Here is a 72,089-nt window from a genome sequence, read left to right as displayed (position 1 = left end):
AGAGTACAGAGGAGATTCACAAGAATAATTCCAAGGATAAAGAGCTGTAGCTATGAGGATAGATTGGAGAGGTTGGGACTGTTTTCCTTGGAGAAGAGAAGACTGATGGAGGTATTCAAGATCCTGAGGGGTAGGTACAGGGTAAATAGTGAGAAACTGTTCCCACTCAAGGGAGCATCAAGAACTAGAGGGCACAGATTCAAAATATTTGGCAAAAGGAGTAAAAATGACGTGAGGGAAAATTTTTCACCCAGAGGGTGGCTGGTGTCTGGAACGAACTTCCTGAGAGGATTGTGGAGGCAGGTTCGATCGAGGGTACTCAGAAAGGAATTGCTTGGCTACCTGAAAGGAAAGAATGTGCGGGGTCACGGGGATAAAGCAGAGGGGTGAGACTCGGTAGAATGCTCTTTCAAAGAACCAGTGCAGACTTGATGGGTCGAATAGCCTCCCTCTGAACTGTAAAGATTCTTGTGTAACATACAAGATTCTGAAGGGGCTTGATAGGGTCCATGCTGAGAGATTGTTTCCGCTGGTCAGGGAATCTAAAACATGGGGTCACAGTCTCAGGATAAGGTGCCAATCATTTAGGACCTAAATGAAGAAATATTTCTTCACTCAAAGGGTTGTGAATCTTTGGAGTTCTGTACCCCAGAGGGCTGTGGATGCTCCATTGCTGAATACATATAAGGCTGGGATGGACAGGTTTTTGGTCTCTCAGGCAATCAAGGGATATGGGGAGGGGGCAGGAAAGCGGAGTTGAAGCCCAAGGTCAACCATGATCGTATTCAATGACGGAGCAGGCTCAATGGGTTATATGGTCTACTCCTGCTCCTATTTATTGTGTTCTTATGAACTCTCACTCATTTTCTTCCCTTCTGTCACCCAAGACACTGAGGCCAGACATTTTGTCCTGGCAGTTCAGCCCAGCACAAATTGGGGATCAGACTTGGGGCCACCTGCCTCAGCTCTTGAGAGCTTTGTGAGTCTGTAGCATAACACTCACCCCTTTGTATTCCTGTCCTCTTTTGAGTTGGACGCCACCATTCTATAAAAACATGCTATCAGAAGGAGATCATTTAGTCCCGCTAGTCTATTCGGCCATTTAACAAGATTATGGCTGACCTAAGACATAATTCCTTTGTCCCATGTCCCTTAATACCTTTGGATAACGAAAATCTATCAAGCCCAGATTTAAAATTAACAATTGATCTAGCATCAATTGCCATTTGTGGAAGAGAGTTCCAAATTTCTACCACCCTTTGCGTGCCTGAAGTGATTCCTAATTTCACTCCTGAAAGGTCTGGCTTAAATTTTTAGACTATGACCCCCAGTCCTAGACTCCCCACCCAGCGGAAATAGTATCTCGCTACCTGCCCTATTTACCTTTTAATTGTTTTTTGTACCTACCTAACACCTTTTAGTGATGTCTCCGCTTTGTTACGATCCTGGACCAGACCCCCAGGTTTTTGATATGCTCCGGTTATGGAACAATAACTTCTTGTTTAAAGTAGACAAGTTTGAGATCCAAGGTATTTGCTAAGAGCGTAAAGCCACAAGATTCCATGGTTTCTGAGCAAACAAAATAAACATTATGAGACAAAGACAGAAAGATAAAACAAAATTTACTATATCTATCCTACCCTCTAACATTCAGGGTTAATATGAGGCACATGGAAATTAACAGGAAACTATGGTCGAACACACTACACTGCACAATAAATGGCAAATGACAGATCCCACCGATTTCTCAACAACCTACCCAGATGTCAGTAAACACTGTGAGTCAACCAATCTCTCTGAAACTCTGGCTCTCTCACGAGGGATTGCAGGCTTCACCCAATCTTGTTGATTTGCAGTCAACCAGTCTCTCTGAAACTCTGTCCCTCTCACAAGGGATTCCATTCTTCACTTTCAAAGGTCTCACCTTCGAATTCTCTACAAAAGTCACTCCAACTCGGACGGCCTCAACAACAGGCCACCTCGCAGGTTTTCAATCTCATACCGAGACTCGGTCCCCTCTGGGTTCCTGAGTTTGCACTCCAGCAGCAACTCACAGCTCTTCGGCTGCACCGAGCAGAATACTGCTGCTCCAAAGAGGTACCTTCGCCCCAACAGCCCGGAGCGTGGAAACACCAACCTTCTGTGCCTTCTTGGACCTCCAGGGCTTCAGCTGAGCCCTTCTTACTTAAAGCCTTCCAGCTGCAGCACTTTTACTAACTGGAGCCTGTTTTTTTCGTTTCTCTCTCTCTCTCTCTCTCTCACTCTTTCTTTCTTTGCGACCTCTCCCTGTCCCCTCTCCCTGCCCTTTGCCTGAGACTCCTCTCCGGTACGGTGCCCCAGTCCCCGGTCGCATGATCTGTTTTTGCACTGATTCTTTTACCCGCAGGCACACTGGACCCTGGCCCTTTGCCTGAAGAACTCCAAAGTGCCAGATTGCACACGCACGCCTGCTCCTGGTCCAGCCATGCACAAAAACTCCCGGGGCCTGTCAGGTCTTGGAGTTCCTGACCTCCCCTCTGACGTTAAGGTAAATCGGATCCCATAAAAACTTGGACTCCCAAATTTTTCTGCTGCTTCCTAATTCCTTGTTTCCCGCTATTTAGAAACTATTCTGATCTTACTTCCTTGGGTCCAAGGTGAAGGATCTCACACTTCTCCACGATGGATTCCAGCTGCCACAATTTTATCCATTCACAGAATCAACGCCTCTTTGCAAAATTCTGCTTCCACCGACACTATTGTCTTTGTCACCCAGCTTGGTATCTTTAGCAAACTTAAATAAACTGCTCTCTATTCCTTAGTGTTTCACTGTTGTCATTTAAGAAACATAGCAGCTAATTGTGCACAGCAAGCTCCCACAAACAGCAATGTGACAATGACCAGATAACCTGCTTTTGTGCTGCTGATTGAGGGATAAATATTGGCCAGGACAGTGGGGAGAACATGGATGAGAATTTTAAAATTGAAAGTTGCTGGACCAGGGGCCAGTGTAAATCAGAGAGCATGCGGGTGATAGGTAAAGGGGACTTGATGTGAGTTAGGATATGTGGGCAGCAGAGTTTTGGGTGAGCTCAAGTTTACTGGGGTTAGAATGTGGGAGGCCAGCCAGGATTGCGTTGGGATAGTCAAGTCCAGAGGTAACAAAGGTAATGATGAAGTCTTCAGTAGCAGATGAGCAAATGTGTTTCCTTACGCTTGACTGCAGGTGAGGACTTGGAAGATGAACTTGTTCACGTTCATCCAGCTGTCCTGCATCATCATTCTTTGGATCATCAAATCCACTATCATCTCCCTGGCATTCCCGTTTTTCCTGATCTTGACAGTGCCCACACGGCGCTACCTACTGCCGAAGATTTTCAAGCAGGTGGAACTGATGGCGGTGAGTAACTTTCATGAGCGGGTATTTTGTGTCAACTGGGCATGTTCCCATGAGAAGAGCGGGGGCTTGAACGGTGATATAACTGCTGATTTTTGGATTCTAAAGGGACTGGATAATGTAGACCATGGACAGGCTTTTTCCCCTTGTCCAGAACAATAGAATCAGAGAAGACGGTCTAAATTTAAAGGAGAGAAAATTCAACATTAGTCTACAGAGACATTATCTCAGTGGGCGAGCGGTCAAACTATGGAGCAGGTTCCCTAGGGACACAGTGGGAGTGCTCAAGTGCTTGTGATGGGACTTGAATCCACAGCCTCCAGATTCAGAGGCAAGAGAGTTACCCACTGAGACACGACTGACACCATCTAATTAACACGAAGCAGGAAAGCAGGTTGTAGATATGTGAGTGTTTGCAGCTCATTTAATGAATCTCTCTTTGTTTCTTGTCTTCCCCATCTCGAACTCCCAGCTGGATTCTGAAGAAACGCACCCAAACCTCGATGAAGATGGACAAGATGAATACAGTGAGTTGCACATGCCCCTGTGACATGGAGCAAGGGATGGGCTTCCTCTTCTGCCCCCTCCCCCCTCCTCCCCATCCTCCCCTCAGCCCCTTCGCTTCCTCCCCCATCCTCCCCTCAGTCCCTTCCCTTCCCCCCCATCCTCCCCTCAGCCCCTTCCCTTCCCCCCATCCTCCCCTCAGCCCCTTCCCTTCCCCCCCATCCTCCCCTCAGCCCCTTCGCTCCCTCCCCCATCCTCCCCGCAGCCCCTTCCCTTCCTCCCCCATCCTCCCCTCAGCCCCTTCCCCTCCTCCCCCTTCCTGTTCTCCCCTCCGCCTGCACCTTCCCTCTCCCCCTCCCTTCCCCCTTCACAAGTTCCCCCCACTCCTGCTCCTCCCACTCCTCCCTCTCCTCCCCTCGGCTTTCCTTCCACCCCACCTTGTGTTGCAAACCCTCCCCTTCCTGCTCCTCCCTTCTTCCCCATCCCCCCCTCCCCGCTTTCCCCACTCCTCCCCCACCTCCTCCCCTCACCCCCACCCCCTCCTGTAAACCCTCCCCTCCCCACGGCAATCATTCCACCTCCTTCACCTTTCCTCCCCTATCTCCTTCCCCCACCCCCATCCCTTCCACAAATACCCCTCTTCCTTCTCCCCACCCCCTCCTCCCAGACATGGACCCCTATTCCACCCCTTCCTCTTGCTCCCTCACCCCTTTGTGATCCTTCTCCTCCCCATTTGCTCCACCTTCCATAAACCCTTGCCCCATTCCCTTCCCTTCCCTTCCCTTACCCCCTCCTCCTGCCCATGCTCCGTTGTCTCTCGGGTAGAGGGTGACTGCAGTACACCTGGGTCTCCATTAACCTCTGCAACGGGTACATGGGAGCAGGAGAGACAGAGGGAGAGAAAGAGAGAGAGAGAGAGAGAGAGAGCGTCCACCAGTGCTGACCGATGACCACTTCGAGAGGGTCAACAGGAGATCTCAGTCCCTGCGTGAGGAACATTTAAGAAGATCCCAAAACAAAAGCCGCGATGGATGGAGCAGTCGTATTTTCCTGATACAACTGTTGGTTTATTGTATATTAAGTACAACCTCTTGATTAGCAAAACAAAACAAAAGCCTCCCGAAACGCAAACTTTACTTGATTTAAAATATAACTGAGCGTCTTATAAAACTAGCAGACCAGTCGTGTCATTCAGATCACTGGTCATCAGCTGTGGCGTTTGGGAACGTCGGCGGGGGTGGGGGTGGTGGAGAAATGCTGATGTACATCCCCACCCAATGGGAAAGATTCTGCATCTCCGACTTGTATTTCCAACAACAGAACTTGCATTTATGTAGCACCTTTTGATGTCATCAGACACCCAAAGGGTTTAAAATTGATAAGGACGAAATATCATAGAGGCTGGCTGAGGCTTGGATCTGGACTGCGCTGCCTGACACTGTGGTGGAGGCAGGTTCGATCGAGGCTTTCAGGAGGGAGTTGGATTATTACCTGAAAAGGAAGAATGTGCAGGGTTACGGGGAGAAGGCGGGAAGTGGCACTAGCTAAATTGCCGCTACAGAGATCAAGAACAGACAAAACAGGCCGAATAGCCTCCTCCCGTGCTGTTACGATTCTGTGAGTTCTGAATAAAACACCCTAAGGTGCTTCGTGGAAGTGTTATCAAGTCAAAAATTGATGCAGAGCCACGTAAGGAGGTCAACTGACTGGGTTTTAAAGAGGCAGGCTTGAAGGAGCATCTTAAAGGAGTACAGAGAGGGAGGGAATTGCAAGGCTTGGGGCCCAGGCAGCTTGAGGCACGACCACCAACAGTGAAGCAGTTAAAATCGGGGGGGATGCTCAAGAGGCTGGAATTCGAGGAGCCCAGAGATCGTGGAGGGTTTAGGGTTGGAAGAGATCACCGAGATAGGGAGGGGAGAGGCCAGGGAGGGAGAGAGATGAAGACAAAGATGAGAGTTTTAAAATCGAGATGTTGCCAGACCAGAGGCGGTGTAAGTCACTGAGCACATGGGTTGATGGATGAACGGGACTTGGTGCAAGTTAGGACGCGGGCAGCAGTGTTGTGGATGAGCACAGGTTTATGGAGGGTGGGAGGTCAGCCAGGAGAGTGTTGGAATAATCACTTGACAACCTATCGCATTCCATAATTTCGGCGGAAGTCCCATCTTTAGGTATAAAGGGTCAGGGTTGAATGAAGCTAATCGCTCCTGTCACATGAGATATAAGAAATAGAAACAGGAAGAGCCCATTCAACCCTTGAGCCTGCTCCAGCATTTCATACAATCATGGCTGACCTTCAACCTCAACTGCCCCTGCACTCTGAGTATCTTCCCTTCATTTCCATTTCGAGCGGGAGTTATATAGTCAAAGGAGAGAAACACAAAGTTTTTCTTCCTTGGGTTGCCTGTCACCTTTGGGGAGAAGCTCTCTTCCTGGGTTGACTCTTTTAATACCTCCTGGATTTCTGTGTGGGATAGGGACTGATGCTGTTTCCAGCAACAATTCCCTCCCTACTTTGACACGATAGAACCAAGTAAATGGCCCATCTCCTCCCACAGTGAGAGTTTACATCCCATCACCTCACTCAATAATCTGTAAATCATTCCATGGCTTTCTGCTCCAACTGTCTACCCACAAGAGCATAAGAAATGGGAGTAGGAGTAGGCCATTCGGTCCCTTGAGCCTGTTCCATCATTCAACAAGATCATGGCTGATCTTCTGCCTGAGCTCCATATCCCTTAATTCCCTTAGTTTCCAAAAATCTATTGACCTCAGCCTTGAATATACTCAACAACTAACCATCTTCTACTCTCTGGGGTAGAGAATTCCAAAGATTCACAGCCCTCCGAGTGAAGAGATTTCCCCTCTCAGCCTGAAATGGCCAAGTCATTATCCTGAGATGATGACCCCTAGATCTAGACTATCCCAGCATCAACTTTGACAAGCCCTCTAAGAATTGTATTTATTTCAATGAGATCACCATTCATCCTTTTAAACTCCAGGGAATGTATGTCCATTGTACTCAATCTCTCTTCATTGGGAAGCCCTCTCAACCCAGAAATGAGTCTAGTGAATCTTTGGCACCCCCTCTGAGGCAAGTATATCCTTCCTTAGGTAAGGAGACCAAAACTGCACACAGTGCTCCAGGTGTGGTCCCACCAAAGTTCTGTATAATTGTAGCAAGATTTCCTAATCTCAAAGCCCAACCCCCTTGCACTAAAGGCCAACGTACCATTCAACATAAAAACATAGGAAAAAGGAGCAGGAGTAGGCCAATCAGCCCTTCGAGCCCGCTCCATCATTTAATGAGATCATGGCTGATCTACTTCAACACCATTTTCCTGCACTATCCCCGTATCCCTTGATGTTTTTAATATATAGAAGTCTATCGATCTCAGTCTTCAACATACTCAATGACTGAGCTTTAGCTTTAAAGAAGAGCCATATGGACTTGAAACATTAACTCTGTTTCTCTCTCCACAGGTGCTGCCAGACTTGCTGAGTTTTTTCAGCTTTTTCTGTTTTTATCTCATTCACTGAGCCTCTGCAGCCCTCTGGGGTAGAGAATTCCAAAGGTTCACCGTCCTCTGATTGAAGAAATTCCTCCTCATCTCAATCCTAAATGGCCTGCCCCTTATTCTGAGACTGTGCCCCCTGATTCTAGATCCCCCAGCCAGGGGAAACATTGGCAATTCCTTGAAGGAGCAACTTGCTAACACTAGCTTCAACCATGGCCCCAATGTCCAAAAGCACCATCTATATCAAAGCACTTTCCTATTCTGTTTACTATCTTAAGTACCTCTCTGATATATATATATATATATATAAATATATATATATTATTTATAGTCGTTTGGTAGTACAGAACTTGAGTATTCCTGAAAAAAGAGACATGTCTAAGCTTTTCATCTTGCACTCATCAGGACACTTCACAAGAATACCAATATAAGGAGAAACCAACAATTTATACTGTATGGGGCCCTGCTGTTTGCAGACAGAAAGAACATGTACACACACTGCGCCTGTTTAGCTAAACAAAATAAGTAGCAGCCGTTCGCTGACTCGCGCCTTAGGGCCTCTTGACCAATCATGGTCAAGCTGCCTGGTTTAAATTTCAAACAATGCTTGGTAGTTAACTGCCAGTCACCATCAATTGGTGCATTCTCCATAGCAACGCCTCTACCAATCAGAGTCCACTTGCCAACCAATCAGCAATCTCTTCCCATACAGTATAAATGATTGTTTTCGCCTTATATTGGTATTCTTGCAAAGTGTCCTGATGAGTGCAGGATGAAAAGCTTTGACATGTCTCTTGTTTCAGAAATATATAACATATATACCTCTCAGTTGCCTTCAGTCCAAGTTTCTCCAATCTCTTCTTGTGACTTTTTTTTTAAAAATTCAGGTAGTGGGAGTCATTGATGAGGCTGCCCATTCCTGAGGTAGCATGTAGCTGTTTAACACAACTGAGTTGTTCCCTGGGCTACTTCAGTGGTTTGGGACTGGAGTCACATATAGGCTAGACTGAGTGAGGACAGCAGATCCCCAAAAGGAACATTAGTGAACCAGATGGATTTTGATGACAACCTGACATCTTCGGGGTTCAGTTTTACTGATATCAGCTTTTTATTTCCAGTTTTTTGAGGTGATTGGAAAAGAGCCAGAGGGGGACATGGGAATTTTGTTTTACTCAGCGCTTTGTTGTGATCCGGAACGCGCTGCTTGAAAGGGCGGTGGAGGCAGATTCAATAGGAGCGTCCAAAAAATTTGGATATATATTTGAAAAGGAGAAATTTGCCGGGCTGTGAGGAAAGAGCAGGAGAGTGGGACTGATCGGATTGCTCTTTCAAAGACCTAGCACAGGCACAATGGGCTGAATGGACCCCTGTGCTGTAAGATTCTGAAGTGTTTTTTTGAAGAATAATCGCTGTTGTTGAAAAGAGTGATGCGTTTCTGAGGCATTTCGCCTTGCAGCGATTGGGACAAATGTAAGAATGCCAAATTTCAAATGATCGCAGCGACTTATACTACAGGAGAAAAGGGTGCTGATTGGTTGGTAAGTTGAACCTGATTGACTAAGGCTTTGCCATGAATCTGATTAGCCAAGCTTCTCCACGAAGAAAACAATGATAATTTGAAATTTGCCATTCTTGGATTTGTCTTGATGAGTGCACAATAAAAATCTTCAGGAACACGCCTCTCTTTTCAGCGATATTCAAGTTCTGACCTACCAAGTGACTGTAATAATCACTGTTGTATTGCAGGAAACACAGCAGCCGTTGTGCCCATGGCAAGGTTCAAGAGACAGCAATGAATGAAGCGACCAAATTATGCCAATCTCTGGCCCTAGCTCAGTCCTACAGCCTAGTTACCACCCTGGTGAATCATCACAGGGCTCTATCTAAGGCCAGTATATTCTTTCCAAGCTGGGGTACCACTCGGCCCCTCGAGCCTGCTCCACCATTCAATAAGATCATGGCTGATCTGATTATAACCTCAACCCCACACTCCCACCTACCCCTGATAACCTTTCACCCCCTTGTTAATCAAGAATCTATCTAGCTCTGCCTTAAAACTATTCAAAGACTCTGCTTCCACCGCCTTTTGAGGAAGAGTCCCAAAGACTCACAGCCCTCTGAGAAAAAATGTCTCCTCATCTCTCTATTGAATGAGCGATCTCTCATTTTTAAACAGTGACCCTCAGTTCTAGATTCTCCCCCAAGAGGAAACATCCTCTCCACGTCCACCCTGTCAAGACCCCTCAAGATCTTAAAGTTTTCAATTAAGTCACCTCTTACCCTTCTAAACTCCAGTGGATACAAGCCTAACCTGTCCAGCCTTTCCTCATAAGACAACCCGCCCATTCCTGGTATTAGTTGAGTAAACCTCCTTTGAACTGCTTCTAACGCATTACATCTTCCTTTAAATAAGAAGACTAGTACTGTACACTATACTCCAGATGTGATCTCACCAATGCCCTGTACAACTGAAGCATAACCTCCCTACTTTTGTAATCAATTCCCCTCACAATAAATGATAATATTCTATTAGCTTTCCTAATTACCTGCTGTACCTGCATACTAACCTTTTGTGATTCATGCACTCGGACACCCAGATCCCTCTGAATCTCAGAGCTCTGCAATCTCTCACCACTTCGATAATAAGCCGCTTTTTTATTCTTCGTGCCAAAATGGATGATTTCACATTAGCCCACATCATACTCCATTCGCCAGATCTTTGTTCACTCACTTAAACTATCTATGTCACTTTGTAGCCTCCTTACGTCCTCTTCACAATTTATTTTCCTCCCTATCTTTGCGTCGTCAGCACATTTAACAACCATTCCTCTTGGCCCCTTCATCCAAGTCATTTATCTAAATTGTAAAAAGTTGGGACCTCAGAAAAGATATGGCCAACCCGCGATAACAATGCCCTTGTCTTTATTTTCTGTACCTCTTGCACAAGAAAGACGAATTTTTCTTCATTTTTGATTTTAAAAATCTTTAGCTCGCTGAGGCAGCTCTGAGGGAGCTTTTATTGCTCGCATCTGCAACCTTCCGCGTGTGCCCTCCTCCCGGCTCCGCCCAGGCAGCGCTCAGCGCTGTAGCGTGTGTTTCACACTGGCTGGCCATTAATTGTCCAGCCAGCGTGACATCGATGCTGGGGCCCGATCGCGGGCAGCAGTCGGCTACGTGACCCCTCCCGAGACCACCCGCCAAGCACCCCCGACGAGGTAAAAATTCCCATGGCACCTTTCACAGTCTTAGGACGTCCCAAAGTGCTTTACACCCAAGAAGTACAGTTCCAAGTGTAGGCACTTTGTAATGTAGGAAATGCGACAGCCAATTTGCGCACAGCAAGATCCCACAAGCACCTATTTTGTAATGATTAGATCAGTTGTTTTAGTGATCTTGGCTGAGGGATAAATAATGGCCCAGGGCACCAAACACTTTCCCACTCACTCTCATTGTACACAATCCCAGTGGACCAAACCCCTTCCTGTTAATTCCCATTGTACAGAATCCCAATGGACCACACCCCTTCCCATTCACTCTCATTGTATAGAATCCTAATGGACCAAAACTCCTTCCTATTCACTCCCATTGTATAGAATCCCAATGGACCAAACCCCTTCCCATTAATTCCTATTGTACAGAATCCCAATAGACCAAAGCCCTTCCCATTCACTCCCATTGTACAGAATCCCAATAGACCAAACCCTTCCCGTTCACTCCCATTGTATAGAATCCTAATGGACCAAACCCCTTCCCATTAATTCCTATTGTACATAATCCCAATAGACCAAAGCCCTTCCCGTTCACTCCCATTGTATAGAACCCAATGGACCCAAAACCCTTCCCATTCACTCCCATTGTATAGAATCCCAGTGGACCAAACCCCTTCCCATTAATTTCTATTGTACAGAATCCCAATAGACCAAAGCCCTTCCCGTTCACTCCCATTGTATAGAATCCCAGTGGACCAAACCCCTTCCCATTAATTCCTATTGTACAGAATCCCAATAGACCAAAGCCCTTCCCGTTCACTCCCATTATATAGAATCCCAATGGACCCATAACCCTTCCCATTCACTCCCATTGTATAGAACCCAATGGACCCAAACGCCTTCCCATTCACTTCCATTGTATAGAATCCCAATGGACCAAACCCCTTCCCATTCACTTCCATTCTATAGAATCCCAATGGACCTAACCTCTTCCCATTCACTCCCATTGTGCAGGTTCCCAATGGACCCGAACACCTTCCCATTTACTCCCATTGTATAGAATCCCAATAGACCAAGCCCCTTCCCTTTCACTCCCATTGTACACAATCCCAATGAGCTAAACCTCTGCCCATTCACCTGGGAGAATTCCCTACTCTTCTTCATAATACTGTCCTGGGGATCATTTACATAAGAACATGAGAAATAGAAACAGGAGTAGACCATTCGGCCTCTCGAGCCTGCTCCGCCATTCAATACGATCATGGCTGATATTCTCGTGTTTCGATTTCCACATTCCCATCTAACCCCGATAACCTTTGATTCTCTTGCCTAACAAGAATCTATCTACCTCCACCTTAAAAGTGTTCAATGACCCCACCTCCACAATCATCTGAGGCAGAGAATTCCAAAGTCGCACAACCTTCTGAGAGAAAGAAATTCTCCTCATCTCTGTCCTAAAAGGGCGACTCCTAATTTTAAAACAGTGCCCCCTAGTTCTGGACTCACCCACAAGAGGAAATATCCTTTCCACATCCACCTTGTCAAGGCCGTTCCGGACCTTGTATACTTCAATCAAATCACCCCTCACTCTTCTAAACTCCAGTGGAAACAAGGCCAGTTTGTCCAACCTTTCCTCAAGACAACCCACTCTTTCCAGGTATCAGTTTAGTAAACTTCCTTTGAACTGCCTCCGATGTATTTACATTCTTCATTAAATAAGGAGACCAAAACTGCACACAGTATTCGAGGTGCAGTCTCACCAATGCCCTGTATAACTGAAGCATAACATTCCTACTTTTATGTTCAATCCCTCTCGTAATAAAGGATAGTATTCCATTAGCCTTCTTAATTACTTGCTGTACCTGCATACTAACTTTTTGCGACTCATGTACTAGAACACCTAGATCCCTCTGCATCTCAGAATTATGCAGCCATTTCTCCATTTAAGTAATACTCTGCTTTTTTGCTCTTCCTGCCAAAGTGAACAAATTTTCCCACATTAAACTCCATTTGCCAGATCTTTGCCCACTCACTCGACCTATCTATATCCATCTGCAGCCTCCTCATGTCCTCTTCACAACATACTTTCCTACCTATCTTTGTGTCACCTGCAAATTTAGCTACCATGCCTTCACTCCCCTCATCTAAGTTATTGATGTAAATCATAAAAAGTTGAGATCCCAGTACAGACCCCTGTGGGACTCCACTCACCACATCCTGCCAATCAGAAAAAGACCCATTTATGCATACTCTCTGCTTTCTGCCAGCCAGTCAATCTTCTATCCGTGTTAATATGTTACCCCCTACACCATGAGCTTTTATTTTCCATAATAATCTTTGACATGGCACCTTATCAAATGCCTTCTGGAAATCCAAGTACAGTACATCTACAGACTCCCCTTTATCCACTGTGCATGTTACTCCTTCAAAAAACTCCAATAGATTGGTTAAACATGATTTTCCTTTCACAAAACCATGCTGACTCTTTCCGATTACCTTGACCTCTTCACCCACCCAAGATGCAGACAGGACCTCAATACAATTCCTTTTTCAATTTGTTTATTCATCCAAGACAGATTAATTATCCATTAATTGCAGTGAGTGTACTTGGAACTATGCAGGACCCTGCTGTGAGTGTTCATGAAATTTGCATGTTTCAAATTCAGTAACCATCGGTGACTGGGGCCAGTTAGCTCACATGACTAGCATGTAGTTCAGAATAATACCAACAGCATTGGTTCAATTCCTGTTACAGCTGAGGTAGACTTGGGACCTGCCTCCTCACCTACCTCACACTTGATGTGGAGTGATGCCCCTCAAGCTGTATAACTAATTCTCTCTGTCTCTGTCTCTGTAGTAGACATAAATACCTATGGTCTGTTGTGGGCTATGCCTTATTACCTACCTACCTAACCATCAGTAACGCTTGTTGTACGTGCCTGGTCAGATTTAAATCCATTCGCATTGCCCTTCATGCCCATGGGTCTACTAAGGCAGAATGTTTATCAAAGTATTTTCAATGCTACTCAGAATATGATATGTTTAATCTCTCAGTGAGGAATCTCATTACAACCCCCTTCTGTAGAACCTGAGCAAACAACAGAACTTTGTCATGCCAAAGAGGAATTCAGTCCAGTGTGTTTCCGCACAATGGGAATAAGTTTCATTCATTGGGATTTTGTACAGTGGGAGTGAATGGGAAGGGGTTTGGGTCCAATGGGATTCTGTATAGTGGGAGTGAATGGGAAGGGGTTTGGGTCCAATGGGATTCTGTATAGTGGGAGTGAATGGGAAGGGGTTTGGGTCCATTGGGATTTTGTACAGTGAGAGTGATTGGGAAGGGGTTTGGGTCCATTGGGATTCTGTATAGTGGGAGTGAATGGGAAGGGGTTTGTACCATTGGGATTCTATATAATGGGAATGACAGGATTGAATGCTAAAGAAAAGTAATTTTAATAGGAACATACCAGCCACAGTTTAGAACTATATTTGTACCTTAATGGCTTAGTATCCCCTCAGTATGCTTTGCTGGATTGTGATGGAACCAGATTGGTAGAGATGCATTGTTTGGACACCAGGAGCAGTGTTGTTTTGACCTGATGGTGTTGGTGATGCCAAATGTTGGAGAGTTTAACTGATGCCTCACTTCCCTGACCTTATGGCAGGGAAGTGATGCAATGGTGAGCGCTTATAACCAAACTGGATTCCCCTTTGTAAAGAACTGGTTTTGGAACTTGTTGGTGCCACACAGAAACATACGGCCCTCAGTTCTTACACCCAGGAAAATATCCTCTGCTCTACCTGGAGCAATGTTTACATAAATGAGACACACATGGGAAAAATGATAAGGGATTTGATCTTGAGAAAGAATGACTTTCATTTCTATAGCACCTTTCACAACCCCAAGATGTCCCAAAGCACTCTACAACCAATTTATGCACAGAAAGCCCTCTCAAATAGCAATATTGTTAAAAACCAGATAATCTGTTTTTTTTAGTGGTTTCGGTTGAGGGATCAATATTGGCCCAGAACATTGGAGATAACTCCCTTGTTCTTCTTCATGGCATCTTTAATGTTCACCTTGGTTTTAAGTCTTGTGTGAAAGACAGGCCTTCCAACAGTGCAGCAGTCTCTCAGTACTACACAAGAGTGTCAGCCTGGATTTATGTGCTGAAGTGGGGCTTGAATCCACTGCTTGCTGACTCAGAGTTCAGAGTGCTACACGCTAAGCCATGACCAACACTGACATGAGTTAAGGTTTATCTTAATTAGTTAATATTTTTCTATCAAGTACCAAGATAAAGGGTCAACCGGTTCAGGGGAAATCCTGGGACAGGCGTCCTGTGTTCATAGCTCACCTGTTTCTGTTACAGCTCCCCATGCAGGTCCTAGATCGATGCTGTCTGATGCCAATACCATTCAACAGACAGGCAGAAGACAGGCACGCACTACTGAGTCACGAAGATGGGTGGGAGGGAGGAGGAGGAAATTATCAACGGACTCTTGCACCGGGCAGGGTCTTTAACGGCCAATCACCCACTCTGTGCCAGCTCCCAGTGTGAAGGTGACCTGCATTAAACTCATTGAGGTCATCGGGGTGACGTGTAAAGCACCAACACCAGAACAGAGCAGTTGGGCTGAATGGTCTGTTTCTGTAAAATCTATGTCATTCTACCTTGGTGAAAACGTAGACTCACCAAGGACCAAATTCCATCCGCCGTCCCAAAGCCTCCCCTGGAATACTGCCTTAAACTGACAGAGGCGCCTGCTCTATACCTCACCTCAGCCCTGTTTGACTAGGGGAGACTTGACAATCAGTCTGTCTTAAATGGAGTAGAGCAGTGTCCCTCAGACAAACGTGGCACCAGCCGGGGACTCAGAGCTGGGCAAATGATTTGGGTCCACTTGACAGGTTTCGGTGCCCAAGTGTCAATATTGGGCATAAATACCTGGAGGCGTGGGAGTCGAGGGTGAATGAAAATGAGGATTAACAAATCACAAGATCAACAACCGCACATTCACCAGGACGAATAAACCAAGCTCCCTCTGTGTGACCAGATGAAATGGAGTATTCTCATGTTCGCAGCTCCATCTATTGTGGTTTTATTTTTAAAATATGGCTCTATTTTTTAAAATAATGGTACGCTAGTGCCCTCACTGGTACATGCAGGAGCAACAAACTCTCTCTTAATTTCCCTTCGCTCCGCGGCCTGTTTGTTGCACTGCGTGGTCCCTTTAAGGTAGCTGCACAGCCACACATCTTGGAGGCAACACTGGGTGTGTGTGGCCTGTTTTGTTCCCTGTGTGGTACATTGCAGAAAGTTGCATGGCTGTAACAGCTCTGCAGGTTAGAGGGAATGGTGCGCAGGAGTTGCTATCTCCCTCCGATCAGGAGCCAACAACACACAGAGGCGGAGGGGTGTGGGATAGAGGAGGGGGGAACTGAACAAGTCACATTCCGACTTTCTGACCTCGGAATCCCGGGATATTTTTACCGTAGCCATTCGGTGGTTTATCTTTTGTAACCTGTTAAAACCGGCAGCCTTGTTCTCACGACCGGATCTTTATAAAAAAATGGTCCAATGTAATGTTTCTAACCCTGCACTTTCCACTGTGTACAGTAAGAGATTTTTTTATATTCCCCTGCTCCCACTGCTGCTCATTTGATGGGTGTTGGGTATTTGTGTATATGAGCGTACATTTATAAATTATTTTATTGAGAATTGATGTAATAATTTAAAAAGAAAAGCAAAAAAAATTATAATTATTGATAAGAAGCCCTGGCATTTGTAGTGTGAGAAATGAGATGTCTGAAAGTTCACTTCTTGTGCCAGTAATTTACAGATTTCCTATCCTTCTGTATGTTTGAAGCTACCCTTCAGAACGAGCTGTCTGCTTTATATTCTAACCACAAGAAGTGTTCCTTTCTTCCCACACTGATTTAACACAGTCAACTGTTTAATAAAATTTAATGTGTTACCATTTCTTGGCTCCCGGTCACCTCATTTTAATCAAAAACCCGGAACTCCCTTCCCTAACCGCACTGTGGGTGTACCTACACCACATGGACTGCAGCGGTTCAAGAAGGCAGCTCACCCCCCACCACCTTCTCAAGGGCAACTAGCAATGGGCAATAAAATGCTGGTCTAACCTGCGAAGACAACATCCCTTGTATGATTTTTAAAAAACGGACTTGAGTGTTTCAGTATGGACGTGGTCACAAATAGGAACAGGTGGAGGCCCCTCTCTCAAGCCTGCTCTGCCATTCAATTGGATCATGCCTGACAAAGGTTGCCAACCCTCCAAAATTGGCCTGGAGTCCCCAGGAACTGAAGATCCATCTCCAACCCTGCCGCAAAATCACCGGGACATTCAAAAAAGATTGTTTTGTTTTGGCATTTCTTTGAACATTTCTCTTTGTCAGATATAAGAATACTGACAATGGGGAAAAGAAGGCTGTGTGTCTGACAGTCAAGCTTCTTCCAATTGGGTGATGAGCCATTTTGCTTTCCAATTGGTGTAGGAAGACTGTACGTCACGAGGATGAATGTGTTGGCTGACTTATGGGTGAAGTGTGGGGGCAAGTCATGTGATGAAACCTCCAGGAATACATTTAATCATAGTTGGCAACCCTATGCTTGACCTGTACCATAACCCTAATTTTCCCTGCTTTGCACCATGTCCCTCCCCTGAATATTGCAACTCACTGCCTACGAGGGTGGTGGAAGGCGGAGACAACGATCTCTGACTTGAGGGAAATAAACCTGCAGGGCTACGGGACAGAGTGGAGGAATGGGATCGACTGGGTCGGTCAACAGAGAGTCAGCATGGACTCGATGGGCCAAATGGCCACCTTCTGTGCCATAATGATTCTACAGCAACATGTTGAAAGCCTCCAGTTGTCCCCCAGCATCCTCATCCATTCTGTGGGAGCAAATTCCAGATTCCCACAACCCTTTGAAGGGTTGACATCACCATCCCAAATGCCTTTTTTACATCCAGCAGATCTGACAGCATCGGTGGAAAGGAATACAGTTATCCTCTCTGCAGATGCTGTCAGACCTGCTGAGTTTTTCCAGGTATTTTTGTTTTTTTGGATTTCCAGCATCCACAGTTTTTTGCTTTTGCCTTTTTTATATCTTTGACGGGATGTGGGCGTCCCTGGCAAAGCCAGAATTTGTTACCCATCCCTAACTTCCCCTGAACTGAGTAGCCTGCCCCGCCATTTCAGGGGGCAGTTAAGAGTCGACCACATTGCGTGGGTCTGGAGTCACGTATAGGCCAGACCAGGTAAGAATGGCAGATTTCCTCCCCTAAAGGGCTTTAGTGAACCAGATGGGTTTTTACAACAATCAATGATTGCTTCATGGTCCTCATTACTGAGACTAGCTTTATATTCCGGATTTATGAATAGAATTTAAATTCCACCGGCTGCCATGACCATTAGCCTGGGCCTCTGGATTATTAGTCCAGTGACTTTACCACAACATCCCATCTCCCCTTCCTCATTGCATCTCTCTTTTCCTGGACTGCATCATTAGCCTCACCCCCAGCCGCCTTGAGGAAATCACTTCTCAGCAACTACCCTACTGTCATCTATTATTTAAACACCTTGATTAGATCACCCCATCAGTCCTCCATAGTCATAGGGATGCCTGTTGAGTTTATGGAATGTGCCCTGGTCATTGAATTCCCTGAGCCCCAGTATCATTCTGGTGAGGATGGTGGTGCCTCTAGTGTGATGCTTCTGAAGTTTGAATTGAAGGGTGAGCACTGTTAGTTTCTGACTGAGTGTTAAATGAGCACAGAATGACAGATCAATCAAGAGTTAGTTACCTCTGGCTGGGAGAGTGCTACGGATCCAATCTCCATTGTTGTGAACCCACAAAACTGGCCCTAAACTTTTTCTTGACATGCAGGCATTGCTAGCAAGGCCCAGACAGCTTAATTAACTGGCGAGGCCCCTTCAGAGGGAAGCAGTCGTAACAAGGACACCGTCACATCCAAGTTCTCCCGTCAAGTCACATACATGTGATGACCACAGCTGGTGTTAATTGCTGCGCAACCCAAATCCCAGAAGGAAACTTGGCCTATGGGTCATACCCTTTTTTTTTTGTATTCTGAAACTGAGAAGAAGTAGCAGTAAGAAATCCAGTAACACTTTTGGGATTTTAAAAATTAGAAGTAAAAGTTTTATTAACAACAACAAAAGAAAACTTAAGCACACAAGCTTACAGTTACACAATTAAGGTTAGTCTTAGAAAATAGTCCCCCCAAAACTCTCTACTTGGTCAAACACACAAGTAAACACTCTCCAGGCAACACTCCTTATAGGTGTTTACTATGAGATCCAATAATATTACACAAGGCAAATTGCTGTAGCTTCAATAAAGGTGTACAACGTGTCCTTTACCCTCTTACAGTCTGCAGCGGAATAAAACTGCTTGCTGCAGCCCAAGACTTTTCTGGCTTAATTGGATGGATGACTCAAATTGCATCCTCTCTCAGCCTAGAGCTCCAGCTTTCTCAACAGCTCAAACAGCTCCAGCTACCTCCACCTATCTCTAGCTCAACAGTTACTCTAAAATACCTTTTTCCCCTTTCATCTTAGTTCCATTGTTCGCACACCTCCTTGAAACTCAAACCCTTCCCAATATAAGATCTTTCATGTTTCCATTTTGTCTTTGCATTTAGGTCAATAAAATATAATAATCCCACTACTATTTACCTATGGAACTCCTGCAAGGTGCAAACATGTTTCTTTATACCTCTGACTCCCCTTTGATATTCAAACAAACTTTCAACTTATCTAAAAATGCAAATATTAGATCTAATCTCAAACTCAACACCTCTATTCCTTTTCATGTTTCAAACCCCCCAGACAACCTGATTCCCATCAATGTCTTACCCAACTTAATTAAGTCGCACAAACACGTACACACACACACAGAGAGAAACCCAGCCTTCTTTACATAATAACAACACAATATTCCCCAAAATATTAAAAACACCCATCCTCACACACACCATTCTGATTTGAAACTCTATTAGAGTTCCCTCACTGTCGCTGGATCAAAATCCTGGAACTCTTACAGGGGCTATCTTGGCATTCCTGGAACGGTCCCGAAATAGTCAGCGGTTTTAGCAAACAAGAGATCGATAGTACTCCAAGTGGCCCAGCCTGTGGCAGTAGATGGCTAAACCCATTGTCTGCCATTACTTTTCAAGTCTGTGTCCCTTGGACCTAAGGGAGCAGAGATGAGGGCTGTTCCAAGGGAATGGCCGGCTGAGAAAGAGAAATGGATTTATTGAGTAATCATTTTGGTCTCTGTGTAAAAAGGCTTTTCCTCAGGCAGCTTTCAATTCTTTTGCCAATCATCTAAAATGCATATTTCCTTTGTTCTCCACCCTTTCTCCAATGTGAACATTTCTCTTTATCGGAGGTTCTGTTTTCTCTCTCAGATGGATGCAAAAAAGGTTCTGTGATATTTTTCTTAAAAAAGAGCAGAAAATTCATTCCCAAAGCCCTGATAGGTATCACTCCACGACCAACATCGCTTAAAAAAGCAGATTATCCTCCCATTTTGACACCAATTTTGACAGACGGAAGCAAGTGTTGATGATCAGTGAAGCAATGCAGAGAAGAATTGAGATTGCAGAGTTATGGTTTTTGAGATGAATAATGAAGATATGTTGGACAAGTCACACCGCCAATGAAGAGGTGCTAGTAAAATCTTGAGACTAAAAGAAAACTGCCGACTGTTACAACTAGGATGGGAGGAATCCATTGTCTGTCTCTTGTCCCAATACTCCACAGGTCACAAAATATACTTAATGTTTCCAGCTAGTTACACGGCCAAATATGTGCTTTCCTTATTAATCTCAGAATGGCCACCCAATGACCAGGTTTCTTCAATAAATAACAAAATGATTAGTTTATTATAAAGCCAGTCTTATCAAATAGAATGGCGAAGGTTATTAATATACAGTATGGAATATGAAATTATACTAATTATTCTTTTGAAATACCCCAAGTCTCACACACACACATACACACACGCACAGACACACATACACAGACACAAACCAAAATAAAATAAAAATAGACAAATTCTGCCAAAGTCAATGATTCAAGGGAAAATAATAGATGATGGAGTCCTTGAAATGGTGTCTGGGTTACATGGTTGGTCTCTCGGTGCTGATCCGCAAAATAATCAGTGACTCTGGCACTGCTTTTCAGGCAGGCTAGAGGAACACTCGCAGGTCCTGTATCCACAGCATGTAGCAACTTAGGAGCAGCGTATATTCACTTCCGGCTGTGGACTGGCTCTGGACTATAATACAGCTGCAGTCCTCCTCACAAGCAGGTGGTCCTTCTCTTCTCAAAGGTAAAACCAAAAAACCCACTTTAAACACAGTTCTTCCAGACATGGTTTATTCAGAGCCATAAAAGAATATGTGACCAACCCCCCCCCACCCCCACTGTACACAGTTCACCAGGGTCAAGAGGTTCCAGCTTCTCTGCAACTGGTTAATTACTTTTTCTTGTAAAAGGATGTCTCTTCCAAGAAATGCAATTAGAGTTCTTGAATTAACCATTTAGAAACAGTGTCTTTTAAAACACATATTCTTCCAAAATGTTTAGTCATTTTCTGTGACTGAAGTGTTCATGTCATGACCAAGATCATGAAGAGACAGTTGGAATTTCTTGGGCATGTAAATCAGAAGTCATGGTTTAGAAAGCCTGATGCTGATGGGAAAGATCGATTGTGAAAGAGATCGAGGTAGACAAAGAACTATCTTTCTAAAGAGCCTCGCTAACTGGATGAATGTACCACCAACGAAGATGGTCCATGTCTCCAGAGCAAGATTAACGTGGAGGTCCATGATTGACAACACCCTCTTAGGGCATGGTACCCGAAGAGAGAGAGAGAGAGAGATCACATTGCTCTTATTGGGAGCTTGCTGTGTGCAAGTTGGATGTCTTATTTCCTACATTACAATAAGTGACTACACTTCAAAAAGTATTGCATTGGCTGCAAAGTGCTTTGGAACACCTGAGGTTGTGAGGATTTCTTTTTTGTTTAAGTAATTCATTAGTTCTGTCTCCTCTAGAACCCCTGGAGTGCAAAGATAAACCCTGTAGGAGTTCAAAGGATTTTGACCCAGTGACAGTGAAGGAACGCTGATGGAGTTCCAAATCGGGATGGTCTGTGTGTGTGACTTGGCAGGGAAAACTTAAATGGTGCTCCCATGTTCCTGTTGCTCTCTGAAGCAGCCTAGCAAGTTAATTTAGCTGTTTGGGCCGTGCCAGGAATGCCCAGGTCATTTGGCCCACGGAGGCTGCTCCACAATTCGCCAAGATCATGTCTGATCTTCTACCACAAATCCGTTTTCTGTTCAATCCTCATATCGCTTCATTTCCTTAATGCCTAAACAGCTCTCGACCTCTGTCTTCAATATACTCAACACCTGAGCATCCACAGCTCTCTGGGGTAGGGGGAATTCCAAAGATTCACAACCCTAACTGAGACATTTCTCCTCAGCTCAATCTTAAATGGATGACCCTCATCCTGCTCTAGGCTCTCAGCCAGGTGTAACAGCTTCTCAGTATCTACCCTGTCAAGCCCATTCAGACTCTTATACATTTCTATGAGATCGCCTTTCATTTTCCAAAGAATATAGTCCAATTTTACTCAACCTCTCCTCATAGGATGGCCATCTCATCGCAGGAAGCAATCTGGTGAACCTTCACTGCACTGCGTTCAAGGCAAATACATTCTTCCTTAGGGTAAGGAGACCTAAGCTGTACACAGTGCCACCAAATGTGGTCTCACCAAAGCTCGATAGAATTGCAGCAAGACTTCCTTACTCTTATCCTCCTCCTCCTTCAGGCCCCATGCCCTAAGAGTGCACTGGCGACCATGGGTTTCCATTGGATTGGTCCATGGTTACCCTCGGCAAAATGCTGCAGTGGTTTTCCGTTGCCTGGCTCACCAGGAAATTCTCCCGCTCTTACCGCCTGCCATCAGGCATATTCAGAGCCCAGGATCCAGGGTGCAGACAGTGCCAAACACTGGAGCTCTGGAGCTATGGGGGGCCCCCCGGCTCAATGCTCTGAATTGAGTTCCTTGTTGCCCCCGACACTGAGCAGCCAGAGGCAGAGTTGAAAGACCGACTATTTTTTTTAAATGGGAACCGTCATCCTGAGAGTTTTAAAGCCAGTCTCTCAGGTCAGTTTCTAGGAGGTGCTGTGCTGCTGCTCCTGACCTTCGAGCTGCTTCCTGATTCTGATCATTTTGGAAAAGCCCGCCAGAAAATCTCCAAGCTGCCTGAAGGCTGACAGCACCACAGCAACTGAGAGTCTTTATGCTTGAAAAATGGTAAGAGAAATCTCTACATTAGAGCCAATTGGATGCTGGGGGGAAGTGGGGGGTGGGAATGGAGTGGATGGCAGGGATGATTGTGGGAGGTTGGGGACTGTTAGAGGGGTAGGAGCTTGGGGGAGGTTGAAGGGGTAGGAAGTGAGGGGATTGGGTGGTGTTGGAGGGAAGGTTTGGGGGTGTGTTGATGGGGTAGAGGGAGGTTGAAGGGTTAGGGGTGAGGAGGGTGGGGGAGGTCGGAGGGGTTGGGGGAGGTTGGATGGGTGGGGGTGAGCGGAGGTTGGAGGGGTAGGGGTCAGGGGAATTTGGGGATGTTGGATGAGTGGGGAGGTTGGAGGTGTTGGAGGGGTCAGAGGTTGGGAGTGTTGGAGGAGTAGGGTGTGTTGGAAGAGTCAGAAGAGGTTGTGGGTGTTAGAGGGGTAGGGAGTGCAGGGTGTTAGAGGGGCCAGAGGAGGTTGAGGGTGTGGCGGGGGGGGTTGAGGGGTGGGGGAAGGAAACTTGGGGAAGCTTGGATGAAGATCACCAGAGAACACCCTGCTAACTTTTCAAGTAGCTCAGGAAACAGAGAAGCCACACTCTCAATTCTACATTCTTTATCTGGAAAAACTTTATTTAAACTTTACTTTAATAGTGATAATAAAAAATGTCAGAAGAATGTTGTGGTCATTTAAATACAACTTGTTCCAATTGGGCTGATTGGTACCAGGTGATTGGAGAGTGTTTAAAAGCAAGTTTGTGAAGCTTGAGGAAATCATTAGAGCACTGGGCTGGAAAGTTTTTCTTGAGTTGTCAACAGAATCCAGTTCATAATGAAGTCAGTTGTTCCTATCGTTAAACCCAAGCAGTCTGCAGAGCTGGGCAAAGCTGAGAGAAGGACTAGCTTCAAGCAGAAGAACAGATATGCAACTTATATCTACAAGATATTGAAGCAGGTAGGGAGTACGATCTTTGATGTGCTGGGACTGTTCACTCACTGAATTGGAGAGAGGTGGTAATATCTACAACCAGAAGGTATTCTGTATTTTGTTGAAATTGGTATTCCTTCAAGTATAATGGTCAATATAATTCCCCATCTGATTAAAGGGTTATTGGGTTAGGAAACTTTCTGCATCTTGGAGGGAGGCGGTGACATTTATGGAGATGCTCAGTACATATTTGTGGAGAGAAGTGATGAATGTTTTAATTTTTCTACCCGAGCTAGGCTCTACAATGCTATTTTCAACTCTTCTCTGAAGCACTGTTCCATGCTCTGGGGTAAAGATGTTTTTCTTACTTGCCCATTGTTCCATTTTGTGATTCCTAGTTTATATCTCCCATAGATAATTATGGATTTAACTCTTTCCTGCAGCTATCCATCCTCAATATTCACACTTCTCTGCAAAAGCCCTTTCCTTGAAGGTTTGACTCCAGGGTGACTCTCTTCCAATTTTGCATCCATTATGCCTTTAGAATGGGGGAAACTTTCTTATTGTGGATCTGTCTTGGGATTCATGGGTTTCTTTCTCTGGAAGAAATCTTGCTGGTGATAATGGTATTTCATTCAGTACCTTTTTGTTTACATAGATATAGCAGCTCCCCTCTAAGGTGCTTCTTGCTCATCATCTCAGTGACATAGCTCTTTGCACACGTGCTCACTTATTAAAGTTGATCCTTATAACTAAATACTGTTACAGTAAAGAAAATCCTTGATGTTATTCTATCGTAGTATGCCTGGAACAATCAGCTCTGCTACAGAAGCACAAGATTCTCTGGAGCTAGCCAACTTCTATTCTGTATCACTTTCCCAATGAGCAAGAGTCACCTGATGTATTAACTCTTAAATACTAGATGGCTTCCTGTTAGGGGTAGGAGTTGCAAGCAATTATACACCAACAGCCCCCATCGTTAACACTCCTTTCTGGATCCTTCTGTTATTAACAGACCAATCACTTCATTACCTTGATGTTTCCAACTTGCCCCCACTTTTAGGGATTTTCATCTTGATGCTGTTTTTGACAGTAATATTTGCAACCAGGTGCCACTAAATTCTCTATGCTTGTCCAGTAGAAGTAAGAATTTACTATAGATTCTACTTGGCCTTTTTTCATTTCAATTGGTGTTTCACTTGAGGACGATGAGAACTAAGGGCCATTAATCAAAGGGAATTCAGGAGAAAGTCCAGTGGCCAGAATGAAGATTAAAATAGCATATTAAGGGGAAGCTAGACAAAGGTGGAGTGAAAAGGTTCACATAGTGCATACTAACCAGTATGGACTAGTTAGCCTGAATTACCTATTTTTGTTACCAATTTTATGTAATTGGCTTATACTCTTTAAGCATGGTTTTTTAAAAAAAAAAAATCTAGTTACCTACTCATCCAAGCCCACTTGGACCATGCATCTTCACATGCTTTCTCCTCCCTCTTCAATGGGAATTATGGTACCAACAGCTGGGTCATTTGTCCCCTTTAATGGTGTGGGCACTGGCAAAGACAACATTTACTGCCCTCGGTGAGCTGCCTCCTTGAACCACTGCAGTCCATGTGGTGAAACAAAACTTGGTGTTAGGTGGGGGCTCCAGTGATATGGGAATGTGACTTGGAAATGTTTTTTTTATATATTCTCTCTCCTGGGATGTGGGCATCACTGTCGAGGCCGGTGTTTGTTTCCCCCATCCCTAACTGCCCTTGAACTGAGACTTACCACATTTTTTATTCATTCATAGGATGGGGGCTTTGCCTGGGCCAGCATTTATTGCTCAACCCTAGTTGCCCTTGAAGGTAGAGTCAACCACATTGCTGTGGGTCTGGAGTCACATGTATGCCAGGCCAGATGAGGAAGGCAGATTTCCTTCCTTCCCTAAAGAGCATTTAGAGAATCAGACTGATAATCGTCATGGTCACCATTGCTGAGTATAGCTTTCAATTCCAGGTTTATTAATTGAATTTGAATTACACCAGCTGCTATGGTGGGATTTGAACCCATGTCATGAAAGCATTAGCCTGGGCCTCTGGATTTCTAGTCCAGTGACATTACCACTGCCACCATTTACCTTTTAAAATGGTGGTGTTTCCATGCCCCTGCTGCCTTTTGTTTTTAAGTGATGGAGGTCATGGGTTTTGGAGATATTTTTGAAGCCTTGGCTAGTTGCTGCAGTGCATGGTGTACACTACCTTGTTCCTATGCTGGAGGAGATGCTGATCAAGTGGGCTGTTTCCACCTGGATGGTGGTAAATGCTTCTTGGTGTTGGAACAGCAGTGATGGAGTGTACCACATTATACTTCCAACTTTGTAGGTGGTGGATAGGCTTTTTATAAGATGGGGCTTGTCTTCAGTATTCCCTGTTGATGCAAAATCTCTTGGTTATCTGTCATTTTTAATGGAATCCTTGACATCTGGTTTACAGGTACATCCAGAACATGGGAGCTCCATGGAGTTTGTACAGATGAATTTTCCCCCTCTGTTTGACCAGATAGCTGTTGAAGCTGCCAGGTTATCACTCTACAACAAGAGACGCACCATCACCAGCCAAGAAGTTCAGAGTGCTCTGTGTCATGTACTCTCTGGAGGACTTGCTATTAAATAGTTTCTGCCAAATTCTGATTTATGTAACTCAAATGAAATTTTTATTTTTTCAATAAATAAAGTTTGATACATCTATCTCGTTGGGTAGTGACTTTTTTTGGATTTAGTCTCCTAGGCATCCCTTTAATAGCCCAGGTCTTCTGAACTCTAGTGCATCATCTGGGTTACCTCAGTAGCCCCAACTCTAGGACTGTGGGAATTGCCCAGCAAGCTACCTGGGACCCTCCAGTTCTGGAGTTGGTCAGATTTCATATGGTTCTGACTTGCTTAACTGGATAGCTTAAACAGAATGTTGGATGGGGGAAACTCATTTAACTCCTAGGTAATTATACAACTGCCCCTGCCCCCACCCCTAGGTCCAACTGCTTTGCCTGCTGCTCCCTAGCCTGACTCAACCCTACTCCTTCCTCTCTAGCTTTTCAAAGAAACTTTGGGATATTAAACTTTCTGTACCAGAATAAGCAGCTGGTGCCATAATGGGTGTGGCTTCTGCAGATTTTGCTGCTCCCTCCCAGGCTTGCTGTATTTGGTCAGTTGTGAAGGATCCTCTGTTAGACTAGACAGGAAGGTTTTCTGTCTAATCAGGCTTGGAAATAGCATTGCTGATTCTGATCTGGAAAATCAGGGCTAATCATTAGCAGTTGTACTGCCTGAGCTAGAATTTCTTTCCTGCCTTTGACCAAGCTTCTCATCACCTGTCCTAATGTTGATACCTATTATGGGGTTTAAGAACCTTTTCTAGTGCTGTATATTGGGTCTACTTATTTAGTCCTTCAGACATGCTGTTTTCATCTTCCACTTCTCCATCATGGAAATGGTGTAATAGTAATGTCACTGGAGTAGTAAGAGGCCTAGACTAATACCCTAGGAATGTGGGTTCAAATCCCACCAAAGCAACTGGTGGAATTTAAATTCCATTATTAAAACTGGTCTATGATGGTAACCATGACAACTATCTTTGTTTTTTAAAAAAAAACCCATCTGTTGTCCTTTAGGGAAGGAAATCTGCTGTCCTTGCCTGGTCTGGCCTACATGTGACTCCAGGTCCATAACAATGTGGTTGACTCTTAACTGCCCTCTGAAATGGTTAGGCAAATGACTCAGTTCAAGGATAATTAGGAAAGAGATGACAAGTGCTAGTGCCCATACCCCATGAAACAATAGAGGGTAGGGGGGAACATCTGGACAGAATATCCCTTCAGGCGTTTACAATAGGTGGAGTACAGACTGTTCAACCAGCCTGTGCTTGCAAACTCCTAACGTTAGGCATAATGTTTAAGATGATGGGTCTGTGATTAGACACCACTTGCTGAACAATCCTGAATGCTAAGAATTACACCAAGAACCAATTTAAGATTAACACCAGGCTAGCAATGTGGCTCACTTGCGCTTGCTGGAAGCGATGTATAGTCATGTGCAAGGAACTGTCCCCTGCATGCAAAAGGAACATGTCCAAGACATTGCACCTCTTGCAACCAAGGAAATACAAACCAAGTTTATCCAAACTGCCCTTGATCTAACACCCAATCTAAGTGCCATTTTTAAAAATTAAACAAAAGCATAGGGGACAATATCACTCTCAATGCCTCAGCCAATCAGAGTTGGCTTGCCAACCAATCAGCACCCTTTTCACTTTGTTGCTCCCTTTAAAAATTTGGTATCCTTGTGTCTGTCTTGAGTGCAAGATGAAAAACTTCATTTTTTTTTTTAGCAACACCAGTTCTGTGCCTCCTCACAAAGTGCAGTCAGAACAATTACCCCTTTGTATGTTTTAAACACACAAGCGAAAGCTTGTTAAATCAACATGCTTCCCAAAGAAACTCAAATTGTGAAATATCTGTTCTTATGGGTGTTGGGCCACCATCCTCCTCTGAGGTAGGCATTGTTGGTATTGACTGTCCCTAGTTTACATGGTGGTGTGAGCCTTCATCTTGAACCTCTGCTGTTTGGTGTGGAAGGTTGCTTCCACAGTGTTGGGACATTCTGGGATCTTCAGCTCCTGAAGAGATGGCTGTTAAGTCTTGGTGTCGCCTGTCTCGGTCCGCTGGACTCGGAGGTGAGAGTCTTGTTTTACTCCAGTTATAAGGATCGTGAGTGACTTGGTTTCAACCCAGTTCTAAGTTAATGTGCATTAATTTTCACCAGAATGATACTGGGGCTTAGATTCAGGGCAGTTTGGATAAGTTTGGTTTGAATATCCTTGGTGGTAGAAGCGATACAATGTCCGGATTGAGGTGTTTAAAATGTTAAAAGTATCAAACGGTAGAGAAACACTTTGCTCCAGGGAATGAAGAAATGGCGTCATCTTCAATTAAGCCATTTGGCGTAATATCATGCACTTTTTCTCACAGATTAGTAAAAATCAACAGCCCCCCCATCTGCAAGACATGCACACACACACACACACGTATACACACCCAAAGGCCATATTGGTGCTTTCAAGAATAAATGATGGGCTTTTGTTAGGGACCAAAGCAAGTAGATCATGGCTCATTGACTTTAACTTCATTTAATTGAACCTGGGAACAGGGCTTTAGGTGAGGAGGGATGGGGTGCACTGGCTGATCTACGTTAACTCCTGGTCTGGCAATGTCCTGATTTTTAAATTTCTTACCTCTGTTTCCAAATGCCTCCATGAGCTTGGTTTCCTCACCAACCTTTCTTTGTAACTGCTCACAAGCCTCTGATTCCTCCACACCTCCAATTCTGGTCTCGAGCACATCTGATTTTCTTTGCTCCAATGTTAGCAGCCATGTCTTCAGCTGCCTAAACCTGACCACCACCTCCTTTTAAGATGCCTCTTAAATCCAACTGTTTGACTGTGTTAAAGATGCTATAAAAATGCAAGTCGTTATAACATTTACAGTGGATTCACAAAACCTTTAATTTAAATCTTTTTGTTCTTTGAAGGGGCTAGACTTCTTGGCGGTCAGGAAGGGTGATTGTTCTGTGCGGAGGGTGGAGAAAGAGGCAAAATATTCTGCAGCAAAGGTGACGACATCATGCGGTTTGCGGAGGAGAAGGAATTCCAGGAAGTCAGCCATTAAGGACCTCAACTCTGGGTGGTGTCGGAGATAGCTACCGTAGTCTGCTTTAAGCGCCTCCTGAAAGAAAGAGAAGAGACTTTGTTAACCAGCCTTTTAGGCCCATTGCCATTACAAGTTTTCAAAAATGTGCGCACATGTGTGGTGACATGGCAAAGGCAGGAAGCAGACAAGCTCACTGAGCCTGTCTGGTTCACTCAGTCTTCAGTCAATCCCACAGAACATGCTGAAGTTTTCAAATGTTAGCTATGCCTCCATGGGTAGCACTTTCCTCTCTCCCCTCTTGTGTCAGAAGGTCGTGGGTTTGAGACTCACTCCACAGAGACTTGAGCACAAATTTCAGGCTGACACTACTGAGGGAGTTAAAAGCAAAATACTGCAGATGCAGGAAATCTGAAACAAAAACAGAAAATACTGGAAAATCTCAGCAGGTTTAACAACATCTGTGGGGAGAAAAACAGAGTTAACGTTTCCAATCTGTATGGCTCTTCAGAGCTCTGAAGAAGAGTCATACGGACTCGAAACGTTAACTCTGTTTCTCTCTCCACAGATGCTTTTCCAGTATTTTCTGTTTTTGTTTACTACTGAGGGAGTGCTGCATTGGCAGAGGTGCCAACTTTCATTTGAGATGTTAAACATCCTGTGGCACTATTTCGAAGAAGAGCAGGAGTGTTCTCATCTGTGCCCGAGGGAGCCAATATTTATCACCCAACCAACATCACTAAGGCACGTCTGGCCAGTAGCACATGGCTGTTTGTGCACTGTAGCACATGGCTGTTTGTGCACTGTAGCACATGGCTGTTTGTGCACTGTAGCACATGGCTGTTTGTGCACTGTAGCACATGGCTGTTTGTGCTCTGTAGCACATGGCTGTTTGTGCACTGTAGCACATGGCTGTTTGTGCACTGTAGCACATGGCTGTTTGTGCACTGTAGCACATGGCTGTTTGTGCACTGTAGCACATGGCTGTTTGTGCACTGTAGCACATGGCTGTTTGTGCACTGTAGCACTTGGCTGTTTGTGCACTGTAGCACTTGGCTGTTTGTGCACTGTAGCACTTGGCTGTTTGTGCACTGTAGCACATGGCTGTTTGTGCACTGTAGCACATGGCTGTTTGTGCACTGTAGCACATGGCTGTTTGTGCACTGTAGCACATGGCTGTTTGTGCACTGTAGCACATGGCTGTTTGTGCACTGTAGCACATGGCTGTTTGTGCACTGTAGCACATGGCTGTTTGTGCACTGTAGCACATGGCTGTTTGTGCACTGTAGCACTGTCCCACTAAGTGGTAGAAAGGTGCACATTTTTCTCTCGCGATCTCAGGATGTCCCAAAGTGCTTTATAGCCAATGTTGCAATGTAGGAAGCATGGCAGCCAATTTCTGCACAGCAGACTCCCACAAACAGCAAATGAGACAATGACCAGATAATCTGCTTATGTTGATATTAGGTGAAGAACAAGTATTGACATCGACACCAGGAGAACTCCCCTGCTCTTCTTTGAATGGTGCCAATGGGCATCTTTCACAACCACCTGAGAGGGCAGAAATCTCATCCAGAAGGTAGTGCCTCTGGAAGTGCAACACTCCCTCAGTAATGGGGTTGTTTGAAGAAACACCACAGGCAAATGTTCTAATCTCAGAGTAGTGTCACTCTCTTCACCAATTTCCATCCTTGTGGTTGGTCTAGCAGAGGTTGCAGTTTATAGCAACTTAGAGCTGAGCTTAGAGCTGGCTCATCTACTGAGAGCTGGGTTAAGATCTGTTCAAACTCATTGCCTGTACAGCCCGCTTGGCCAACGGGATACATGGGACTGTCATCCCATTGTTCCAGTCTGTGCCCAGGTTTCAGACCCATCACTGTGCTGTGTAATGTTTACTTTTGCGATGGTGAAGGATGTAAATGCTGGGATATGGAACATGGTCAGCTTCAGGGACTTGGTGTCAACACTGCATACTCCTAGGTCAGATATGGGAAAAAACAGGAATAGGAGGTGGTGAATCAGTCTCCAAGCCTGCTCAGTCATTCAATTAAATCATGGCTGATCTGTATCCTTACTCCATCTACCTATCTTGGTTCCATATCCTTTAATACCCTTACCTAACAAAAATCTAGCAAATTCAGTTTTTGAAAATTTCAATTGACCCCAAGACTTAATAGCTTTGTTATGGGGAGAGAGTTCCAAATTTCCTACTGCCTTTTGTGTGAAGAAGTGTTTCCTGACTTCACCCCTGAATGGCTGGCTCAAATTTTATGTCCCCTTGTTCTGGATTCCTCCCACCAGAGAATATAGTTTCTCTCTATCGACCCTATTGACTCCTCTAATCATAAACATCTTGATTAGATCACCCCTTAATCTTCTACATTGAATGGAATACAAGCCTAGTCAATGCAGCCTGTCCTCATGATTTAACTGTTTTAACCCCTGGTATCATTCTGGTGAATTTGTGCTGCACCCTCTCCAAAGCCAACATCTTCATCTAGAGGTGCAGTGCCCAGAACTGGGAGTCACAGTAGGTCATTGTGCACAGGAGGTGATGGATATAACCATAACAAAGCTATTAAGTCTTGTGGTCAATTGAAATTTTCAAAAACTGAATTTGCTAGATTTTTGTTAGGTAAGGGTATTAAAGGATATGGAACCAAGATGGGTAGATGGATTAAGGATACAGATCAGCCATGATTTAATTGAATGACTGAGCAGGCTTGGAGACTGATTTGCCTCCTCCTGTTCCTGTTTTTTCTCATATCTGACCTAAGGGTATTCAATGTTGACACCGAGTCCCTGAAGCTGATCATGTTCCATATCCCAGCATTTACAATTACTCCAAATGGGGTCTGACCAGAGTTTTATATAAGTAACATAAATTTCAGTGTCAGATTTAGCAGGCTAAAGTTCCTTCTGAACTCCTGCAATGTGTCTCAGCCCCAATCCCAGAAGAATGTTCCCTACTGGAGGTGTGCCATGCTACAGTCTCTGCTGAATGAGATTGCCAGTTAGGGGGTTAATTTTGTAGCTTGGGCCCATTCATCCCAGGCACTGACATGATACTGTCAAAATTCGTTTCACATCTGACCCTTGCAGTCAGAAGACAGTCTTTCATTCCATGAATCTCAACTGAACTTGAATGAAGTTCCGCTCATCCATCACCTCCTGCACCCAATGACCTACTTTGACTCCCAGTTCCCAACGCCTCAATTTTAAAATTCTCATCTTCACATCTCTCCATGTTCTCACCCTCTCCCTGTCTCTGTAATCTCCTCCAGCTCTACAATCCTCTTGAGATCTCTGCGCTTCTCCAATTCTGGCCTTCTGTGCATCCCCAGTGTTCATCACTCCACCATTGGCAGCCTTGCCTTCAGCTGCCTGAGCCCTAAGCTCTGGAATTCCCTCCATAAACCTTTCTATTCTACTTTTAAGACATTCCTTAAAAATTACCTCATCTGTCCTAATATCTCCATATGTGGCTTGGTGTCAAATCTGGTAACTACCGTAAAGCACCTTGGGAACTTTTACTATATGAAAGCTGCTATGTAAATGTAAGTTCTTGTGGAATTCAAAACCAGCTTCCAGAGGTGAATGAGGTGCTAACTCACCCTGTAGCCAGTTATACAATAGGACTCTCTGGTGTCCTTCTTATGTCTCGACATAGCAACTATCAGCCTTTATAGGGAAGGTAACGTTGGGTCTTCCTAACTGGCCACAAAGAAGTACAAATGCAGCAGCTGGGGGCTGGGCGACAGCTTGCTGTGGGGGTAGATGGTCACCATCCTTTTGAGAAAGAAGCGACTAAACCTCAAAAGACGCACTGAAGACTGTCATAGGGAGCAGCGTGCTTTGGGTCTCAGCATCACAACTTGTTTTAACTCGTTACACTAAGCAGTGATGCAGCTTGCTGTAACTCAATGCTAGAGCAGTAATGCAGCTTGCTGTAACTCAATGCTAGGGCAATGGTGCAGCTTGCTGTAACTCAATGCTAGAGCAGTAATGCAGCTTGCTGTAACTCAATGCTAGAGCAGCAATGCAGCATGCTGTAACTCAATGCTAGAGCAATGATGCAGCTTGCTGTAACTCAATGCTAGAGCAATAATGCAGCTTGCAGTAACTCAATGCACTGAGCAGCGATGCAGCATGCTATAACTCAATGCTAGAGCAGCGATGCAGCTTGCTGTAACTCAATGCTAGAGCAGTAATGCAGTTTGCTGTAACTCAATGCTAGGGCAGTAATGCAGCTTGCTGTAATTCAATACTAGAGCAGCGATGCAGCTTGCTGCAACTCAATGTACTGGGCAGCGATGCAGCTTGCTGTAACTCAATGTACTGAGCAGGGATGCAGCATGCTGTAACTCAATGCACTGAGTAGCGATGCAGCATGCTTTAACTCAATGCTAGAGCAGCAATGCAGCATGCTATAACTCAATGCTAGAGCAATGATGCAGCTTGCTGTAACTCAATGCTAGAGCAATAATGCAGCTTGCAGTAACTCAATGCACTGAGCAGCGATGCAGCATGCTATAACTCAATGCTAGAGCAGCGATGCAGCTTGCTGTAACTCAATGCTAGAGCAATGATTCAGCTTGCTGTAACTCAATGCACTGAGAGTGATGCAACATGCTGTAACTCATTTAGGGAGAGGGGGTGGAGTAGTGATATTGGATTGGTAATCCAGAGACCCAGGATAATTGTCTGGGGACCCGAGTTCAAATCCCACCACGGCAGATGGCAGAATTTGAATTCAATAAAAATCTGGAGTTAAAACATCTAATGATGACCATGAAACCATTGCTGATTGTCATAAAAAACCCATCTGGTTCGCTATTGCCTTTAGGGGAAGGAAATCTGCTGTCCTAACCTGGTCACCTACATGTGACTCCAGATCCATGATAATGTGGTTGACTCTTAAAATGCCCGCTGAATAAGCGCAATTATGGATGGGCAATAAATGCTGGCCTAGCCAGCGACACCCAAATCCCGTGAACAAATAAAAAAAATCATTGCACTGAGCAGCAATGTGGCATTTTGTAATTCAATGCTAGAGTAGCAATGCAGCGTGCTGTAACTCAATGCACCAATCAGCAATGCAGCGTGCTGTAACTTAATGCACTGATCAGGGATGCAGCATGCTGTAAATCAATGCACCGATCAGCAATGCAGCATGCTGTAACTTAATGCACTGAGCAGGGATGCAGCATGCTGTAACTTAATGCACTGAGCAGCAATGCAGCATGCTGTAAATCAATGCACCGATCAGCAATGCAGCATGCTGTAACTTAATGCACTGAGCAGGGATGCAGCATGCTGTAACTTAATGCACTGAGCAGCGATGCAGCATGCTGTAACTTAATGCACTGAGCAGCGATGCAGCATGCTATAACTAAATGCACCAAGCAGCATGCTGTAACTCAATGTACTGAGCAGCAATGCAGCATGCTGTAACTCAATGTACTGAGCAGCAATGCAGCTTGCTGTAAATCAATGCACCGAGCAGCAATGCAGCATGCTGTAACTTAATGCACTGAGCAGTGATGCAGCATGCTGTAACTCAATGTACTGAGCAGCAATGCAGCATGCTGTAAATCAATGCACCGAGCAGCAATGCAGCATGCTGTAGCTCAATGCAGAGCAGCAATGCAGCATGCTGTAACTCAATGCACTGAGCAGCAATGCAGCATGCTGTAACTCAATGCACCAAGCAGCAATGCAGCATGCTGTAACTCAATGTACTGAGCAGCAATGCAGCATGCTGTAGCTCAATGCACTGAGCAGCAATGCAGCATGCTGTAACTCAATATGCTGCAACACTGCACACCTGTGGCTTTTTTTTTTAGTTTCACTTTTCTGGGTGGCCAGAGGTTTAAAAACAAAGAACAAATTTTCATCTTATGTTCAGTTTGAATTCAGGAGCCGTTCCAAGTCGCTATTAGATGTTACCGTTCTGTCGATAAATTTAAAATATAGCTGCATGTCCTCCTCCCAATTCAGCGGCTTCTTCTCAAATACTGGTTTGGGATCCGCTTCAACTGCAAAAGTTCAGAAGCAAAGGAAAATTCCTTAAATCAATAATAATCTAAAACTCTCCTGTAAATCCAATTGAAGGCACAATAAGTGATGGACCCCGGTGAAGTATGTGGATACTGTGCCCATCAAAAGAAGTGGGATAAGCTATGTGCAGCATTACTGGAGGTTAATAAGGTGGGTATGGAGATGGGTAAGTGTAGGGAATGTTATTTGCAGGGGGAAGTGGACCATGGTTGAATGATAGCGTACGCCTTGCTTCTGTATCCCTCAATACACCGATCTAACAAAAACCTATCAGTCTGAAGTCTTCAACTGACCCCCAGCCTCAACAGTTTATTGTGGGAGAGAGAGTTCCTTTGTGTGAAGAAGTGCTTCCTGACATCACCCCTGAATGGCCTGGCTCTAATTTTAGGGTTGTTTTGGGTTCCCCAAACAGGGGAAATAGTTTCTGTTTTTACTCAACAGCCGTAAAAAAAATCATCTGAAACACCCTGATTGTATCACCCCTTAATCTTCTATACGCAATGGGATTTGAGTCTGCAACTTTTCCTCATAATTTAATCCTATCTGCCCTATGGTATTATCTTGGTGAATCTGTGCTGTACCCCACCCAAGACCAGCATATCTTTCCTGAGATGTGGTTCCCAGAACTGAACACCGTTACTCCAGACATGGTCTAACTAGAGCCTTATACTTCCACCCACACTATCTTCCGCCCCCTTATATTCCAGTCCCTTAAAATGAAGGCCAACATTCCAATAGCCCTTTAAATGATATTTTGTATCTGTCCACTAGCTTTTAATGATTTCTGTATACAGAACCCTAAATCTTTCTGCTCCTCCATAGTTCCTAGTTTCTCGGCATTTAAAGCGAGCTTGATTGGTTGAACAGCCATTTCTCACTCAACATGTTTGATGATAACCCAAACCTTGACTAATACACTTGTGGTCCATGGTACTAGGGGATAGCTGTGTTATGTTTGTAAGAGCCACTTTGTTCATGTGGTGGAGTGCTGCGAACCCTGAAGTCTGCTTAAATGGGAACCCCACCACATTAAACATTCACCCCTTCCACCAACGTGGCTGTAGGGTATACCACCTAAAAAATGCAATACAACAACATGTCAAGACTTCTTCGACAGCACCTTCCCAATCTGCCCTCTCAGGTGGATGTAGCAGATTACACAGCACTATTTCAAAGAGTGGGGGAAACCTCTCGATTGGGGTGGGGGGGGTTCCTAGTCAATAATTACCCCTCAACCAAAGTCACTAAAAACAGATTATCTGGTTATCACCATACTGCTGTTTGTGGGAACTTGCTGGGTGTAAATTGGCTGCTGTGATTCCTACACTAACTTTAAAAATTACTTAGTGGCTGTAAAGCGCTTTGGGACATCCTGAGATTGTGAAAGGCGCTATAGAAATGCAAGGTCATTCGATCTAATGAAGCATCACGTGGCATCTAATGAGGGGAATGGTGGGCATTGAGCAGGGAGATAAGTTGTTGAAGGGGTACGCTTTTCAATGGATGCAAGGAGGTAACATGATAGAGGGGTTTGGGGGGATTTTGAGCCTGGACACAGCAACAATTGATTCTGTCACTATTAGAGGAGAGCAGGAAGGGTTGATAATGGAGCTCCAATATCAATGTAGCCCTCTTCCTCTAGTTGGCGTACTTTGTGTAGTACATAATGTTTGTAAGGCAAAACCACAGATTATAGAATAGAATTTTACAGCACAGGAGGCCATTCAGCCCAACATGCTTGTGCTGGCTCTTTAAAGACGCTATCTAATTAGTCTCACTTCACAGCTTTTTCCCCATAGCCCTGCAAGTTAGTCCTTGTCAAATACAAGCCCAATTGCCTTTTGAAAGTTCTTTTGGAATCTGCTTCCACTGCCCTTTCAATTAGTGAGCTCCAGATGTCAGCAGCTCTCTGAGTGAAGAAATTTCACTATTCCCTCCAACAGTGTAGCATGTATAATAGTCACAGTACCTGTTTGTTTCACATGAGGTAGCTTGGTCAGCACCATTGTAACTGGGGAGCCCACTTGCACTCTGCTTGTTAAATGTCTACAAGAGGAATGGAATGCACAGAGGAATCAATGAGGAATGAACAGTGTCAATGTCAAACTAGCAGAAACAGCAACATGATTAAAAAAAAAGGCCCAAGATGTTTCATAGGAGCTTTGTTGACACTGAGGCACATAAGGAGACATTAGAAAAGGCTAAAGAGGGGGGAATTAAAGAGAGTCTTTAAAGAGGTAAAGAAGAGGTGTTTAGAGGAACAAATCTAAAAAGTAAGGCAATGGTGGAGCGATAGAAATTGGAGATGTGTAGGAGGCCAGAATTACACGTATAACTAGGTTTCTTCATCCATGCAGCATAATTCCAAGATAGAGGCCTTGCAGCCCATCATGTCTATGTTGACTCTTTGATAGGATTATCCAATTAAGCTCACTTCCCTACTTCCCCATATTCCAGGCATTCAAGGGGAGCCAGTGACATACTGATAATGTCAGTGGACTAGTAATCCAGAGGCCCCGGCTAATACTCTGGGGATAAAAACAAAATAATGCAGATGCTGGAAATCTGAAATACAAACAGAAAATGCTGGAAAATCTCGGCAGGTCTGGCAGCGTCTGTGGAGAGAGAAACAGAATTAATGTTTCGAGCATGTATAGACTTCTGTTTAGCTCTGAAGAAGAGTCATACGGACTCGAAACATTAACGCTGTTTCTCTCTCCACGGATGCTGCCAGACCCGCTGAGTTTTTCCAGCATTTTCTATTTTTAATGCTCTGGGGACATGGGTTCAAATGCCACCATGCCAGTTAGTGGAATTTAAAATTAAACTAATAAAATCTGGAATTAAAAGCTACTCTCAGGAGTGGTGACCGGAGAAGCATCTTCATTCACTCAGTTGTATCAAACTCCTACAAAGTCACAAAGGAATGAAACCGGACAGAGCACTCAGCTTTGACCTAGGCACCAGAAACGATCACAGCAATCTCAGCCCTATCGATCCTGCAAAGTTCTCCTGACCAACATCTGGGGGCTTGTGCAAACACTGGGAGAGCTGTCTCACAAATGAGTCAAGCAACAGCCTGACATAATCATACTCACTGAGTCATACCTTACAAGTAATGTGCCAGACACCACCCTGGGTATGTCCTGTCCCATTAGCAGGACAAACCCACCAGAGGTGGCGGCACAGCGGTATACAGTTGGGAGGGAGTTTCCCTGGGCGTCTTCAACATCGACTCCGGACCCCATGAAGTCTCATGGCATCAGGTCAAACATGGACAAGGAAACCTCCTGCTGATTACCACCTATCCACCTCCCTCAGCTGATGTATCAGTGCTCCTCCATGTTGAACACCACTTGGAAGAAGCGCAAAATGTGGCAAGGGCACAGAATGTACTCTGGGTGGGGGACTTCAATGTCCATCATCAAGAGTGGCTCAGTGGCACCACTACTGGCTGAGCTGGCTGAGTCCTAAAGAACATAGCTGGGTCTGCATCAGGTCGTGTGGGAACCAATAAGAGAAAAAACCTACGTGACCTCACCCTCACTGATCTACCTGTCACAGATGCATCTGTCAATGAGAGCATCAGTAGGAATAACCGCTACACAGTCCTTGTGGAGATGAAGTCCAAACTTCACATTGAGGATACCCTCCAATGTGTTGAGTGGCACGACCACCATGTTAGATGGGATAGATTTCGAACAGAAGTAGCAACTCAAAATTGGACATCCATAAGATACTGTGGGCCATTAGCAACAGCAGAATTGAGCTCAACCACAATCTGTAACCTCACAGCCGTCATATCCCCCACCCTACCATTCCCATCAAGCCGGGCGATGAACCCTGGGTCAATAAAGAGTGCAGGAGGGCATGCCAGGAGCAGCACCAGGCATACCTAAAAATGAGGTGCCAACCTGGTGAAGTATAATACAGGACTACTTACATGCTAAACAGTGGAAGCAGTAAGTGATAGACAGAGCTAAATGATCCCACAGCCAAGGGATCAGATCTAAGCTCTGCAGTCCTGCCACATCTGGTATTGGATGGTGGTGGACAATTAAACAATTCACTGGATGATGAGGCTCCACAAATATCCCCATCCCCAATGATGGGGAAGCCCAGCACAGCAGTGCAAAAGACAAGGCTGATGCATTTTAAACCATCATCAGCCAGAAATGCATCTCTGCCTCCTCCGGAGGTCCACAGCATCACAGATGGCAGCCTTCAGCAAATTCGATTCACTCCACATGACACTGCACAGGATACTACAAAGACCATGTGTCCTGACAACATTCTGCCAGTAGTACTGAAGATTTGTGCTCCAGAACTAGCCATGTCCCTAGCCAAGCTGTTCCAGTACAGCTACAACACTGGCATCTACCCAGCAATGTGGAAAATTGCCCAGTTATGTCCAGTACGCAAAAAGCAGGACCAATCCAACCAGGCATATTACCGCCCAATCAGTCTATCCTCGATCATGAGGAAACTAATGGAAGGTGTCATCGACCATGCTATCAAGCAGTACTTACTTAGCAATAACCTGCTCACTGATGCCCAGTTTGGGTTCTGCCAGGGCCACTCAGCTCCTGACCTCACTACAGCCATGGTTCAAACATGCACAAAAGAGCTGAACACCGAGGTGAGGGGAGAGTGACTGCTCTTGACATCAAGGCCGCATTTGACTGACTGTGACATCAAGGAGCCCCAGCAAAACTGAAATCAATGGGAATCAGGGGGAAAACTCTCCATTGGTTGGAGTCATACCTAGCACAAAGGAAGATGGTTGTGAAAGAGCACCTTTGCACCTTAACTCCAGGACATCACTGCAGGAGTTCCTCAGGGCAGTGCCCTTGGCCCAACCATCTTCAGCTGCTTCATCAATGACTTTCCCTCCATCACAAGATCAAAAGTGGGGATGTTCACTGATAATTTGCGCAATGTTCAGCACCATTTGCAACTCCTCAGATACTGAAGGAGTCTGTGTCCATATGCAGTAAGACTTAGACAACATTCAGGTTTGGGCTATAAGTGGCAAGTTACATTCGCGCCACACAAGTGCCAGGCAATGGCCACCTCCAACAAGAGAGAATCTAACCATTGCCCCTTGACATTCAATGCTATTACCATCACTAAATCCCCCACGATCAACATCCTGGGGGTTACCATTGACCAGGAACTCAACTGGACTAGCCATATAAATACTGTGGCTAGAAAAGCAGGTCAGAGGCTAGGAATCTTGCGATGAGAAGCTCACCTCCTGACTCACCAAAGCCTGTTCACCATCTATAAGGCACAAGTCAGGCATATGATGGAATACTCCCCACTTGCCTGGATGAGTGAAGCTCCCACAACACTCAAGAAGCTTGACAATGTCCAGGACAAAGCAGCCCACTTGATTGGCACCACATCCACAAACATTCACTTCCTCCACCACCGATGCACAGTAGTAGCAGTGTGTACCATCTACAAGATGCACTGCAGGAATTCACCAAGGCTCCTTAGACAGCACCTTCCAAACCCATGACCATTACCATTTAGAAGGACGAGGGCAGCATATATATATATCCTTTTCCTTTCTCCCTCATATGTTTATCTAGCTTCCCTTTAAATGCATCAGTGCTACTTGCCTCAACTACTCCTTGTGGTGGCAAATTCCACATTCTCACCACCCTCTGGGTAAAACTGTTTCCCCTGAATTCCCTATTGGATTATTAAGTGACTATTTTATATTTATGGCCCCTAGGTTTAGTCTCCTCCATAGTAGAAACATCTCTATGTCTCTCCTATCAATCCCTGTCATCATTTTAAAGCTTTCTTTTAGGCCACACATCCCTTTCCTTTTCTTTATTCTTTCATGGGATGTTGGTGTTGCCGGCAAGGCCAGCATTTGTTGCCCATCCCTAATTGCCCTTGAACTGAGTAGCTTCACTTCACTTGCTAGGCCATTGCAGAGGGCAGTTAAGAGTCAACCACATTGCTTTCGGTCTGGAGTCATATGTAGGCCAGACCAGGTAAGGGCGGCAGATTTCCTTTTCTAAAGGACATTTGTGAACCAGATGGGTTTTTACAACAATCGATGAAAGTTTCAAGGTCACCATTACTGAGACTAGTTTTATTTCCAGATTTATTAATTGAATTTACATTCCAGCAGCTGATGGTGGGATTTGAACCCATGTCCCCAGATCATTAGCCCGGGCCTCTGGATTACTAGTCCTGTGACATTACGCCACCATCTCTCCACAACAGGGGTGGTTTAAGAGAAAAGAACCCCAGCCTGTTCAGTTTTCCCAATAGTCATTACCTCTCAATTTTGTTATCATCCTTGTGGATATTTTTTACACTATTGCCAATTGCCTGGGCCCTAAGCCCCCCGTCTCCTTTTAGGCCCTCCTTAAAACCTACCTCTTTGGCCATGCTTTCGGTTGCTCATCCTAATTTTATGGGATGATGGGTGGTCACTGGCAAGGCCAGCGCTTCTTGCCTATCCCTCATCCAAGCCCCACAACCCACTGAGTCAGGGCAAAGAGTGCCACCAATTAAGCCCAGTTGGTTTTTACATGGAGTATTGGAACCCCAGATTCATACACAGGCATGAAGAAGCAATTAATTCAACATTAAACATTCAGTATTGTGCCGAGGTTCTATGTTGGCGCTACAATGGGTCTTGGGCACCCAAACTAGCAAATAAATAAATGTTAGAACATGGCGGGGCTGCTCCAGCACTCACCCATCCGGCAGGAAGTTGCACTGCCAGCTCATGGGACCATCTTCCTCTGAGTGAACTGTCCTTTGGATGCCCAAAACATCCTTTTCTTCCTTTCCAATCTTCATCATTCTGTGCCCCAGATCCATCTGTTGAAAAGAAAAAAATTCACAGGACAAGGAATTCATCAGAAGTCCAGTAGTTGCTGTTGCCAAAGACCCATGGGATTATATGAGGATACCAGACAATCGGATGGTTCAACACATGTCAGGAAATAAAGTCCTGCACGTATGTAGCACTTTTTGTGACCCCAGGACATCCCAAAGTGCTTTACATTAGCAGCAAAGCCACTATCGTGATTTGATAAACATGGCAAACTCCCATAAACAGCAATATCGATGAACATCCGATAATGTGTTTCATTATTTGTTGTCAGTTGACACCTGGAAGAACACCCCTTCTGTTCTCAAAATAATGCCTAGCCATGTTCCACCTGAGAAGGCAGATGGGGCCTTCAGTTTAACAGCTTACATGCTGTTAACAGTGCAGCACTCCTCTGGTACTGCACAGGGAATGCCAGTTTAAATTTTGTGTCCAAGTCTCTGGAATGGGATTATGAACCCAGCACCTTCTGACTCAGAGGCAAGGGTGCCACCCATGGGTCACACATTGTACAATCACAGATACATAGAGGGAGGTAAAATGTAAACTGCTTGAAAACGTACAGCATGGGAGAAGACCATTGGGCCCATCATGCTGTATTGCCTCTGACTGAAATAGCTATCCAATTAGTCTCACCGCCCTGCTCTTTACCTCTAGCACCGCCTATAATCAGACAAGACTTTACAGGTGATTTTTGTTCAATCAGAAAATTATTTTATTTTATTGTGAATTCCCACCTCTCCCCCCTTCCTCCCGACAGTTTCACTCCAAGTAGGGGAGGTGGGTGGGCTGGGCAGGGGGGGAGCACAGAGTTTACTGAAACTCAAAGTCAGATTGGTTGTGACATTTAAAAATCTCTGGTAACCCATGCTCCCCTCCACCCTCACTCTGCCGATTAAAGGACCCCAGACTCGGTACTTACATATGTGGAAGGGGAAAGTTCCATTTCAGTATCAAAAGAGAGGAAGACCATGTTGTCAGGGACCTTGTTTCGTTGGGCTAGAATTCGTAAAAGGATCAGGTTACTGGCCTCCGACACAAACCCTTGCATCTCCTCCAGCGTGAAGGTCAAAGTCTTGGATTTCACATTCTGATCAAACAACATAAGAGAGTGTTTAACATGGAACTGTATTACACTTAAGTACTTTGAGCCTACAGCACAGAAACAGGCCATTCAGCCCAACTGGTCTCTGCTCCAGACGAGCCTCTTCCCATTCATTTTCATCTCTCCCCATCAACATATTCCTTACTCCAAAGGTGTTAATCTAGCTTCCCCTTAAATATACCTCTGCTTTTCGCCTCAACTACTACTTTTGGTAGCGAGTTCCACATTCTCACCACTCTCTCGGTAAAGAAATTTCTCCTGAATTCCCTATTGGTTTAAGTAGAGACTAACTTATAGTTATAGCACTTGTTGTGATCTCCCCTACAAGGGCAGTCATCCTCACTCTTAATACTTCCAGCCTTTCCTGATAAGCATACCCTCTCAGTGTCTTGGGGGTAACAAAAGAGGAATTTGCATCCTGCAGTAATCTGTTGTACTGAGTGGTTCTGAATGCCCTGCAAATGAATGCATTGTTCAGAGTAGTACTGAGCCCTTACAGTCCCAGCTTCGGTCTGTGGTTACTTTGAGTTTGTTGACCTCATCCTTGAGGGATATTCTAATTTGGTCTCGGTATCTGTGGCTGTGAAGGGTATTAGTCTTTTCTTTGTAATTTATTCTTGGGATCAGGGAGATACAGGCAAGGCCGGCCTTTATTGTTTAGTCCTAGTTTGCCTTTGAAAAGATAGTGGTGACCTTTCTTCTTGAACTGCTCTCCCTTTCAGGACATTCCAAAGTTCCTTACAACCAACTGAGTCCTTGTTTGAAGTGTAGTCACTGTTGTAAGGTAGGAAACATGGAAGCCAATTTTCGCACAGCAAACTCTCAAAAACTGCAATGTGACAACGACATCTGTCTTTTAATGATGTTGATTGAGGGACATATATTTATCCAGGACACTGCGGGGGGAACCCCCTCCTCTTCTTCAAAATAGTGGCTACGGGATGTTTTATACCCATCAAGAGGGCAAATGGGACCTTGGTTTAAAGTCTGACTTGCATGACGGCTCCTCCAACTGTGCAGCACTCCCTCAGTGCTCATTTTGTCAGCCTGGATTGTGTGCTCAAATCTCTGGATTGGAGGTAGTTTTGCCAGTGTCTGGGATATGGTCGGTGGTCTCTTGGCAGGTGCAGCCAATTGGATGCGCTGATCATTGGCCACACTGACATGCCTTTCACGCTGTACCACTGGGAGCAGCATACTGTGACTGGGCCGCTTTCAGACAAGCGTGCAACATTACTTGAGAGGGTACTTGAGAAACTATTTCCTTGGTTGGAGGGAGTTAGAACAAGGGGACACAGCCTTACAAATAGAGCTAGGCCATTCAGGGGTGACACCTGGAACTCTCTTCCACAAAATATCTTGCCTCCATTCCCAGTAATCCTCAATTTTCACTGGCGTGGGTAAGGGTGCAGGTAGCCCTCGCCCTGCAGCCCCAACCTGGCTGGCTTCATTGTGGAAGGCCATCTCCTAGCCCCCCACAACTTTCATACAGTCGGACCAGCTTCTCCATGACTCGGGTTCACGGCCCCTCGGAGGAGTCGTGAACCACAGTCTGGATTCAGGAACCTTTTGAAAGGTAACTTCAAAAGGCCTTACCCATTCCCACATGCCCCGTCTATTCCAACTCACAGCTAACTCATGCCTTCCACCCACTCCCATGGTCCCTTATATCTCCCTTGCCAACTCATGCCTCACACCCCCATGGCCCTTTATTGCCCCCATACCAACTCGATACCAACTCATGCCACCCCACCCACCCCAATGGCCCCTTATACCCTCCATGCCAACTCATGGTACTTTCATGTCCATTCACCCAGTATACACTATGTACAGGATGAATTAACCTTATAGTTACAATGGCATGTGTGAAACTGCTTAAAAGTCCATTTATAATTTTTTTAAAAACAAAATGGTGTCCCTACAGCCCTATAAAAGTGTCAATCAACCAGACCATTAAAGTATCAATAACAGAAGCTTTAAGCATTTGATACCTCTTAATCTTGTGCAAATAAACATTGACAGCTTGACAAGAGAGATCACAGAAAAATAACTTATTGTAACCTCATTGAGATGTCAATCAAGCAAAGTGAACAGTTCTCTCCAGCTGCGTAAACAGAGTTGCAAGTCTGGGCTCTCAGCTGAAATTTCCCAGCTCAGCAGATGCGCCTTGGTAGTGAAAATCTGGGCCAATGTTTCAGGTCAGGGACTTAGAATGTTGTTTGGTAAGGGTATTGAAGGGTAATAACCAAGAGTACATAGCACACATCAGCCATGAAATCATCTAACTGAATGCACAGAACAGGATGAATGGACTGAATGACATTTTCTTTCTTTCATCTTCCTGCTTGTAGTCAAGTAGTCATGTATCTATTTCTCTCTGCTGTCCCTACTTTCTCTGGAGATAGAAGCCTCCACACGCACTGAGCCTCTGTCAGAGAGGGAATGCTCATCTCTGTCTGCAGATGTGGGAATGAGGGATATGAGTGTATCTCTCCAGCAGCCTGACCCAGTATGGCCAACCCTCAAAGACACAATTCCCCACTAATTGACCTTAGCCTAACCAGAAATAGTATCAGTGATCCCTGGCTCCTTCCTACATATAACGGTTAGACTTTGTGAACTTAAAAGGGTCACAAATACTCCATCTAAGTAATCCAGTTGCCTGGACGAATGATCCAGAGTCATGTGTTCAAATCCCTCCAAGGCAGCTGAATTAATTTTAAAAATCTAGAATGAAAAGCTAGTATCAATAACGGTGAGCATGAAACTACCGGCTTGTTATAAAAACCCATCTGGTTCACTGATGTCCCTTAGGGAAGGAAATCTTCCACCCTTACCCGGTCTGACCTACATATGACTCCAGACCCCAGCAATGTGGTTGACTCTTAGCTGCCCTCAGAAATGGCCTAGGAAAGCCACTCAATTGTGTTCAAGAAGGTGCCCCACTAGCATCTTCATTCAGGGCTATTTTTTTTATTCATTCACGGGATGTGGGCTTCGCTGGCTGGGCCAGCATTTATTGCCCATCCCTAATTGCCCATGAGAAGGTGGTGGTGAGCTGCCTTCTTGAACTGCTGCAGTCCATGTGATGTAAGTACATCCACAGTGCTGTTAGGAAGGAAGTTCCAGGATTTTGACCCAGCGACAGTGAAGGGACGGCAATATATTTCCAAGTCAGGACGGTGAGTGTCTTGGAGGAGAACTCCCAGGTGGTGGTGTTCCAATGTGTCTGCTGCCCTTGTCCTTCTAGATGGCAGTGGTCGTGGGTTTGGAAGGTGCAGTCGAAGGAGCCTTGGTGAATTCCTGCAGTGCATCTTGTAGATGGTACACACTGCTGCTACTGTGCGTCGGTGGTGGATGGAGTGAATGTTTGTGGGTGCAGTGCCAGTCAAGCAGGCTGATTTGTCCTGGACGGTGTCAAGCATCTTGAATGTTCTGGGAGCTGCACTCATCCAGGCACGTGGGGAGTATTCCATCACACTCCTGACTTGTGCCTTGTAGATGGTGGACAGGCTTTGGGAAGTCAGGAGATGACTTTCTCGTCGCATGATTCCTAGTCTCTGACCTGCTCTTGTAGCCTCAGTGTTTATATGGCCAGTCTAGTTCAGTTTCTGGTCAATTGTAACCCCCAGGATGTTGATAGTGGGGGATTCAGTAATGGTAATGCCATTGAACATCAAGGGGCATTGGTTGGATTCTCTCTTGTTGGAGATGGTCACTGCCTGACACTTGTGTGGCATGAATGTCACTTGCCACTTGTCAGCCCAAGCCTGGATATTGTCCAGGTCTTGCTGCATTTGAACATGGACTGCTTCAGTATCTGAGGAGTCGTGAATGGTGCTGAACAATGTGCAATCATCAGCGAACATCCCCACTCCTGACCTTATGATAGAAGGAAGGTTATTGATGAAACAGCTGAGGATGGTTGGGCTGAGGACACTACCCTGAGGAACTCCTGCAGTGATGTCCTGAAGCTGAGATGACTGACTTCCAACAACCACAACTATCTTCCTTTGTGCTAGTTATGAATCCAACCAGCAGAGAGATTTCCCCCTGATTCCCATTGACTCCAGTTTTGCTAGGGCTCCTTGATGCCACACTCGGTCAAATGCTGCCTTGATGTTAAGGGCAGTCACTCTCACCTCACCTTGGGAGTTCAGCTCTTTTGTCCATGTTTGAACCAAGGCTGTTATGAGGTCAGGAGCTGAGTGGCCTTGGGGGAATCCAAACTGGGCATCAGTGAGCAGGCAGTTACTAAGCATGTGCTGCTTGATAGCAATGTTGATGACCCCTTCCATTACTTTACTGATGATCGAGAGTAAGCTGATGGAGCGGTAATTGGCCAGGTTGGATTCGTCCTGCTTTTTGTGTACAGTACGTAGCTGGGCAATTTTCCACATTGCCAGGTAAATGCCATTGTTGTAGCTGTACTGGAACAGCTTGGCTAGGGGAGCAGCAAGTTCTGGAACACAAGTCTTCAGTACTATTGCCGGAATACAGGGCCCATAGCCTTTGCAGTATCCAGTGCCTTCAGCCGTTTCTTGATACCACATGGAGTGAATCAAATTGGCTGAAGACTGGCACCTGTGATGCTGGGGACCTCCGGAGGAGGCCGAGATGGATCATCCACTCGGCACTTCTGGCTGAAGATTGTTGCGAATGCTTCAGCCTTATCTTTTGCACTGATGTGCTGGGCTCCTCCATCATTAAGGATGGGGATATTTGTGGAGCCTCCTCCTCCAGTGAGTTATTTAATTGTCCACCACCATTCACAACCGGATGTGGCAAGAGGGATCGCTTAGCTCTGTCTATCACTTGCTGCTTATGCTGTTTGGCATGCAGGTAGTCCTGTGTTATAGCTTCACCAGGTTGCCATCTCATTTGTAGGTATGCTGCTCCTGGCATGCACTTCTACACTCTTCATTGAACCAGGGCCATGAGGTTACAGATTGTGTTCGAGTACAATTCTGCTGATGGCCCACAGAGCCCCATGGATGCCCAGTCTTGAGCTGCTAGATCTGTTTGAAATAAATATCCCATTTACCACACAACATGATGGCGAGTATCCTCAGTGTGAAGGCAGCCTTCGTCTCCACAATGACTGTGTGGTGGTCACTCCTACTGATACTGTCACGGACAGATACATCTGCAGCAGGCAGGTTGGTGAGGATGAGTTTTTTCCCTCACTCAACCAGTCTAGCAGCTATGTCATTTAAGACTCGGCCAGTACTGGTGCTACCGAGCCACTCTTGGTGAAGTCCTCCACCCAGAGTATATTCTGAGCCCTCAGTGCCGTGGGGGATTTGAACCCAGGTCCCCGGAGCATTACTCTGGGTCTCTGGATTGCTACTGGTGTTCAACATGGAGGAGCACTGATTCATCAGCTGAGGGATGGAGGGCAGTATGTGCAGGAGGTTTCCTTGCTCATGTTTAACCTGATGCCATGAGCCTTCATGGGGTCCAGAGTCGATGTTGAGGACCCCCAGGGCTGCTCTCTCCTGACTGTATAACACAGTGCCACCACCACCTCTGCTGGTTTCCAGTTTCATTCCTTTTTTTTATGTTACAACTTGAGTCATTCAATTCAGAGCGCAGTTAAGAGTCAACCACAGTCACATGTAGGTTAGGTAAGGACAACAGATTTCCTTCCCTAAGGGGGCATTAGTGAACCAGATCGACAATGGTTTCCTGGTTGTCATTGGACTAACGATTCCAGATTTTTATTCAAATTCCACCATCTGCCAAGGCAGGATTTGAACCCGGGTCCCCAGAGCATTACCCCGGGGTCTTTGGATTGCTAGTCAAGCGACAACACCACCGTGCCATCACCTCCCCCTATTAAGGATGGACGATAAATGCTGGCCTTGCCTATGTTGCTCACTTCTGTGAATATGAAAACCTCAGCATCAGCCATATTTTATGCGATTAATACTCCTATCCTTTTGGAACAGTGAATTCTTTGGCTTTCAATGCTGGGACACTTTCACATGTTATCACAGCTCATCCTTGCACGTGCCTACCTGTCCAGATGTGATTTCCTTCGTCACAACATAACCATCATCTCCCTTTTTCATGCTTGTCTTCCTCACCAGGGGTTGTTCCTTCAGCTGTACCAAAACACCAAAAAACACACAGGTGAGAGAATTGCTGTCAACCTCTACCAATCATACGCAGGCCTCCTGAGACACATGTAATGCTTTAGAGGCAAAAACCCCAAAAGTATGAAAATCAGAGAAAGGGTGCAGAAAACTACATCCAATCTGCAAATTTACCTCACTGAACAATTAAACTCTTGAGTCACTGACAGTAACATCATAGGAGCCATAGCGGTCTCGTTCCAGAGACCAGAGCACAAAAAGCAAGGTTGACACTCAAGCGCAGAACTGAGGCAGTGTTGCACTGTGGGAGGTGCTGTCTTTCAGACGAGACATCATCCCGATGCCCATTCTGCCCTTTCAGTTGGATGTAAAAGAATCTATGGCCTCTATTTTAAAGAAGAGTGGGGGAGCTCTCCCCAGTCTCCTGGGTCAATATTTATCCTTAATCCACATCACTATCACCGATTTTCTGATCAATATCGCATTGCTGTTTGTGGGAGCTTGCTGTGCACAAGTTGGCTGCTATGTTGCCTCCATTACAACAGTGACTACACTTCAAATGTACTTCATTGGCTGTAAAATGTTTCGACACATCTGGTGGTCATGAAAGGTGCTGTATGAAGGCAAGCCTTTCTTTCTATAGGAAATTCACTAGAAAGGAAGACTTTCATCTTTAACAACTCCAGGACACTTAACATCACTTTAAAGTCCACTTTGAAAAACTGTTATATTCTAGGAAACACAGCAGCTAACTGGTGCACAGAAAGACCCCACAAACAGCAATCACCAGTTAATCTTTCTCATTGATGTTGGTCAAGGGATAAATATTGATTAAGACACTGGGGATAACTACCCCCAACCCCCACCGCCACCCTACTCTTCTTCAAAGAGTGGCCATGGGATCTTTTACATTTGTCTGAGAGGGCAGACAGAGGCCTTAGTTTAGTGTCTCATCAAAAGACGGCACTGCCGACAGTGCAGCAAACCCTCAGCACTGAGGACCGGGGGAAATAATTCCTCTCTCTTGGACCCTACTGCACTGGGGGTGTCAGCTGAGATTTTTTTGCTCAAGTCTCTGGAGTAGGGGCTTGCACCCACAACCTAGAGTTACCCACTGAGCCAAGGCTGACACCTGTAGTTGTTAGGAGCCAGAATGCAACATGACTGTTGGAAAAATATTTCAACAGCTCGTCTGGTTTTGAGTTCAATACTGATTCCAGATTGGCAGCTCTGACAAAAATGTGAGCAATTTGATTGGTTTCACAGTGTTCTCATACCTGATCAACAACATTTGGACATTTAAGCCAATCTTTCACATTTAAGATACAGCAACTATTGGATCCAAGACATTTAATTAGAAAGAACGCCAAGCACTAAAGCTGGAAGCCTTTGTGATTGTTACTGGAGATTTGCACACAGAACTTGAGAGATACGCTTAATCTATTTCAATTGGATTGCTTAGAATTTCCAGCACAGAAACAGACTATTCGGCCTATTGTATCTTTGATGAATGGACCACAGGAGACTCAGGTACAGGTTACGATCGTTTATTCGAGCAATTGCAAGGAGGGCACCATCTCAATGCAGCTTGAGACAGCACTCTGCTAAACTACAAGTGTTCACCATATTTATACATTATTGGTCACGTACAAGAACAGTTTCCAGATTCCGATCTCGTCAACATATAGGTTTACATTAAACAGACAAGTCTCTGGTACAAAGGTACATGCATCATCTGGCCCCACCTTCACCCAGGCAGAGACCTGCCTTCCTATCTAAGCTGGGACCATCCATCCTTCCCCTATCTGATGAAGAGCACACAATCTATGTTATTGCCATCCTCTGACTCCAGTCTAACTCCCAATCTATCACTTTTACATTCTTCTTCGTCCAATATGGCCTTGCTGATGCTCGCAAGCCCTGAGAATGTGCAAGGTTCAGCATTCTCTCTGTCACAGCCTGAACTTTAAATGTCACCGACTTAGCAATTGTGGTTTTGCATGCTGGGATATTTTAAGTCAAGTCCCTTGACCGTTACTGTATTCCTTTATTTCCCCCTAACACAGCCCAACTAGTCTGTCTAGCGATTATGCCTCCTCCCTCCCCTCTTCATTGCATCCTGTCAACAAATTGTTCCATCTCTTCACCCATTACTCCTGTGCTCACTGACCTTCATTGGTTCCCAGTCAAGTAACATCTCGCTTTTAAAATCCCTCCATGGCCTTGTCCCTCCCTATCTCTGTAATCTCCTGCAGCCCCACAACCCTCCAAGATCTCTGCGCCCCTGTAATTCTGGCCTCTTGAGCATTTTGATTTTACTGTAATTTTACCACCTTTGGTGGCCAAACCTTCAGTTGCCTGGGCTCCAATCATGGAATTCCCTCCCTTAAACCTACAGGGAGTCCTCACTTAAAGTTGTGATTGCGTTCCTGAAAATCACAACTTCAAGTGAAACGACTTTAAGTGACCCATGCGTTCCCATAGGAATCAGTGTTAAAGCCGGAATTAGGTTCCTTCGGACATCTCTCACCCCGGAAAAACAATGTACAAGCTAAAATACTGTATCGTACAATTGCAACACTGTGTATTGCAAATTAAAATACATCACTAAATATAAAAGAAAAACAATATACAATACTGTAAAATGTTTTTTTAAAAATTACAGTACACTAACCTACATAACAGTACTTTTAGATTGACCAGGCTCTATCTAGTGGCAGGAGTTGGTCAGTGCAGGTAGCAGCTGAAGTCATTACTACCGGCACTGACCAACTTCTGCCACTAGATGGAGGCCAGCACTTCAGTGTGAGTTCAGCAGTGGAGCCAGCAGCAGGAGCTTGGAGCAGAGACAGGAGTGGAGCCAGGAATGCAACAGGGAGTGGAGCAAGAGCAGAGCCAGCAACAGGAGCTGAGCCAGGAGTGGTGCCAGGGACACAGCCAGAAGTGAAGCCATGAGCGTAGCTAGCAGCAGGAGGCAGGGGCGCAGCCAGCATTAGGAGCCAGCAGCAGCAAGAACAGACCCCAGAGCCTAAGGTAAGAATAGAGGTCGGAAGGTGAGGGCAGAAGGTGAGACCAGGAGGCGAGGGCAGGTCAGGTCAGAGGCAATGCTGGGCGGCAAGGTTGGCAGGTGGGAGGAAGAGGGACCGATGGCAAGAGCAGAATTGCCGTGGGGAAGATCAAGTGAGCAGGCAGGAAGGTTCTTCCTACAGAAGAAGAAGCCTGTGGCAAACAATGGTAAAGTGAAACTGGCAAAGTTGGATATATCGACACTACTTTCTCAACAACGTTAAAGTGAATCAACGTAAAGTGAGGATTTACTGTATCTGCCTCTCTCTTTAAGATGCTCATGAAAACCTGCCTCTTTGACCAAGCTTTCTGGTCACTTGTCCTAATATCTCTTCACAGTGTCAAATTTTACTTTATAACACTCCTTTGAAGTGCCTTGTATGTTTTGTTACATTAGAAGTGCTATGTAAATTCAAATTGTTGTTGCTGTTGTTCCCTTCTCCATCATTTGCATACCTAGCTTCCCCTTACAGGCATCTCTGCTATTCACCTCAACTACTCCATGTGGTAACGAGTTCCACATTCTCACCGCTCTCTGGGTAAAGAAACTTCTCTTGAATTTCCTACTGGATTTATTGGTATCTATGTTCCCTAGTTTTTAGCCTACCCCACAAGTGCAAACGTCAAAGCAAAAAGCAGTAAGACAATGAGTTACCTTTATATATTCATGGTGATAGTGTTCCAACGTTTCAAGATTTTGAGTGAGGTAAGCTGTAAAATAAAGTCAGGTTTTAGACGTTCCCCAAGAGAGGTTATCGCATAACTTGGCTTCACACTGAAGCCAGAAGGTCACTGACTCTGCTCAATGAGCTGGGAGAGACCAGATAAGTCAAGCCTCGATTGCAACTCTCGATCACCAACCAGCAATTCTGAATTCAGCTTTTTAAAAATCCTGAATAAAAGTGCAGTGTTGGTAAAAAATGACCACAAAGCTGTTGGATTGTTGTCAAAACCCAATTTGCTCTCTGATGTCCTTTATGGGTAGGAAACCTGCCATCCTTTATGTGACTCCAGTCCCATACCAATGCGGCTGACTCCTGTGTGCTCTGTGATGTGGCACAGCAAGCCACTCAGCGGTACTATAACTCACCATGTCTCAGGACAACCAAGGGATGGGTGACCAGTGCCCACCTTGCCAGCAATGCCCACATCCTGAGAATTAATTTTTAAAGGATGATCAGCACCTGAATCAATCAAACGATTGTCTTGCCCAAGAGTGCTGAGGACAAACTCTCATCAGACACTGAACAGGAATTTGTTGAGAGAGGGAATTCTTTATGATTACTTCTCAAAGAAAGAACAAATTTGCATTTCTGCAGGGTCTTTCAAGGTCTCAGGCAATTCCAAGGTACTTTACAGCCAATGAAGTACTTTTGAAGTGTAATTACTGTTGTAGGAAAGATGGCAGCCAACTTGTGCACAGCAAGCTCCCACACACAGCAATGTGATAAATGATCAGATAATCTCTTTAAGTGATTTAGTTGAGAGATAAATATTGACCAGTTTACCACAGAGAACGCCCCTGCTCTTCTTCAAAATAGTACCTTGGGTTCTTTTACACCCACCTGCCTGTCTCATCTGAAAGACAGCACCTCCAACAGTGCAGTACTCCCTTAGTGCTGCACTGGAGTGTCAGCCTAGATTTTGTGCTCAAGTTTCTGCAATTGGACTTAAAGGCACAACTTTCCAACTGATTATTAACATTATCAAACCCATCTTGCTAACTAAATCAACAAAAAATTAAAATAAACTGTGCCACAGGTTTGATGCTGGCTTTTCACCTTTAGTACAATGCCAGTTGAGGGAGCTTGCTGTACATAAATTGGCTGCCGTATCTCCTACATTACAACAGTGACTACACTTTGAATATACTTCATTCTCCGCGAAGCACTTTGGGACATCCTGAGGCTCTGAAAGGTGCTATATAACTGCAAGTCTTTCTTCTATTAAGTCAGGTCTGAGTCAGGCCTCTGCAACGCTGGTTTGTAAGTTATGGCTTTGGAAGTGGAAGATTCTGCGTTAGTCTTCAGCACCACAGCTACTGCCGATGAAGCAGCTTGGTAAATGCATCATATGTGTGCAGCACTGTGCCATTCAGGACAGATCTGATTCTTGGTCTGAGTTGATCTCAGCCAGGACCGACAACAGTTGGTATTCGGCAACTCTGAGCGAAAGTAAATAATGAACCAGGATTTCTGCTCCTGAATGTTATCCAGTGAGCCTCGCTGGCTCAGCTGCGATGCCCTATACAGTCAAATGGCCTACTGCCTAAACTGGAAGGAGGATGGTTTTCAATGCCAACACAAGTGCAGCCCAACTGAAGCCAACATTTACAGGTGGGGAGGGGTGTAATGAAGTATTGGACTGGAGGAAGAGGAAGATATATAAAGCTTTTTAAAAATTCTTATGCAGGATGTGGGCATCGCTGGTTGGGCCAGCAGTTATTGCCCACCCCTAGTTGCCCTTGAGAAGGTGGTGGTGAGCTGCCTTCTTGAACCGCTGCAGTCCATGTGGTGTAGGGACACCTACAGTGCTGTTAAGGAGGGAGTTCCAGGATTTAGACCCAGTGACAGTACTCTAAAAGCTCAGGGATGTGGCTGAGACGTACCTGAGATGGATGTTCCACATGGAATTGAGTCAATGGAGCCGTGGCTGTTGGCATGAACGCTTAAACATGAGGAGAAGGAGTTATACAAGATGGGCAGAACAGAGATGGTAAATTCACCAAGCTCTCTCCCTGTATCAGAAATCGTCACCAGGGAGTCCGTGAAGTGAAGCGTCTGCAATTCCTTCGTTGCTGAAACACACAATTCATCGCCTCGAAAATCAGCAGAGTTGTTAAAAATGGACAGCGTAGTGTTCTTTCACCCCTGGCATCTGAGTTCAGTTGTAGCCCTGACTGATACAACAACAACTTGTATTTATGTAGTGCCTTTAAAATTGTTATGATATGGCAGTTGGTAATTGCCGGACTGACCAATTCCCAAAAGGAAACTTGGCCAGCCTATCACAATGACTTGAAATTTGTATTTTTATTATGAGAAGGTATATGCACTGAAGTCAGAAGTCAGGGGGAGCTTTACTCTGTATCTAACCCCGTGCTGTACCTGTCCTGGGAGTGTTTGATGAGGACAGTGTAGAGGGAGCTTTACTCTGTATCTAACCCCGTGCTGTACCTGTCCTGGGAGTGTTTGACGGGGACAGTGCAGAGGAAGCTTTACTCTGTATCTAACCCCGTGCTGTACCTGTCCTGGGAGTGTTTGATGAGGACAGTGTAGAGGGACCTTTATTCTGTATCTAACCCCGTGCTGTACCTGTCCTAGGAGTGTTTGATGGGGACAGTGTAGAGGGACCTTTAGTTTGTATAGAACCCCTGCTGTACCTGTTTTGGTTCCATCTGATTTCAAATACCTCCATGGCCTCGACCCATCACATCTCTGTAATTTTCTTCAATCCCACAACCCTCCAAGGTATCCTCTAATTCTAACCTCTTGAGCATCCCCAATTTTAATCGCTCCACCATTGATGGTTGTGCCTTCAGCTGCCTGGTCCCTAAGCTCTGGAATTCCCTTCCTAAATCTCCCTGCTTCTCTTTCCTTCTTTAAGGTGTCCTTTTAAAAATACCTCTTTGGCCAAGCTTTTGGTCAACTGCTTTATGTGGTTTGGTGTCAAGTTTTGCTTTATAACACTCCTGCGAATTGCTTTTGAACATTTTATTTTGTTAAAGATGTTTTATAAATATAAATTTTTATTGTTGCACAAGACCTGGAAGTACTTGATGCTCAGAGCCTGTGCCTGACATGGCATGTGTTGAAGATGCAAACATACAGAAACAGACACACAACTGTAACCAGCCACAGAGTAGAGTGGCACTGTAGGAACCATAACGTGGCAGCATTTCCCCCACCATGCTTTCCCTCAACAAGCTTCTTGTGTCAGCTACACGAGAGAGGAGTCAACCAGTGAATGGAACGCATCACCCCACCAGGTGGGAATATAGGAAGTTCTAACCCTTGCCAAACATTGCATGTACAGGTTTGATATCAAAAGTTTCAGCAACCATACACACGTGTACATCACTGTTATCCAATAGAAATTGCCAACTAGTACCAGGTGTGGTATTTAAGCATATCTGAATAGAAAACACCATACACACAAGACAGGTAAATGTTCTTCAGATATATGTATAAATTCACTGAACATCTACGAGCATTCTGCTTGGTGACCTAATAGAGGTCTTTAAAATTCTGAAAGGTTTTAATAGAGTGGATACTGAGAGGATGTTTCGTCTTGAAGGGGAAGAGCATAACTAGTGGCCACCAATATAAGGTAGCCGCCAAGAAATCCAATAGGAAATTCAGAAGAAACTTCCTCACCCAAAGAGTGGTGAGAATGTGGAACTCGCTCCCACAGAGAATGGCTGAAGTGAATTTAAGGGAAGCTAGGCAAGCATATGAAGAATGGGGAATAGAGGGTTGTAATGATAGATTTAGACGAGGAAAGATGAGAGTCAAGTAGAGCATCAACACTGGCCTGGTTTGGTTGGGCCAAATGGTCTGCTTCTGTGCCGTATATCCTATGTATTCCTATGTAAGGATCCAAAGCCCTCACGGCCATCAAAAAGTAATCACAAACTATGCTTTTCCTCTTGCCATTTTACAAACAAATGCACAGAAGTTTCATCCGAACATGTGCCAGCTTGAATATAAAAATCACACGACTAAAAACAGTGTCAATTGTGTCGTTCAGCAATCAGAATGCAGGATTCCCAATTAGTTACATGTGGATAGAATATGGGACAACAGTGATGAACAGACACATACATCTTGAATATTGCTGAAAAGAGAGACAAGTTGCTGAAGCTTTTTGCCTTGCATTCATCAGGACTCAGCGGCTACCTTATATCAAGAATACCAAATTTCAAATGATCCACAACAATTTATACTACAGGAAAAAAGAAATTTATACTACAGTTGGCAAGTCAACTCTGATTATCTTAAATTGGTTGTTGGTGTAGCTGTTAGCACACTCAGGATTGTCCAGCAAGTGCTGCCTGTCACAAAACTACCATATTTTTCATAATATTATTGTAGGCTTATGTTTATGTGCATGTGGATGGTTCTGTCTGTGTGGCTGATTTAATTGAATCAGAGTCGGATAGACTGCAAGGTTGAAATTATCAAGCGTTAGGTGTAAAAAGGGTATTTGAAATGCTAATGAGTGAGCTAGGGTAAAAGTCTCAGCAGATAGGGTATGAATGAAATTTGCATTTTAAAATAAGTGGAGAGGCATTTGGTTTTCAAAGAAACATGATAAAGTTTTACAACCGACAGGATAAATAGAGCAAGGTTATTTGTGTTTACTTTGATATGTTTACTTTTCCCAGAAGGAAAAGGCCATATTGACAACATGAAAGATTTTTACACTATGACAAAAGTAAATTCCAGAGTCATATGGGAACAAAGGCATTTACAGATTAAAGAGGAGGAAATATATTTTAAAAAGGATGGAATTTGTATCGGGGGTGGCTGTGTAAGATCCAAAAGATACACCATATGAAACAGACTTGGGGAAACAGCTTCTAACCACGTTGCAGAAGTCTACTGTTCCAGTAACCAAAGTTGTGTTAAAAGCCTTTGGAATTCCACTGTAGAGTGGGTGCTTGTGGTAACCTTGCTGGATGCCTCTCTAAATTTAAAATCTATTTTGGACTGTTGCCTTAAAGTGGGTGTATAGGTGAGAGTCAGGTTAATTAGGAATTAACTGTAATTCCTATATGTTAAATAACTGTAATCTTATGTATGTGTTTTATTCTTGTCTTTTGTTAATAAATGTTTTAATTTAATTTTTTTAATCTCTAAAGGCGTTAGTGAACTCATTACTTCTGAATTCAGTGGTGCACAAACCTTCTTGTAATAAATACAAATAGCAAAACCATTGTGTTGAGTGGCCTAGGTTCCCTAGTGGATTTGGTCAGCCTGGCAAATACCACCTGTCGTATCATAACATGTCCAATCGTGGAATCACATCTAAAAGTAGATGGTCCATTTTGGATTTTGCAAGTGTGGTCTGGTTGAGTACGGTCTGTACTCTGCCCATTATGGATAACTGAAGGAACATGCTGTTTGATTCGATCAGCCAATCACTGGGATGTACGATGTATCAGTCATGGCTCATTTACACTTGCTTGAAGCGACATACAATCCTACACAGGGACCAGTTCTCTGCAAACAAAAGGACTATGCTCAAGCCTTGTGCCTTTTTTTGAATTAACTGGGAGCTTGGGGAGCCTATTGTTCCCTGTTGCTATCTCCATGGCAATGCCTCGGCCAATCAGTTGACTTGCCAACCAATCAGCACCCTTTTCTCCAATGATATAAATTGTTGTGATCGTTTGAAATTTGGCATTCTTGTGTTTGTCCTGATCAATGCAAGAAGAAAAGTTTCGGCAAAATATCTCTCTTTTCAGTAATATTCACGTTCTGTACTACCAAGCAACTGTTTGAACACACATGTCTATTTGTGGTCAGGCAGAGGAAGGGGCATACACAACAATCCTGGTTGGTATGGTGGAAAAACTCAGCAGGTCTGACAGCATCTGGGGAGAGAAAGACAGAGTTAACGTTTCGAATCTCTAATGCTGAGTTTTTCCAGCATTTTTTGTTTTTGTTTCAGATTTCCAGCATCTGCAGTATTTTGCCTTTATCTGGCTAATATGGTGCTAGCTTCAGTTCTAGAAGTTGGACACTTACTGATTGAAGTTAGGAAATTAATGGCTTCAGGACTGACTGTTGGCAAAAGCTCTGATGATGGCTGTTCTGGAGGTGATGCCTGACCTGGGGGTGCCAGTTGGTCTTCTGCCACGGGCTGACCTGGGGGTGCCAGTTGGTCTTCTGCCGCGGGCTGACCTGGGGATGCCAGCTGTCCAAGCTGATCCGAAGATTCTTGGTGAGCCAGCTCTCCCAGAGAGATATCCAGCTCTGGGGATTCCAGCCGTTCTGGAGATGCCAAATCTTCTAAGGGTGCCACCGCATCTGGAAATTCAGACATCGACATTCTGCAACCTGCCTCCCTACAAGACAAAAGGTAAAGTTCAGGAGAACGAAGGGACCTGTTTGGCTCGTGTAGCTCAAAACGAATAATTAAACCCTGTGCTATTCAAGAAAGCAACATCTTCCCCCTTTCCCCCCAATAGTTTCCCTCTCCCTTCTCCCTTTGCGAAGGTGCTGACATGTGCTGGGCTCTGTATCTACAGTGACTCACAGTCACACATCATGAAGCAGATATCCAAAGAAACACCTTTCAGAAGAACTGATATATTCAAGTGAGATCTCAAAACACCAAAAGAAAAAGGACTGCTCTCAAGCGTGGCCAGAACTCCGCACTCACCGAAATGATACCAGGGTGGTTTTTTTCATTTGTTCTTGGACATGAGGCAAAAAGGGTTAAATTACAAGGACAGGTTGCATGGACTAGGCTTGTATTCCATTGAGTATAAGACCATAAGACATAGGAGCAGAAATTAGGGCATACAGCCCATCGAGTCTGCTCCGCCATTCAATCATGGTTGATAAGTTTCTCAACCGCATTCTCCCGCCTTCTCCCCGTAACCTTTGATCCCCTTACCAATCAAGAACCTATCTATCTCGGTCTTAAATATACTCAATGACCTGGCCTCCACAGCCTTCTGTGGCAATGAATTCCATAGATTCACCACTCTCTGGCTAAAGAAGTTTCTCCTCATCTCTGTTCTAAAAGGTCTTCCCTTTACTCTGAGGCTGTGCCCTCGGGTCCTAGTCTCTCCTACTAATGGAAACATCTTCCCCACATCCACTCTATCCAGGCCTTTCGGTATTCTGTAAGTTTCAATCAGATCCCCCCTCATCCTTCTAAACTCCATCGAGTATAGACCCAGAGTCCTCAAACGCTCCTCATATGTTAAGCCTTTCATTCCCGGGATCGTTCTCTGGACCCTCTTCAGGGCCAGCACATCCTTCCTGAGATACGGGGCCCAAAATTGCTCACAATATTCTAAATGTGGTCTGACCAGAGCCTTATATAGCCTCAGCAGCGCATCCCTGCTTTTATATTCTAGTCCTTTCGAAATAAATGCCAACATTGCATTTGCCTTCCTAACTACTGACTCAACCTGCAAGTTAACCTTACGAGAATCCTGGACTATGACTCCCAAGTCCCTTTGCACTCCAGACTTCTGAATTCTCTCCCCATTTAGAAAATAGTCTATGCCTCTATTCTTCCTACCAAAGTGCATGACCTCACACTTCCCCACGTTGAATTCCATCTGCCACTTCTTTGCCCATTCTCCTAACCTGTCCAAATCCTTCTACAGCCTCCCCACCTCCTCAATACTACCTGTTCCTCCACCTATCTTTGTATCATCTGCAAACTTAGCCAGAATGCCCTCAGTTCCTTCATCTAGATCATTAATGTATAAAGTGAAAAGTTGTGGTCCCAACACTGATCCCTGCGGAACTCCACTAGTCACCGGCCGCCATCCTGAGAAGGACCCCCTTATCCCCACTCTCTGCCTCCTGCCAGACAGCCAATCTTCTATCCATGCTAGTACCTTGCCTCGAACACCATGGGCTCTTATCTTACTGAGCAGCCTCCTGTGCGGCACCTTGTCAAAGGCCTTCTGGAAGTCCAAGTAGATAACATCCATTGGCTCTCCTTTGTCTAACCTACTCGTTACCTCCTCAAAGAATTCTAACAGATTTGTCAGGCATGACCTCCCCTTGATGATACCATGCTGACTTTGCCCTATTTTACCATGCACTTCCAAGTATTCTGAAATCTCATCCTTAATAATGGACTCTAAAATCTTACCAACCACTGAGGTCAGGCTAATCGGCCTGTAATTTCCCGTCTTTTGCCTCACTCCCTTCTTAAACAGGGGGGTTACATTAGCGATTTTCCAGTCCTCTGGGATCCTCCCTGACTCCAGTGATTCCTGAAAGATCGCCACTAACGCCTCCACTATCGCTTCAGCTATCTCCTTCAGAACTCTGGGGTGTAATCCATCTGGTCCAGGTGATTTATCCACCTTCAGACCTTTCAGTTTTTCTAGCACCTTCAGTATGGCCACCATACTCACCTCTGCCCCACGACTCTCTTGAACTTTGGGGATGTCACTCGTGTCTTCCACTGTGAAGACTGACGCAAAGTACCTATTCAGTTCCTCCGCCATTTCTTTGTTCCCCACTACTACTTCTCCAGCGTCATTTTCCAGATGCCCAATGTCCACTTTTGCCTCTCTCTTACCCTTTATATATCTAAAAAATACTCTTGCAATCTTCTTTTATATTACTGGCTAGTTTACCCTCATATTTAATCTTCTCCCTCCTTATTTCTTTTTTAGTTGTATAAAAGATTATGGGATGATTGAATTGAAAAGTTTATGACGGTTAAAGGCGTTGACAGGGTCGATGGAGAACAATTATCACCTCTGGTTAGGGGGTGGTGGGGGAGTCCAGAATAAGGAGGCATGGCTTAAAATTAGAACCAGGCCATTCAGGGGTGATGTCAGGAAGCACTTCTTCACACAAAGAGGAGTGGAAATCTGGAACTCTCTCCCCACACAACACTGTAGATGCTGGGGCCCAATTGAAAATTTCAAAACTGGGATTGATAGATTTGTTAGAGAAGGGTATAAAGGGATATGGAACCAAGGTGAGTAGATGGAGTTAAAATACAGATCAGCCATGATCGCATTGAATGATAGAACAGCTGGAGAGGCTGAATGACCTCCTCCTGTTCCTATATAGACAAACATTTTTCTTCCTTCTGATGATGCTGACGGTTGCTGGGGTAGAATTGTACGGATACTGGCAATCTCGGCCACCTTGCCCCACTTCCCATTTATCACCCAGATAGTGGGTGTGGGACCATCATAGACTGATTAAATCCTGTCTTTACCCAGAGTCTGTGCACCTGCATTTGCTTTCCAGGGCAGGGCATTCCAGATCATAACACTCCTCATCTCCTGGCATTTTTGCCAATTACCTTAGGTCTGAGTCCTCTGGTTACTGATGCTCTTTATTTACTCAATCAAAATCTTCCATGATTTTGAAAGCCTCTATTCAATCTTCTCTTAACCTTCTCTTCTCCAAGGAGAACAATTCGAGCTTCTCCAGTGTCTCTACATAACAGAAGTCCCTCACCCTGCTACCAGTCTACTAAATCTCCTCTGCACCCTTTCCAAAGCCTTGGTGTCTGGTCTAAAGTGTGGTGCCCTGTGCTTTGCCTGGTTCCCAACTAGTACTAATATGTCTGTGAAGGGCACTCAGTATGCAAGCACAAGGGGATAACCTCTTTCAAAGAGCCAGCACAGTCATGATGGGCCAAATGGCCTCTTTCTGTGCTGTATTATTCTCTCCTCAAAAGAAGGCCTTGCACATATTGCGTTGAGTGAAATAAAAACCAGCATAGCTGGTTAGGCTGAATTCTTGATGATGGACATTGAAATCTGCAGAGAGAGTACATTCTGTGCCCTTGCTACCCTCAGTGCTTCTCCCAAGTGGTATTCAACATGGAGGAGTATTGATTCATCAGCAGAGGGGGTGAGTGGTCAGTGGTAATCAGCGGGAGGTTTCCTTGTCCTGATGCCATGAGACTTCATGGAGTTCAGGGTCAATGTTGAGGACTCACAGGGCAACTCACTCCCAACTGTTTACAACTGAGCTGCCACCTCTGCTGGGTTTGGCCTGCTGATGGGTAAGGACATATCCAGGGATGGTGATGGTGGTGTCTGGAACACTGTCTGTGGGCTATGATTCTGTGAGTATGTCAGGCTGTTGCTTGTCTAGTCTCTCCTGACCTTGCAAGGTCCCAGATGTTGGTGAGGAGGACTTTGTTAGGTTGACTGGGCTGGGTGTGCCTTTATCATGTCCAGTGCCTCAGTTGATCTGTCCAATATTATTCTTGTTAGGCTTTTTTGGAGCAGTTTGATACAACTGAGTAGATTGCTAGGCGATTTCAGAGTGCACGTAAGTCAATGACATTTCTGTGGGTCTGGAGTCCCATATAGGTCAGACAGCGTAAGGATGGCAGATTTCCTTCCCTAAAGGACATTAGTGAACCAGGTGAGTTTTTATTTATGTTTCAGTAGTTTCATGGTCACCATTACCAAGATGAGCTTTTTATTCCAAATTTATTTCATGATTTTTTTTTTATTATTCATTCATGAGGGATGTGGGCTTTGCTGGCTGTGCCAGCATTTATTGCCCATCCCTAGTTGCCCTTGAGAAGGTGGTGGTGAGCTGCCTTCTTGAACCGCTGCAGTCCATGTGGTGTGAGTACTCCCACCGTGCTGTTAGGAAGGGAGTTCCAGGATTTTGACCCAGCGACTGTGAAGGAATTACGATATATTTCCAAGTCAGGATGTTGAGTGACTTGGAGGGGAACTTCTAGGCGGTGGTGTTCCCATATATCTGCTGCCCTTGTCCTTCTAGATGGTAGTGGTCATGGGTTTGGAAGGTGCTATCGAAGGAGCCTTGGTGAATTCCTGCAGTGCATCTTGTAGATGGTGCACACTGCTGCTACTGTGTGTTGGTGGTGGAGGGAGTGAATGTTTGCAGATGTGGTGCTAATCAAGCGGGCTGCTTTGCCCTGGATGGTGTCAAGCTTCTTGAGTGTTATGGGAGCTCGCACTCATCCAGGCAAGTGGGGAATATTCCATCACACTCCTGACTTGTGCCTTGTAGATGGTGGACAGGCTTTGGGGAGTCAGGAGGTGAGTTACTCGTCGCACGATTCCTAGCCTCTGACCTGCCTCTGACCTGAATTTAAATTTTCCAGATGCCATGGTGGATACTGATTTCTGGATCATGAGCCCAGGCCTTTGGATTACTAGTCCAGTAACATAACCACCATGCTAACCATTTAAATTAATGCCTTTCTTCAAGGGAGTGAGAAGTGCAATACCATCTGCATGTTAGGCACTGTTGGCAATCAAACAATAAAATTCATGCCTTCAATATGCTCTCTGTCACATATCAACCTGTTTCCTGACACTGAACTGAACTGAAGAATTTAAAAGGGGTGAGACAGCAGGTGTACAGTAACATTTTTACTTTAAACAGTGGACGTGGCCTCAAGCTGCAACCACAATTGTTTCTGCATTCACGATGATTGGGTGAGACCCCTAGGCTGCAGATGTGTAGTTATTACCACAACCTAAATAATTGTTTCAGATCCATACATGCCTCAGAATCAGTGGCTGTCCTCCTGGTGTTTTCCTCTGCGTTGAACACAAATTAAGCTACAAAGTCATTTTAACTTTTATTCTGCTATTAAAACCTACTCTGGACCAAAGCTTTAGGGGAGAATTTTCTCCCTGCCGGGCGGGCCGGTAGAGAGCAGACGCGGGCGGGCATGGAGCCGATCGCTGCTATTTTACATGCAGCGTGATGCACACCCGGGAAGCGCTCAGCGCTACCTGTGCGGGCGGGGGGAGGAGGGAGAGTCAGAGCCAGCGCTCTTAGAAATCTCCCTGAGGCAGCTCTGTGCCTCAGGGAGATTAAGTTCAGTCATAAAGATGGGAAAAACAAAAAGATAAAATTATTCAGACATGTCACCTCATGTGACATTGTCACATGAGCTGGGGCCCGTTTATGAATTTTCATAAAACATTTTATTTAATTAATAAACCCTTCATGAAACCTCATCCCACCCGTGGATGAGGTTCCATGAAAAATGCGAAGGCCGTCTGGGCTCTTCACCTGCCTGCCACCCTTAAGGTTGGACGGGCAGGCCTGACAAGTACTTTAATTAGTTCACTAATGGCCTTAACAGGCCTTTGACGGTTCGGAGGGCACGCACCGGAGTTGGCTGCGCGCCCGCCGAACTGAAGATCAGAATTTTACTCATTATATTCGATTCTGTCCTTAGTCTTTAATACTATCATTACCACTCCCTTTGTCTTGTGTTCCATGACATCTTTGTCATTTAATCTCTCCTGCCTCCAACCTATCCATCCTTCTATTTTGCTCCATCTGCCCCTTCCCCTTTTTTCAGCAGCATTAAACCCATCACATTTGTACCTCTCTCCAGTTCTGTAGAAGTCTTATTGGACTTGAAAGGTTAGCTCTGTTTCTCTCTCCACAGATGCTGAAAGACCGGCTGTGTTTTTCCAGCATTTTCTGTTTTATTATTGTTATTTTAACCCTATTTCAGGCTAGGAAGGTATGTAGAGTGTAATTTGAAAAGCAGATTGCTGCTATATTTGTTGACTTCTAATCTTTCAAAATGGGAATCGCTTGTGGGCAGAGCAGTGTGTACCATCTACAAGATGCACTGCAGCAACTCGACAAGGCTCCTTCGACAGCACTTTCTAAATCCACTACCTCTACCATCTCAAAGGACAAGGACAGCAGATGCATGGGAACACCACCACCTGCAAGTTCCCCTCCAAGTCATACACCATCCTAACTTGGAAATATATTGCTGCTCCTGTCCTGTTATTATAATGGACTTATTTACTGTACAAGACACAAGGCACCGATCGCTCATAAGGGTTTGGGGAAAATATGTTGTGGGTTCATTTGTTAAACACGAGAACATTTATGCAATGGTAGAAAGCTTGAAGGAATCAGAGCTGTGTTGTGCTCTGCTCAAAGCAAAAGTGAAGCTAAAACCGGATCACGTGACACATTTCCCTTATAGTGATGTCATGCTGACATCGCTTAAAGGCATATTACAACAGTTCCTTCACTGTAGCTGGGTCAAAATCCTGGAACTCCCTCCTTAACAGCACAGTGGGTGTACCCACACCACCAACTTCTTAAGGGCAACTCTTTCTCTCTCAGGAGATCTGCTGTCATGATATGCCACGCTCGTCTGCCTTGCACGAACCTCAAGGGAATTAGGGATGGGTAATAAATGCTGGGCTCGTCAGCAACGCCCACATCCCATGAAAGAATAAATGAAACCTACAGAGGAGGAATGGCCATTACAGGTAAAGTGCAGGAGGGAAGCCAGCCCAGATGGTACTATATTCCAGCCTGAGTCAAAATCACTAGGATAGCAAGAGCAGAAGTTGAGCAATGGGTTGACAATGTCATAAACGGGTGCCTGAAAGAGAACATCTCCATCTCACTGAAAATAGGGTCCTTCACATTCCCACCAATCAGAAGCCAATTGCAGGGACAACAACCTTGATGGATAGCTAATCCAACCAATAGGCTGGGTCAAAACCCCTTGGATGGACAGCCAATCCAACCAATAGGTTTGGTCAAACCCCTTGGATGGACAGCCAATCCAACCAATAGGCTTGGTCAAACCCCTTGGATGGACAGCCAATCCAACCAATAGGTTGGGTCAAACCCCTTGGATGGACAGCCAATCCAACCAATAGGCTAGGTCAAGCAATGTGGTTGACTCTTAAAATGCCATCTGAACAAGGGCAATTAGGGACGGGCAATAAATGCTGGCCTAGCCAGCGAAGCCCACATTCAATTAATGAATTAAAAAAAGCTGCCTGATGAACTGCAATCCAACCAATGGGCTAGGTCATGCTCCTTGATGGAAAGCCCATCCAGCCATTCAGGAGACAGATCTGTTCATTTTCCGCGCCCACCTTCCCCCTTTAGCCAATCCGCGTGCGATAAGAAGGGCAACGCCGGCTTTGATGGACAGCTCCGGCGGCCAATCAGTGGACAGATCCGGTCACCGGGACAACCAAAGCAACAATCAGCAACTGACAGACGCCGAGGTCCCTGGACGGTGAACAAGACCGGGGTGGGGGGGTCGAGTACAAACGAGTTAATTTGCTTTTTTTTCTTAAGAGTTTAGATTAAATGTTAGAATAGAGGGCGGTGGGAGGAGGGGGTAGAAATCAGATTTCGGATCGAACAATAAAGTTTCTCACCGCCAGCCTGTAGAGGAATCCGCATCCGCTGCGAGTTAACGGCTCCCAGGCGCTCGAGACTCTCAACGCGTTGCCTGGCGCCGGTTACCATGGAGACGGGAACGCCTCCGTCCGCTCCAGGACCCCCACACCTCCCTTCGCATAGCTGTCTTCCCCACTGCCCGTCATCGCCATGGCAACAAGGACCTTTTTTAATACGTAGGCCATTCAGCCCATCCAGCCTTAGGGTTGCCAACTGTGATGATATAGAAGCAAAATAGTGCGATTGCTGGAGATCTGAAATAAGAAGAGAAAGTGCTGGAAAAACTCAGCAAGTCTGGTAGCTTCTGTGGAGAGAGAAGCAGATCTCAGACCCGAAGAAGAGTCACATTGGACTCAATATGTTAACTCTGTTTTTCTCTCTCCACAGAGGCTGCCGGACCTGCTGAGTTTCTCTAGTACTTTCTGTTTTTATTTGTGATCAAGGGGTATCGGGGGGTAAGACCATAAGACATAGGAGCAGAAATTAGGCCATTCGGCCCATTGAGTCTGCTCCGCCATACAATCATGGCTGATAAGTTTCTCAACCCCATTCTCCCGCCTCCTCCCCGTAACCTTTGATCCCCTTACCAATCAAGAACCTATCTATCTCAGTCTTAAATACACTCAATGACCTGGCCTCCACAGCCTTCTGTGGCAATGAATTCATAGATTCACCACTCTCTGGCTAAAGAAGTTTCTCCTCATCTCTGTTCTAAAAGGTCTTCCCTTTACTCTGAGGCTGTGCCCTCGGGTCCTAGTCTCTCCTACTAATGGAAACATCTTCCCCACGTCCACTCTATCCAGGCCTTTCAGTATTCTGTAAGTTTCAATCAGATCCCCCCTCATCCTTCTAAACTCTATCGAGTGTGGACCCAGAGTCCTCAAACGTTCCTCATATGTTAAGCCTTTCATTCCTGGGATCTCTCCAGCGCCAGCACATCCTTCCTGAGATACGGGGCCCAAAATTGCTCACAATATTCTAAATGTGGTCTGACCAGAGCCTTATAAAGCCTCAGCAGCACATCCTTGCTTTTATATTCTAGTCCTCTCAAAATAAATGCCAACATTGCATTTGCCTTCCTAACTACCGACTCAACCTGCAAGCTAACCTTAAGAGAATCCTGGACTAGGACTCCCAAGTCCCTTTGCACTCCAGACTTCTGAATTCTCTCCCCATTTAGAAAATAGTCTATGCCTCTATTCTTCCTACCAAAGTGCATGACCTCACACTTCCCCACGTTGTATTCCATCTACCACTTCTTTGCCCATTCTCCTAACCTGTCCAAATCCTTCTACAGCCTCCCCGCCTCCTCAATACTACCTGTTCCTCCACCTATCTTTGTATCATCTGCAAACTTAGCCAGGATGCCCTCAGTTCCTTCATCTAGATCATTAATGTATAAAGTGAAAAGTTGTGGTCCCAACACTGACCCCTGCAGAACTCCACTAGTCACCGGTTGCCATCCTGAGAAGAACCCCCTTATTCCCACTCTCTGCTTCCTGCCAGACAGCCAATCTTCTATCCATGCTAGTACCTTGCCTCTAACACCATGGGCTCTTATCTTACTGAGCAGCCTCCTGTGCGGCACCTTGTCAAAGGCCTTCTGGAAGTCCAAGTAGATAACATCCATTGGCTCTCCTTTGTCTAACCTACTCGTTACCTCCTCAAAGAATTCTAACAGATTTGTCAGGCATGACCTCCCCTTGATGAAACCATGCTGACTTTGCCCTATTTTACCATGCACTTCCAAGTATTCTGAAATCTCATCCTTAATAATGGACTCTAAAATCTTACCAACGACCGAGGTCAGGCTAATCGGCCTGTAATTTCCCGTCTTTTGCTTCACTCCCTTCTTAAACAGGGGGCTTACATTAGCGATTTTCCAGTCCTCTGGGACCCTCCCTGACTCCAGTGATTCCTGAAAGATCACCATTAACACCTCCACTATCTCTTCAGCTATCTCCTTCAGAACTCTGGGGTGTAATCCATCTGGTCCAGGTGATTTATCCACCTTCAGATCTTTCAGTTTTCCTAGCACCTTCTCCTTGGTAATGGCCACCATACTCACCTCTGCCCCCCGACTCTCTTGAACTTTGGGGATGTCAGTCGTGTCTTCCACTGTGAAGACTGATGCAAAGTACCTATTCAGTTCCTCCACCATTTCTTTGTTCCCCACTACTACTTCTCCAGCGTCATTTTCCACCAGCCCAATGTCCACTTTTGCCTCTCTCCTACCCTTCATATATCTAAAAAAACTCGTGCAATCTTCTTTTATATTACTGGCTAGTTTACCCTCATATTTAATCTTCTCCCTCCTTATTTCTTTTTTAGTTGTCCTCTGTTGGTCTTTGTAGGCTTCCCAATCCCCTGGTTTCCTACTGCTCTTCACCGCATTGTATGCTTTCTCTTTAGCTTTTATGCTGTCCCTGACTTCCCTTGTCAGCCATGGTTGCCTCGTCCTCCCTTTAGTATGCTATGGGTAGGCAGGAAAGTAGAGTTGAGGCCACAAACAGATCAGCCATGACCTTATCAAATGGTGGAGTGGGCTCGAGGGCCAAATGGCTTTCTCCTGCTCCTTTCGTATGTTCATATATATAACATATATTTATATCTATAACACGCATTCATGTATATATATATATATATATGTAAAACATACATGTCTGGAGCATGGGGGCACGCCTCTACATTCCAGCCATTCGTCAGGCAACACATCCATTCTTGTGACGTACTGTCTTTCTACGCTAATTGGAAAGCAAGCAGGTTCATTGCTCAATTGGATGATGCTTGACTGTCAGGCAAACAGCCTTTTGTCCCCCCTATTTTCAATATTTTTATATCTGGTAAAGTGAAGTGTTTGAAGAAAATTTTTTTAAAACTATCTTTTTAAATGTCCTCAAGGTTTTTCTCCAGGATTACACACAGCAGCATCCTGGGGATTGATCTTTCAATTCCTGAAAACTCCAGGCCAATCTTGGAGGATTGGCAACCCTATCTAGCCCTGCATGTTGGTTTGGCCAGAAATGGAGAATTTTAGCCATGAGGGCAGATTGAATAGGCTGGAATAAAAACAGACAGTGCTGGAAACACTCAGCAGGTCAGGCAGCATTTGTGGAGAGTGAAACAACCTTAACATTTCAGGTCACTGACTCTTCATAAGAACTCGAAAAGTTAGAGATGTAATAGGTTTTGATCAAGGGGTGGGTGGGACAAGGACAATAGGAAGGTATGTGATAGTGTGGACAGCAGAGATTGAAAGACAGAAGAGTTAGTCTTTCAGAGTCAAAAGGGAATCAGTGTTGGGGCCCAAACTATTTACACTCTGCATCAATGACTTGGATGAAGGGACTGAATGTATGGTAGCTAAATTTGACGATAACACCAAGATAGGTAGGACAATAACTTGTCAAGTGGAAGTAAGGAGCCTACGAAGGAACAGGAATAGGTTTAGTGAGTGGGCAAAAATTTGGCAAATGGAGTATAATGTGAGAAAATATGAACTTGTCTCTTTTGGCAGGAAAAATAAAAAAGCAGTATACTACTTAAATGGAGAGAGATTGCAGAACTCGGTGGTACAGAGGGATCCTACAGAGGGTGTCCTAGCACACAAATCACAAAAGATTAGTGTACAGGTACGGCAAGTAAGTATGAAGCCTAATGGAGTGTTGTTGTTCATTGCAAGGTAAAGGAATATGAAGGAGAATGTTTACTGCAGCTACACAGGGCCTTGGTGAGACCACACTGAGTGTACAGTGTACAGTTTTGGTGTTGTTATTCGAGAAAGGATATAATTATGTTAGAAACAGTTCAGGGAAGGTTCACTCAACTAATTCCTGGGATGACTGGCGTATTTTATGAAGAAAAGTTGAATGGGTTGGGTCTACACCCATTGGAGTTTGGAAGAATGAGAGGTGACCTTATTGAAACATATAAAATTCTGAGGGGGCTTGACAGGGTGGATACCGACCTCCTGGAGGGGAAACTAGAACGAGGGGACCTCTAATTTTAAGAATTAGAGGTCTCCCTTTTCAGATGGAGATGGGGAGAAATCTTTCCTCTCAGAGAGTCACTAGTATGTGGAACTCTCTTCTCCAGAAGGCAAATTTTCAAGACAGAGTTAGAGAGAATTTTGATAGACAAGGGAATCAAGGGTTATGGTGGGGGGGGGGGGGTGTCAAGGGAGGGGGTGTGGTGGTGGAGGGCAGAGGGGAAAGTGGAGGTGTAACCACAACCAGATCAGCCATAATTTTATTGAATGGCAGAGCTGGCTCAAAGGGCCGAATGGCCTAAGTCCTATGTTCCTACGATGCGGCAAGAAAAAAACAAGGAAACAAAAGATGTACTTAGAGCAGGTATGCTGCTGTCTGAAAGAAAAATAAAATGAAACAAGCAGGGAAAAGGAAAGG

The 72,089-nt window shown here is 45.0% G+C and overlaps 2 protein-coding genes across 3 annotated transcripts in view; one reads left to right on the top strand and one right to left on the bottom strand.

Annotated features, from left to right (window-relative positions):
• LOC144686877 (anion exchange protein 3-like) overlaps nucleotides 1-16,587 on the top strand; it is a 192,730-nt gene extending 176,143 nt beyond the window's left edge. The window contains exons 22-24 of the mRNA XM_078552685.1: nucleotides 3,206-3,379; nucleotides 3,849-3,903; nucleotides 14,981-16,587. Coding sequence (XP_078408811.1) covers nucleotides 3,206-3,379; nucleotides 3,849-3,903; nucleotides 14,981-15,132 — 381 coding nt within the window. The 3' untranslated portion in view covers nucleotides 15,133-16,587. The remainder of the gene's footprint in view (nucleotides 1-3,205; nucleotides 3,380-3,848; nucleotides 3,904-14,980) is intronic.
• Nucleotides 16,588-29,413: 12,826 nt separating this feature from the next.
• catip (ciliogenesis associated TTC17 interacting protein) lies at nucleotides 29,414-67,742 on the bottom strand. Of its 2 annotated transcripts, none has more exons than XM_078552672.1 (10): nucleotides 67,662-67,742; nucleotides 59,527-59,846; nucleotides 55,383-55,571; nucleotides 53,430-53,485; nucleotides 49,631-49,717; nucleotides 43,428-43,595; nucleotides 42,368-42,492; nucleotides 37,610-37,686; nucleotides 35,530-35,618; nucleotides 29,414-29,658 (listed from the first exon to the last, which is right to left on the bottom strand). In XM_078552672.1, the coding sequence occupies exons 2-10, from the start codon at nucleotides 59,828-59,830 to the stop codon at nucleotides 29,437-29,439; spliced, it is 1,317 nt and encodes a 438-aa protein (XP_078408798.1). In that variant the 5' UTR covers nucleotides 59,831-59,846; nucleotides 67,662-67,742; the 3' UTR covers nucleotides 29,414-29,436. The 2 variants fall into 2 exon arrangements, with proteins under 2 accessions (XP_078408798.1, XP_078408799.1); XM_078552673.1 differs by having other exon boundaries at nucleotides 59,611-59,846.
• Nucleotides 67,743-72,089: the final 4,347 nt, after the last annotated feature.

The sequence above is a fragment of the Cetorhinus maximus genome, chromosome 11 (genome assembly GCF_964194155.1).
Source record: "Cetorhinus maximus chromosome 11, sCetMax3.hap1.1, whole genome shotgun sequence".
Taxonomy (NCBI): domain Eukaryota; kingdom Metazoa; phylum Chordata; class Chondrichthyes; order Lamniformes; family Cetorhinidae; genus Cetorhinus; species Cetorhinus maximus.
This window is presented reverse-complemented; position numbering and strand designations above follow the sequence as displayed.

Coding starts and splice junctions, on each gene's coding strand:
- catip (XM_078552672.1), bottom strand. CDS start 59,830: ATGTCGATGTCTGAATTTCCAGATGCGGTGGCACCCTTAGAAGATTTG. Junction 55,572..59,526: donor TAATTTCCTAACTTCAATCA/GTAAGTGTCCAA, acceptor TGTGTGTTTCAG/CAACGAAGGAATTGCAGACG. Junction 37,687..42,367: donor TGCAACTTCCTGCCGGATGG/GTGAGTGCTGGA, acceptor TTCCTCTTGTAG/ACATTTAACAAGCAGAGTGC.